This window comes from Pseudophryne corroboree, chromosome 7, assembly GCF_028390025.1.
Source record: "Pseudophryne corroboree isolate aPseCor3 chromosome 7, aPseCor3.hap2, whole genome shotgun sequence".
NCBI classification, from domain to species: domain Eukaryota; kingdom Metazoa; phylum Chordata; class Amphibia; order Anura; family Myobatrachidae; genus Pseudophryne; species Pseudophryne corroboree.
The window spans coordinates 221,474,378-221,546,466 of NC_086450.1; positions in this window are offsets into that span (position 1 = coordinate 221,474,378).

Sequence of the window (72,089 nt, forward strand, 5' to 3'; positions counted from 1 at the left end):
CTGCCAACGATTACTGGCATGTCGTCTACTGTCACTGTATATGATTCTGTCACAATTGAAAGAATGGTGGAGGATTATATGAGTGACCGCATCCAAGTAGGCACGTCAGACAGTCCGTACGTATACTGTCAGGAAAAAGAGGCAATTTGGAGGCCCTTGCACAAACTGGCTTTATTTTACCTAAGTTGCCCCCCCTCCAGTGTGTACTCCGAAAGAGGGTTTAGTGCAGCCGCTCACCTTGTCAGCAATCGGCATACAAGGTTACTTCCAGAAAATGTGGAGAAGATGATGTTCATCAAAATTAATTATAATCAATTCCTCCGTCGAGACATTCACCAGCAATTGCCTCCAGAAAGTACACAGGGATCTGAGATGGTGGATTGCAGTGGGGACAAATTAATAATCTGTGAGGAGGGGGATGTACACAGTGAAAGGGGTGAGGAATCGGAGGATGAGGAGGAGGTGGACATCTTGACTCTGTAGAGCCAGTTTGTGCAAGGAGAGATTGATTGCTTCTTTTATAGTGGGGGCCCAAACCAACCAGTCATTTCAGTCACAGTCATGTGGCAGACCCTGTCGCTGAAATGATGGGTTTGTTAAAGTGTGCATGTCCTGTTTATACAACATAAGGGTGGGTGGGAGGGCCCAAGGACAATTCCATCTTGCACCTCTTTTTTCTTTCATTTTTCTTTGCATCATGTGCTGTTTGGGGACTATTTTTTGAAGGGCCATCCTGTCTGAAACTGCAGTACCACTCCTAGATGGGCCAGGTGTTTGTGTCGGCCACTTGGGTCGCTTAGCTTAGTCACACACCTACCTCATTGTGCCTCTTTTTTTCTTTGCATCATGTGCTGTTTGGGGACTCATTTTTGAAGTGCCATCCTATCTGACACTGCAGTGCCACTCCTAGATGGGCCAGGTGTTTGTGTCGGCCACTTGGGTCGCTTAGCTTAGTCACACAGTTACCTCATTGCGCCTCTTTTTTTCTTTGCATCATGTGCTGTTTGGGGACTATTTTTTGAAGTCCCATCCTTTCTAACACTGCAGTGCCACTCCTAGATGGGCCAGGTGTTTGTGTCGGCCACTTGGGTCACTTAGCTTAGTCACACAGCTACCTCATTGCGCCTCTTTTTTTCTTTGCATCATGTGCTGTTTGGGGACTATTTTTTTTAATCTGTTATCCTGTATGACACTGCAGTGCCACTCCTAGATGGGCCAGGTGTTTGTGTCGGCCACTTGGGTCGCTTAGCTTAGTCACACAGCTACCTCATTGTGCCTCTTTTTTTCTTTGCATCATGTGCTGTTTGGGGACTATTTTTTTAATCTGCCATCCTGTCTGACACTGCAGTGCCACTCCTAGATGGGCCAGGTGTTTGTGTCGGCCACTTGGGTCGCTTAGCTTAGTCATCCAGCGACCTCGGTGCAAATTTTAGGACTAAAAATAATATTGTGAGGTGTTCAGAATAAACTGGAAATGAGTGGAAATTATAGTTATTGAGGTTAATTATACTATGGGATCAAAATTACCCCCAAATTCTATGATTTAAGCTGTTTTTGAAGGGTTTTTGTAAAAAAACACCCGAATCCAAAACACAACCAAATCTGCCCAAAAATTTTCAGGGAGGTTTTGCCAAAACGCGTCCGAATCCAAAACACGGCCGTGGTACCGAATCCAAAACCAAAACACAAAACCCGAAAAATGTCCGGTGCACATCACTAATGTGGACACATGTATTTTTGTTTTTTCCTTTACCACCTGAAATTGTATTGAGACATAAGGAAGGATGCAATGGAGAAGAAAGGCCTCTGACTTATTTTATTTAAATTAATTAATTTTATGACCTGACCATAGGCTATAATGAGGCAAACGACTGTAAAAATTGGGCAGGGAGATCCTCGACTGAGTGAGGGTAAACAAAATGGGATTTTCTCTAAGGTAACTGCTTTAATACATCTTTAATATTGATACACGTGTCAAACTGCTCCAGACTAGCCCATTTCATACTTAGTACAGCTGCCCCAGAGTGTGTGTGTGAGAAAGTTTGCCATTTTCTGTGGCACTTCAGTATTGTAAAATTACAAGTTTTTGTGTAACTGTCTCTTTACCATATTTATTTTAACATATTTTTATTTAAATACTTTACCTTATTAATTGATGTTGTTGCATGGCCAATAACAAGACCATGTTGTTGTATGGCCTTATTAATTGCTATTGTTGCATGGCCATTAACAATCACACATTTTCATAGAACATAGGAATTAATAGGACTCACAGAACTCAGTACATATTTCTTTATTCAAGTACTACCCACACACTTTTAAATATCAAAATAAGAATTTACTCACCGGTAATTCTATTTCTCGTAGTCCGTAGTGGATGCTGGGAACTCCGTAAGGACCATGGGGAATAGACGGCTCCGCAGGAGACTGGGCACATCTAAAGAAAGAATTAGGACTATCTGGTGTGCACTGGCTCCTCCCCCTATTACCCTCCTCCAAGCCTCAGTTAGGACACTGTGCCCGGAAGAGCTGACACAATAAGGAAGGATTTTGAATCCCGGGTAAGACTCATACCAGCCACACCAATCACACCGTACAACTCGTGATAGGAACCCCGGTTAACAGTATGATAACAAAAGGAGCCTCTGAACAGATGGCTCGCAATAATAACCCGATTTGTGTAACAATAACTATTTACAAGTATTGCAGACAATCCGCACTTGGGATGGGCGCCCAGCATCCACTACGGACTACGAGAAATAGAATTACCGGTGAGTAAATTCTTATTTTCTCTGACGTCCTAGTGGATGCTGGGAACTCCGTAAGGACCATGGGGATTATACCAAAGCTCCCAAACGGGCGGGAGAGTGCGGACGACTCTGCAACACCGAATGAGAGAACTCCAGTTCCTCCTCAGCCAGGGTATCAAATTTGTAGAATTTTGCAAACGTGTTTGCCCCTGACCAAGTAGCAGCTCTGCAAAGTTGTAAAGCCGAGACCCCTCGGGCAGCCGCCCAAGATGAGCCCACCTTCCTTGTGGAATGGGCTTTTACAGATTTAGGCTGCGGCAGTCCTACCGCAGAATGCGCCAGCTGAATAGTGCTACAAATCCAGCGCGCAATAGTCTGCTTAGAAGCAGGAGCACCCAGTTTGTTGGGTGCATACAGGATAAACAGCGAGTCAGTTTTCCTGACTCCAGCCGTCCTGGAAACATAAATTTTCAGGGCCCTGACTACGTCCAGTAACTTGGAATCCTCCAAGTTCCCAGTAGCCGCAGGCACCACAATAGGCTGGTTCAAGTGAAACGCTGATACCACCTTCGGGAGAAACTGAGGACGAGTCCTCAATTCTACCCTATCCATATGGAAAATCAGATAAGGGCTTTTTTAGGACAAAGCCGCCAATTCTGACACACGCCTGGCCGAAGCCAGGGCCAACAGCATGACCACTTTCCACGTGAGATATTTCAAATCCACAGTCTTAAGTGGTTCAAACCAATGTGATTTCAGGAACTCCAAAACCACATTGAGATCCCGAAGGTGCCACTGGGGGCACAAAAGGAGGCTGAATATGTAGAACTCCCTTGACAAAAGTCTGGACTTCAGGCAGGGAAGCCAGTTCTTTCTGGAAGAAAATCGACAGGGCCGAAATCTGGACCTTAATGGACCCCAATTTAAGGCCCAACGTCACCCCTGTTTGCAGGAAATGCAGGAATCGACCCAGTTGAAATTCCTCCGTTGGGGCCTTCCTGGCCTCACACCACGCAACATATTTTCGCCAAATGCGGTGATAATGGTTTGCGGTGACATCCTTCCTGGCTTTGATCAGGGTAGGAATGACTTCCTCCGGAATACCCTTTTCCTTCAGGATCCGGTGTTCAACCGCCATGCCGTCAAACGCAGCCGCGGTAAGTCTTGGAACAGACAGGGCCCCTGCTGCAGCAGGTCCTGTCTGAGCGGCAGAGGCCAAGGGTCCTCTGAAAGCATCTCTTGAAGTTCCAGGTACCAAGCTCTTCTTGGCCAATCCGGAACCACGAGTATAGTTTTCACTCCTCGCCTTCGTATTATTCTCAGTACCTTGGGAATGAGAGGCAGAGGAGGAAACACATAAACCGACTGGTACACCCACGGTGTTACTCTCTTTCTAGGAGCTCAGGAGAGCCCCTAATGTGCATCCAGCTCAGCCGGGCACAGAAATCTAACTGAGGCTTGGAGGAGGGTCATAGGGGGAGGAGCCAGTGCACACCAGATAGTCCTAATTCTTTCTTTAGATGTGCCCAGTCTCCTGCGGAGCCGTCTATTCCCCATGGTCCTTACGGAGTTCCCAGCATCCACTAGGACGTCAGAGAAAAGGGGATATTTATTTTATCAACTGGTGTGTGTAAGGTAAATACTTTTTTCCCTTGATGTGAAGGTAATGCTCATCTCCCGGTGACACTGGCTGGCAGAAGTAAGAAGATTTTTTCTTACTTGCTTGCAAATCCAGATAGTTTCTATGCTTGTGTGAACCGGCCAAGGCCGGATTAACAATGGGGCGGATGGAGCTTCAGCTCCAGGCCTCCCATTGAAAATAGGCCCACAGGAGACTGACAGTGTTGACAGGAAAAAAACTTTTTCCTTTCACACACTACCAGCGGAAGCAGCTGCCCTCTCTCCCCTACCTCGCCTCCTCCAGCTCCGGCATTCTCTGAGTTCAGACTTTAGAGAGCCATGCAGGCAGTGTGGTGGCCACACCTCCCCTCCAGTGTCTCCTTCTCTGGGGTCCTGAGCCTGTCACAAGCTCCGCCCCCGGACTACACGAGGAGCTGCAGCTGCTGCATGAAGCCTGGTACTGAATGTTTATCTAGTGTGTTCTGTCACGCTTCTGTGTGTGTGTACATGTGGTGCATACTTACCTACCTGACCCTCTCCATGAGGGAGAAAATGCTCTGTTCCTGGACTTTCCTGGTAATGTATGATTGCCATCACCTGTGGTGAAACACCTTTCTTATCAATTAACTCGCTCACCACAGGTGATGGCAATCATACATTACCAGGAAAGTCCAGGAACAGAGCATTTTCTCCCTCATGGAGAGGGTCAGGTAGGCAAGTATGATGTGGTGGTGTGTGTACTGTGTGTGTATATGCAGCAATGGTGTGTGTTGGTGTACTGTGTGTATATTCAGCAGTGGTGGGTGTGTTGGTGTCCTGTGTGTGTATATGCAGCAGTGGTGTGTATTGGTGTACTGTGTGTATATGTAGCACTGGTGGGTGTGTTGGTGTACTGTGTGTGTATATGCAGTAGTGGTGCGTGTGTTGGTGTACTGTGTGTGTATATGCAGCAGTGGTGGGTGTGTTGGTGTACTGTGTGTGTATATGCAGCAGTGGCGGGTGTGTTGGTGTACTGTGTGTGTATATGTAGCAGTGGTGTGTGTGTGTATGTGGTGTGTGTTCTGTGTCTGTATATGCAGCAGTGGTGGGTGTGTTGGTGTACTGTGTGTGTATATATATGCAGCAGTGGTGGGTGTGTGGGTGTACTGTGTGTGTATATATGCAGCAGTGGTGTGTGTGTGTTGGTGTACTTTGTGTGTATATGCAGCAGTGGTGTGTGTTGGTGTACTGTGTGTATATGTAGCAATGGTGTGTGTATATGTGGTGTTGTGTGAACTGTATGTGTATATTCAGCAGTGGTGGGTGTATTGGTGTACTGTGTGTGTATATGCAGCAGTGGTGTGTGTGTGTATATGTGGTTGTGTGTACTGTATGTGTATATTCAGCAGTGGTGGGTGTGTTGGTGTACTATGTGTGTATATGCAGCAGTGATGTGTGTGTATATGTGGAGAACAACAAGGAGAAGCTCAAAGTGCTGAGGAAAGACAACAAGAACCTGTCATCCCAGAGGAAAGTCAATCACTGGAACGAACAGATAAACAAGTTGTGGAAGAACAGAGTGAGAAAATGCAGCAGAGCCTACCGGATGCAGTCAGTCCGCAACTTCCTACACAGCCACTACATGAGATCAAACCAAGAGTGGAAGATACCGATTCCAGCATGGCTTACCCCAATCAAGTAGATTCAACCGCCACTGACCAGGAAAAGCATACAGAGGGAGTAACTTGCATGTCCATGGCAGAGGGATTGGCACCCCTTAGACCCAATTGCCCAGATTCTATTATGCAAAATTCTGAATCTAATGTTCCAGCAGGATCACCTAGTGTAGCTAAAAAGAGTGAGAGGAATCTTCCAGAGTGGTATTACTCAGGCGAGTACACCACAATAACTTCTGAGGAGGTAAATTTGATGTTCCAGCAGGCTTTGAGGAGGTCAGGGAAGAGGAACAAAGGTGCTCCACGTATTCAGAATAGATATTAGCCTGTGGTATAGAGAGTCATTTGTTATGTAACGTATGTACTTACCATTTGTTAAAATGTTTAACTGTAACACAAAAATTTTAATTTAGACTATGCTATATTGAACTTTGAATATTGCCTGTTGCGTGCGGACATGCAAAATTCTAGTGGAGGGATACGTAATACCCTGCTATATGAGGTATTAGGTGTGGCACGCTACAGAGTATCTACATTTGGGCCCTCATTCCGAGTTGTTCGCTCACTAGCTGCTTTTAGCAGCATTGCACACGCTAAGTCGCCGCCCTCTGGGAGTGTATCTTAGCATAGCAGAATTGCGAACGAAAGATTAGCAGAATTGCGAATAGAAAATTCTTAGCAGTTTCTGAGTAGCTCGAGACTTACTCCTACACTGCGATCAGTTCAGTCAGTTTTGTTCCTGGTTTGACGTCACAAACACACCCAGCGTTCGCCCAGACACTCCCCCGTTTCTTCAGACACTCCCGCGTTTTTCCCAGAAACGGCAGCGTTTTTCTGCACACTCCCAGAAAACGGCAAGTTTCCGCGCAGAAACACCCACTTCCTGTCAATCACACTCCGATCACCAGAACGATGAAAAATCCTTGTTAGGCCATGAGTAAAATACCAAACTTTTGTGCTAATTTACTTGGCGCAGGCGCACTGCGAACATTGCGCATGCGCAGTTTGCGACTAATCACTCCGTAGCTGAAAAAAATAACGAGCGAACAACTCGGAATGACCCCCTTGATTATACAGGCAGATCATTTCCCAGCAGCCTTGGCAGCAGCTCTGGAGGTCAGGGGCAGGTCACATGACCAGTGACAGTTGGAGGGAGGACAGCTTGTCAGGACACAGTCTGAGGTAACTGTGAGAGAGGAGGGCATCTCTGGCAGTGGAAAATTCCTGTCAGAAAATTGAGGTGCCACTGAGAGCAGCTGACAGGCAGTGGCTGTGTGTAAGAGTAAAAGTCTATAAAGTGCTACTTCTAATTTGCGACTGCTGCGGCGCTGGAAGCAGAGTGGGTGTCTACAGTGAGTACAGTAGAAAGCCTGCTCCCTGTGTCACCTAGCAATCCCTATTTCTCCAGCAGAGTATTACCCTTCAGTTTGCATTTACATAGAACAGCGTAACAGCAAAGCAGGGATTAGCAGGATATCCAGCTGAGGGTGAGAACTGTCATGATACATTGCACCCTGAGCAGTACCGTAACTAGGAATTTCAGCACTGTGTGCAAGAAACGGCATTGGCGCCCCCCCATGCAAGCTAGAGGCAGTGCGCGCCGTAGGCGTGTGAAAAATATATAGGGGCGTGGCTTCATGGGGAAGGGGCATGGGTGCAAAATAATACCATTTCATACCACGGTGCACAGTAGTCTCCATTATTCAAATTATTCTGCACAGTAGTGCCACTACACCAAGTAGAGCCCCTTTTACACATTACAGCAGACAGTCCCCCTTTTCACACATTACGGCAGACAGCGTACCCTTTTCACACAGTACGGCAGACAGCGTCCCCTTTTTACACATTACGGCAGACAGCGTCCCATTTTTTACACATTAAGGCAGACAGCGTCCCCTTTTTTACACATTAAGGCAGACAGCGTCCCTTTTTTACACATTACGGCAGACAGTGTCCCCTTTTTACACATTACGGCAGACAGCGTCCCCCTTTTTACACATTTCGGCAGACAGTGTCCCCTTTTTTACACATTACAGCAGACAGCGTCCCCTTTTTTACACATTATGGCAGACAGCGTCCCCTTGTTACAGATTACGGCAGACAGTGACCCCCTTTTTACACATTACGGCAGCCAGTCCCCCTTTTTACACATTGCGGCAGACAGCGTCCCCTTTTTACACATTACGGCAGCCAGCGTCCCCCTTTTCTCTGACGTCCTAAGTGGATGCTGGGGACTCCGTCAGGACCATGGGGATTAGCGGCTCCGCAGGAGACAGGGCACAAAACTAAAGATTTAGGATCAGGTGGTGTGTACTGGCTCCTCCCCCTATGACCCTCCTCCAAGCCTCAGTTAGGTTTTTGTGCCCGTCCGAGCAGGGTGCAATCTAGGTGGCTCTCTTAAGGAGCTGCTTAGAAAAAGTTTTTAGGTTTCTTATTTTCAGTGAGTCCTGCTGGCAACAGGCTCACTGCATCGAGGGACTTAGGGGAGAGAAGTTCAACTCACCAGCGTGCAGGATGGATTGGCTTCTTAGGCTACTGGACACCATTAGCTCCAGAGGGAGTCGGAACACAGGTCTCACCCTGGGGTTCGTCCCGGAGCCGCGCCGCCGACCCCCCTTGCAGATGCTGAAGATTGAAGGTCCAGAAACCGGCGGCAGAAGGCTTTTCAGTCTTCATGAAGGTAGCGCACAGCACTGCAGCTGTGCGCCATTGTTGTCACACACTTCACACCAACGGTCACGGAGGGTGCAGGGAGTTGCTGGGGGCGCCCTGGGCAGCAATGTATAATACCTTATTCTGGCTAAAAATACATCACATATAGCCCCTGGAGGCTATATGGATGTATTTAACCCCTGCCAGGTCTCAGAAAAACGGGAGAAGAAGCCCGCCGAAAAGGGGGCGGGGCCTATTCTCCTCAGCACACAGCGCCATTTTCCCTCACAGAAAGGCTGGTGGGAAGGCTCCCAGGCTCTCCCCTGCACTGCACTACAGAAACAGGGTTAAAACAGAGAGGGGGGGCACTTATTTGGCGATATGTATATATATATTAAAATGCTATAAGGGAAAAACACTTATATAAAGGTTGTCCCTGTATAATATAGCGTTTTTGGTGTGTGCTGGCAAACTCTCCCTCTGTCTCCCCAAAGGGCTAGTGGGGTCCTGTCCTCTATCAGAGCATTCCCTGTGTGTGTGCTGTGTGTCGGTACTTGTGTGTCGACATGTATGAGGACGATGTTGGTGAGGAGGCGGAGCAATTGCCGGTAATGGTGATGTCACTCTCTAGGGAGTCGACACCGGAATGGATGGCTTATTTAAGGAATTACGTGATAATGTCAACACGCTGCAAGGTCGGTTGACGACATGAGACGGCCGGCAAACCAATTAGTACCTGTCCAGGCGTCTAAAACACCGTCAGGGGCGTTAAAACTAGAGATGAGCGCCTGAAATTTTTCGGGTTTTGTGTTTTGGTTTTGGGTTCGGTTCCGCGGCCGTGTTTTGGGTTCGAACGCGTTTTGGCAAAACCTCACCGAATTTTTTTTGTCGGATTCGGGTGTGTTTTGGATTCGGGTGTTTTTTTCAAAAAACACTAAAAAACAGCTTAAATCATAGAATTTGGGGGTCATTTTGATCCCAAAGTATTATTAACCTCAAAAACCATAATTTACACTCATTTTCAGTCTATTCTGAATACCTCACACCTCACAATATTATTTTTAGTCCTAAAATTTGCACCGAGGTCGCTGTGTGAGTAAGATAAGCGACCCTAGTGGCCGACACAAACACCGGGCCCATCTAGGAGTGGCACTGCAGTGTCACGCAGGATGTCCCTTCCAAAAAACCCTCCCCAAACAGCACATGACGCAAAGAAAAAAAGAGGCGCAATGAGGTAGCTGTGTGAGTAAGATTAGCGACCCTAGTGGCCGACACAAACACCGGGCCCATCTAGGAGTGGCACTGCAGTGTCACGCAGGATGGCCTTTCCAAAAATCCCTCCCCAAACAGCACATGACGCAAAGAAAAAAAGAGGCGCAATGAGGTAGCTGTGTGAGTAAGATTAGCGACCCTAGTGGCCGACACAAACACCGGGCCCATCTAGGAGTGGCACTGCAGTGTCACGCAGGATGTCCCTTCCAAAAAACCCTCCCCAAACAGCACATGACGCAAAGAAAAAAAGAGGCGCAATGAGGTAGCTGTGTGAGTAAGATTAGCGACCCTAGTGGCCGACACAAACACCGGGCCCATCTAGGAGTGGCACTGCAGTGTCACGCAGGATGGCCCTTCCAAAAATCCCTCCCCAAACAGCACATGACGCAAAGAAAAAAAGAGGCGCAATGAGGTAGCTGTGTGAGTAAGATTAGCGACCCTAGTGGCCGACACAAACACCGGGCCCATCTAGGAGTGGCACTGCAGTGTCACGCAGGATGTCCCTTCCAAAAAACCCTCCCCAAACAGCACATGACGCAAAGAAAAAAAGAGGCGCAATGAGGTAGCTGTGTGAGTAAGATTAGCGACCCTAGTGGCCGACACAAACACCGGGCCCATCTAGGAGTGGCACTGCAGTGTCACGCAGGATGTCCCTTCCAAAAAACCCTCCTCAAACAGCACATGACGCAAAGAAAAAAAGAGGCGCAATGAGGTAGCTGACTGTGTGAGTAAGATTAGCGACCCTAGTGGCCGACACAAACACCGGGCCCATTTAGGAGTGGCACTGCAGTGTCACGCAGGATGTCCCTTCCAAAAAACCCTCCCCAATCAGCACATGATGCAAAGAAAAAGGTTAGGTGGTATACAATTATGGACGGACTGCCTGCCGAGTGCAGACACAGAGGTAGCCACAGCCGTGAACTACCGTACTGTACTGTGTCTGCTGCTAATATAGACTGGTTGATAAAGAGATGTCGTAGTAGTATGTATGTATAAAGAAGAAAAAAAAACCACGGTTAGGTGGTATACAATTATGGACGGACTGCCTGCCGAGTGCAGACACAGAGGTAGCCACAGCCGTGAACTACCGTACTGTGTCTGCTGCGACTGGATGATAAATGATATAAAAAATATATATATATCACTACTGCAGCCGGACAGGTATATATTATATATTATATAATGACGGACCTGCTGGACACTGTCTGTCAGCAGAATGAGTTTTATTTTTATAGAATAAAAAAAAAAACAACACACAAGTGAAGTCACACGACGAGTGTTTAACTTTTTCAGGCAATCACAATATAAGTATACTACTAACTATACTGGTGGTCAGTGTGGTCAGGTCACTGGTCAGTCACACTGGCAGTGGCACTCCTGCAGCAAAAGTGTGCACTGTTTAATTTTAATATAATATTATGTACTCCTGGCTCCTGCTATAACCTATAACTGGCACTGCAGTGCTCCCCAGTCTCCCCCACAATTATAAGCTGTGTGAGCTGAGCAGTCAGACAGATATATAATATATATAGATGATGCAGCACACTGGGCTGAGCCTGAGCAGTGCACACAGATATGGTATGTGACTGAGTCACTGTGTGTATCGCTTTTTTCAGGCAGAGAACGGATATATAAATAAACTGCACTGTCTGGTGGTCACTCACTATATAATATTATGTACTCCTGGCTCCTGCTATAACCTATAACTGGCACTGCAGTGCTCCCCAGTCTCCCCCACAATTATAAGCTGTGTGAGCTGAGCAGTCAGACAGATATATAATATATATAGATGATGCAGCACACTGGGCTGAGCCTGAGCAGTGCACACAGATATGGTATGTGACTGAGTCACTGTGTGTATCGCTTTTTTCAGGCAGAGAACGGATATATTAAATAAACTGCACTGTCTGGTGGTCACTCACTAGTAAACTCTCTGCACTCTCTACACTTCTACAGTACTCCTCCTAGTCCTAAGCTCCAGTAAATCTCTCTCTCTTATAATCTAAATGGAGAGGACGCCAGCCACGTCCTCTCACTATCAATCTCAATGCACGTGTGAAAATGGCGGCGACGCGCGGCTCCTTATATAGAATCCGAGTCTCGCGAGAATCCGACAGCGTCATGATGACGTTCGGGCGCGCTCGGGTTAACCGAGCAAGGCGGGAGGATCCGAGTCTGCTCGGACCCGTGAAAAAAACCATGAAGTTCGTAGAGATGAGCGGGTTCGGTTTCTCTGAATCCGAACCCGCCCGAACTTCATGGTTTTTTTCACGGGTCCGAGCAGACTCGGATCCTCCCGCCTTGCTCGGTTAACCCGAGCGCGCCCGAACGTCATCATGACGCTGTCGGATTCTCGCGAGACTCGGATTCTATATAAGGAGCCGCGCGTCGCCGCCATTTTCATACGTGCATTGAGATTGATAGTGAGAGGACGTGGCTGGCGTCCTCTCCATTTAGATTATAAGAGAGAGAGATTTACTGGAGCTTAGGACTAGGAGGAGTACTGTAGAAGTGTAGAGAGTGCAGAGAGTTTACTAGTGAGTGACCACCAGACAGTGCAGTTTATTTAATATATCCGTTCTCTGCCTGAAAAAAGCGATACACACAGTGACTCAGTCACATACCATATCTGTGTGCACTGCTCAGGCTCAGCCCAGTGTGCTGCATCATCTATATATATTATATATCTGTCTGACTGCTCAGCTCACACAGCTTATAATTGTGGGGGAGACTGGGGAGCACTGCAGTGCCAGTTATAGGTTATAGCAGGAGCCAGGAGTACATAATATTATATAGTGAGTGACCACCAGACAGTGCAGTTTATTTAATATATCCGTTCTCTGCCTGAAAAAAGCGATACACACAGTGACTCAGTCACATACCATATCTGTGTGCACTGCTCAGGCTCAGCCCAGTGTGCTGCATCATCTATATATATTATATATCTGTCTGACTGCTCAGCTCACACAGCTTATAATTGTGGGGGAGACTGGGGAGCACTGCAGTGCCAGTTATAGGTTATAGCAGGAGCAAGGAGTACATAATATTATATTAAAATTAAACAGTGCACACTTTTGCTGCAGGAGTGCCACTGCCAGTGTGACTGACCAGTGACCTGACCACACTGACCACCAGTATAGTTAGTAGTATACTTATATTGTGATTGCCTGAAAAAGTTAAACACTCGTCGTGTGACTTCACTTGTGTGTTGTTGTTTTTTTTATTCTATAAAAATAAAACTCATTCTGCTGACAGACAGTGTCCAGCAGGTCCGTCATTATACAATATATAATATATACCTGTCCGGCTGCAGTAGTGATATATATATATTTTTTATATCATTTATCATCCAGTCGCAGCAGACACAGTACGGTAGTTCACGGCTGTGGCTACCTCTGTGTCTGCACTCGGCAGGCAGTCCGTCCATAATTGTATACCACCTAACCGTGGTTTTTTTTTCTTCTTTATACATACATACTACTACGACATCTCTTTATCAACCAGTCTATATTAGCAGCAGACACAGTACAGTACGGTAGTTCACGGCTGTGGCTACCTCTGTGTCTGCACTCGGCAGGCAGTCCGTCCATAATTGTATACCACCTAACCGTGGTTTTTTTTTCTTTCTTCTTTATACATATATAGTTACATAGACATCTCTTTATCAACCAGTCTATATTAGCAGCAGACACAGTACAGTACGGTAGTTCACGGCTGTGGCTACCTCTGTGTCTGCACTCGGCAGGCAGTCCGTCCATAATTGTATACCACCTAACCGTGGTTTTTTTTTCTTTCTTCTTTATACATACATAGTTACATAGACATCTCTTTATCAACCAGTCTATATTAGCAGCAGACACAGTACAGTACGGTAGTTCACGGCTGTGGCTACCTCTGTGTCTGCACTCGGCAGGCAGTCCGTCCATAATTGTATACCACCTAACCGTGGTTTTTTTTTCTTTCTTCTTTATACATACATAGTTACATAGACATCTCTTTATCAACCAGTCTATATTAGCAGCAGACACAGTACAGTACGGTAGTTCACGGCTGTGGCTACCTCTGTGTCTGCACTCGGCAGGCAGTCCGTCCATAATTGTATACCACCTAACCGTGGTTTTTTTTTCTTTCTTCTTTATACATACATACTACTACGACATCTCTTTATCAACCAGTCTATATTATTAGCAGCAGACACAGTACAGTACGGTAGTTCACGGCTGTGGCTACCTCTGTGTCTGCACTCGGCAGGCAGTCCGTCCATAATTGTATACCACCTAACCGTGGTTTTTTTTTCTTTCTTCTTTATACATACATAGTTACATAGACATCTCTTTATCAACCAGTCTATATTAGCAGCAGACACAGTACAGTATGGTAGTTCACGGCTGTGGCTACCTCTGTGTCTGCACTCGGCAGGCAGTCCATAATTGTATACTAGTATCCATCTCCATTGTTTACCTGAGGTGCCTTTTAGTTGTGCCTATTAAAATATGGAGAACAAAAATGTTGAGGTTCCAAAATTAGGGAAAGATCAAGATCCACTTCCACCTCGTGCTGAAGCTGCTGCCACTAGTCATGGCCGAGACGATGAAATGCCAGCAACGTCGTCTGCCAAGGCCGATGCCCAATGTCATAGTACAGAGCATGTCAAATCCAAAACACCAAATATCAGAAAAAAAAGGACTCCAAAACCTAAAATAAAATTGTCGGAGGAGAAGCGTAAACTTGCCAATATGCCATTTACGACACGGAGTGGCAAGGAACGGCTGAGGCCCTGGCCTATGTTCATGGCTAGTGGTTCAGCTTCACATGAGGATGGAAGCACTCAGCCTCTCGCTAGAAAAATGAAAAGACTCAAGCTGGCAAAAGCAGCACAGCAAAGAACTGTGCATTCTTCGAAATCCCAAATCCACAAGGAGAGTCCAATTGTGTCGGTTGCGATGCCTGACCTTCCCAACACTGGACGTGAAGAGCATGCGCCTTCCACCATTTGCACGCCCCCTGCAAGTGCTGGAAGGAGCACCCGTAGTCCAGTTCCTGATAGTCAGATTGAAGATGTCAGTGTTGAAGTACACCAGGATGAGGAGGATATGGGTGTTGCTGGCGCTGGGGAGGAAATTGACCAGGAGGATTCTGATGGTGAGGTGGTTTGTTTAAGTCAGGCACCCGGGGAGACACCTGTTGTCCGTGGGAGGAATATGGCCGTTGACATGCCAGGTGAAAATACAAAAAAAATCAGCTCTTCGGTGTGGAGGTATTTCACCAGAAATGCGGACAACAGGTGTCAAGCCGTGTGTTCCCTTTGTCAAGCTGTAATAAGTAGGGGTAAGGACGTTAACCACCTCGGAACATCCTCCCTTATACGTCACCTGCAGCGCATTCATAATAAGTCAGTGACAAGTTCAAAAACTTTGGGTGACAGCGGAAGCAGTCCACTGACCAGTAAATCCCTTCCTCTTGTAACCAAGCTCACGCAAACCACCCCACCAACTCCCTCAGTGTCAATTTCCTCCTTCCCCAGGAATGCCAATAGTCCTGCAGGCCATGTCACTGGCAATTCTGACGAGTCCTCTCCTGCCTGGGATTCCTCCGATGCATCCTTGCGTGTAACGCCTACTGCTGCTGGCGCTGCTGTTGTTGCTGCTGGGAGTCGATGGTCATCCCAGAGGGGAAGTCGTAAGCCCACTTGTACTACTTCCAGTAAGCAATTGACTGTTCAACAGTCCTTTGCGAGGAAGATGAAATATCACAGCAGTCATCCTGCTGCAAAGCGGATAACTGAGGCCTTGACAACTATGTTGGTGTTAGACGTGCGTCCGGTATCCGCCGTTAGTTCACAGGGAACTAGACAATTTATTGAGGCAGTGTGCCCCCGTTACCAAATACCATCTAGGTTCCACTTCTCTAGGCAGGCGATACCGAGAATGTACACGGACGTCAGAAAAAGACTCACCAGTATCCTAAAAAATGCAGTTGTACCCAATGTCCACTTAACCACGGACATGTGGACAAGTGGAGCAGGGCAGGGTCAGGACTATATGACTGTGACAGCCCACTGGGTAGATGTATGGACTCCCGCCGCAAGAACAGCAGCGGCGGCACCAGTAGCAGCATCTCGCAAACGCCAACTCTTTCCTAGGCAGGCTACGCTTTGTATCACCGCTTTCCAGAATACGCACACAGCTGAAAACCTCTTACGGCAACTGAGGAAGATCATCGCGGAATGGCTTACCCCAATTGGACTCTCCTGTGGATTTGTGGCATCGGACAACGCCAGCAATATTGTGTGTGCATTAAATATGGGCAAATTCCAGCACGTCCCATGTTTTGCACATACCTTGAATTTGGTGGTGCAGAATTTTTTAAAAAACGACAGGGGCGTGCAAGAGATGCTGTCGGTGGCCAGAAGAATTGCGGGACACTTTCGGCGTACAGGCACCACGTACAGAAGACTGGAGCACCACCAAAAACTACTGAACCTGCCCTGCCATCATCTGAAGCAAGAAGTGGTAACGAGGTGGAATTCAACCCTCTATATGCTTCAGAGGTTGGAGGAGCAGCAAAAGGCCATTCAAGCCTATACAATTGAGCACGATATAGTAGGTGGAATGCACCTGTCTCAAGCGCAGTGGAGAATGATTTCAACGTTGTGCAAGGTTCTGATGCCCTTTGAACTTGCCACACGTGAAGTCAGTTCAGACACTGCCAGCCTGAGTCAGGTCATTCCCCTCATCAGGCTTTTGCAGAAGAAGCTGGAGACATTGAAGGAGGAGCTAACACGGAGCGATTCCGCTAGGCATGTGGGACTTGTGGATGGAGCCCTTAATTCGCTTAACAAGGATTCACGGGTGGTCAATCTGTTGAAATCAGAGCACTACATTTTGGCCACCGTGCTCGATCCTAGATTTAAAGCCTACCTTGGATCTCTCTTTCCGGCAGACACAAGTCTGCTGGGGTTGAAAGACCTGCTGGTGACAAAATTGTCAAGTCAAGCGGAACGCGACCTGTCAACATCTCCTCCTTCACATTCTCCCGCAACTGGGGGTGCGAGGAAAAGGCTCAGAATTCCGAGCCCACCCGCTGGCGGTGATGCAGGGCAGTCTGGAGCGACTGCTGATGCTGACATCTGGTCCGGACTGAAGGACCTGACAACGATTACGGACATGTCGTCTACTGTCACTGCATATGATTCTCTCAACATTGATAGAATGGTGGAGGATTATATGAGTGACCGCATCCAAGTAGGCACGTCACACAGTCCGTACTTATACTGGCAGGAAAAAGAGGCAATTTGGAGGCCCTTGCACAAACTGGCTTTATTCTACCTAATTTGCCCTCCCACAAGTGTGTACTCCGAAAGAGTGTTTAGTGCCGCCGCTCACCTTGTCAGCAATCGGCGTACGAGGTTACATCCAGAAAATGTGGAGAAGATGATGTTCATTAAAATGAATTATAATCAATTCCTCCGCGGAGACATTGACCAGCAGCAATTGCCTCCACAAAGTACACAGGGAGCTGAGATGGTGGATTCCAGTGGGGACGAATTGATAATCTGTGAGGAGGGGGATGTACACGGTGATATATCGGAGGGTGATGATGAGGTGGACATCTTGCCTCTGTAGAGCCAGTTTGTGCAAGGAGAGATTAATTGCTTCTTTTTTGGGGGGGGTCCAAACCAACCCGTCATATCAATCACAGTCGTGTGGCAGACCCTGTCACTGAAATGATGGGTTGGTTAAAGTGTGCATGTCCTGTTTTGTTTATACAACATAAGGGTGGGTGGGAGGGCCCAAGGACAATTCCATCTTGCACCTCTTTTTTCTTTTCTTTTTCTTTGCATCATGTGCTGATTGGGGAGGGTTTTTTGGAAGGGACATCCTGCGTGACACTGCAGTGCCACTCCTAAATGGGCCCGGTGTTTGTGTCGGCCACTAGGGTCGCTAATCTTACTCACACAGTCAGCTACCTCATTGCGCCTCTTTTTTTCTTTGCGTCATGTGCTGTTTGGGGAGGGTTTTTTGGAAGGGACATCCTGCGTGACACTGCAGTGCCACTCCTAGATGGGCCCGGTGTTTGTGTCGGCCACTAGGGTCGCTAATCTTACTCACACAGCTACCTCATTGCGCCTCTTTTTTTCTTTGCGTCATGTGCTGTTTGTGGAGGGTTTTTTGGAAGTGACATCCTGCGTGACACTGCAGTGCCACTCCTAGATGGGCCCGGTGTTTGTGTCGGCCACTAGGGTCGCTAATCTTACTCACACAGCTACCTCATTGCGCCTCTTTTTTTCTTTGCGTCATGTGCTGTTTGGGGAGGGTTTTTTGGAAGGGACATCCTGCGTGACACTGCAGTGCCACTCCTAGATGGGCCCGGTGTTTGTGTCGGCCACTAGGGTCGCTTATCTTACTCACACAGCGACCTCGGTGCAAATTTTAGGACTAAAAATAATATTGTGAGGTGTGAGGTATTCAGAATAGACTGAAAATGAGTGTAAATTATGGTTTTTGAGGTTAATAATACTTTGGGATCAAAATGACCCCCAAATTCTATGATTTAAGCTGTTTTTTAGTGTTTTTTGAAAAAAACACCCGAATCCAAAACACACCCGAATCCGACAAAAAAAATTCGGTGAGGTTTTGCCAAAACGCGTTCGAACCCAAAACACGGCCGCGGAACCGAGCCCAAAACCAAAACACAAAACCCGAAAAATTTCAGGCGCTCATCTCTAGAAGTTCGGGCGGGTTCGGATTCAGAGAAACCGAACCCGCTCATCTCTAGTTAAAACGTCCTTTTACCTCAGTCGGTCGACACAGACACAGACACGGACACTGACTCCAGTGTCGACGGTGAAGAAACAAACGTATTTTCCTTTAGGGCCACACGTTACTTGTTAAGGGCAATGAAGGAGATGTTACATATTTCTGATACTACAAGTACCACAAAAAAGGGTATTATGTGGAGTGTGAAAAAACTACATGTGGTTTTTCCTGAATCAGATAAATTAAATGAAGTGTGTGATGATGCGTGGGTTTCCCCCGATAGAAAATTATTGGCGGTATACCTTTTCCCGCCAGAAGTTATGGCGCGTTGGGAAACACACCTTAGGGTGGATAAGGCGCTCACACGCTTATAAAAACAAGTGGCGTTACCGTCTCCAGATACGGACGCCCTCAAGGAGCCAACTGATAGGAGGTTGGAAAATATCCTAAAAAGTATATACACACATACTGGTGTTATACTGCGACCAGCGATCGCCTCAGCCTGGATGGGCAGCGTTGGGGTGGCTTGGTCGGATTCCCTGACTGGAAATATTGATACCCTTGAGAGGGACAGTATTTTATTGACTATAGAGCATTTAAAAGATGCATTTCTATATATGCGAAACTCTGGCATCAAGAGTAAGTGCGATGTCCATATCTGCCAGACGATGTTTCTGGACACGACAGTGGTCAGGTGATGCAGATTCCAAATGGCACATGGAAGTATTGCCGTATAAAGGGGAGGAGTTATTTGGGGTCGGTCCATCGGACCTGGTGGCCACGGCAACAGCTAGAAAATCCACCTTTTTTACCCCAAGTCACATCTCAGCAGAAAAAGACATAGTCTTTTCAGCCTCAGTCCTTTCGTCCCCATAATATCTGCCCAGGGATAGAGGTAAGGGAAGAAGACTGCAGCAGGCAGCCCATTCCCAGGAACAGAAGCCTTCCACCGCTTCTGCCAGGTCCTCAGCATGACGCTGGGGCCGTACAAACAGGTGCGGTGGGGGGTCGTCTCAAGAGTTTCAGCACGCAGTGGGCTCACTCGCAAGTGGACCCCTGGATCCTACAAGTAGTATCCCAGGGGTACAGATTGGAAATTCGAGACGTCTCCCCCTCGCAGGTTCCTGAAGTTTGCTTTACCAACGTCTACCTCCGACAGGGAGGCAGTATTGGAAACAATTCACAAGCTGTATTCCCAGCAGGTGATAATCAAAGTACCCCTCCTACAACAAGTAAAGGGGTATTATTCCACACTATATTGTGGTACTGAAGCCAGACGGCTCGGTGAGACCTATTCTAAATGGAGTCACTCAGAGCAGTGATAGCGAACAAGGAAGAAGGGGACTATATGGTGTCCCTGGACATCAAGGATGCTTACCTTCCATGTCCAAATTTGCCCTTCTCACAAAGGGTACCTCAGGTTCGTGGTACAAAACTGTCACTATCAGTTTCAGACGCTGCCGTTTGGATTGTCCACGGCACCCCGGGTCTTTACCAAGGTAATGGCCGAAATGATGATTCTTCTTCAAAGAAAAGGCGTCTTAATTATCCCTTACTTGGACGATCTCCTGATAAGGGCAAGGTCCAGAGAACAGTTGGAGGTCGGAGTAGCACTATCTCAAGTAGTTCTACGACAGCACGGGTGGATTCTAAATATTCCAAAATCGCAGCTGTCTCCGACGACATGTCTGCTGTCCCTAGGGATGATTCTGGACACAGTCCAGAAAAAAGTGTTTCTCCCGGAGGAGAAAGCCAGGGAGTTATCCGAGCTAGTCAGGAACTTCCAAAAACCAGGAAAAGTGTCAGTGCATCATTGCACAAGGGTCCTGGGAAAAATGGTGGCTTCTTACGAAGCGATTCCATTCGGCAGATTTCACGCAAGAACTTTTCAGTGGGATCTGCTGGACAAATGGTCCGGATCGCATCTTCAGATGCATCAGCGGATAACCCTGTCTCCAAGGACAAGGGTGTCTCTTCTGTGGTGGCTGCAGAGTGCTCATCTACTAAAGTGCCACAGTTATGCATTCAGGACTGGGTCCTGGTGACCACGGATTCCAGCTTGAAAGGCTGGGGAGCAGTCACACAGAAAAAAAAAAAAAAAAATTTCCAGGGAGTGTGATCAAGTCTGGGGACTTCTCTCCGCATAAATATACTGGAGCTAAGAGCAATTTACAATGCTCTAAGCTTAGCAAGACCTCTGCTTCAAGGTCAGCCGGTATTGATCCAGTGGGACAACATCACGGCAGTCGCCCACGTAAACAGACAGGGCGGCACAAGAAGCAGGAGGACAATGGCAGAAACTGCAAGGATTCTTCGCTGGGCGGAAAATCATGTGATAGCACTGTCAGCAGTTTTCATTCCGGGAGTGGACAACTGGGAAGCAGACTTCCTCAGCACGACCTCCACCCGGGAGAGTGGGGACTTCATCGAGAAGTTGTTTCCACATGATTGTGCACCGTTGGGAAAGACCAAAGGTGGACATGATGGCGTCCCGCCTGAACAAAAAACTGGACAGGTATTGCGCCAGGTCAAGAGACCCTCAGGAAATAGCTGTGGACGTTCTGGTAACACCATGGGTGTACCAGTCGGTGTATGTGTTGCCCTCCTCTGCTTCTCATACCAAAGGTACTGAGAATTATAAGACGTAGAGGAGTAAGAACTATACTCGTGGCTCCGGATGGGCCAAGAAGGACTTGGTACCCGGAACTTCATGAGATGCTCACAGAGGACTCAGGGCCTCTGCCGATAAGAAGGGACTTGCGTCAGCAAGTACCATGTCTGTTCCAAGACTTACCGCGGGTGCGTTTGACGGCATGGCGGTTGAACGCCGGATCCTAAGGGAAAAAAGGCATTCCGGAAGAGGTCATTCCTACCCTGGTCAAAGCCAGGAAGGAGGTGACCGCACAACATTATCACCACATGTGGCGAAAATATGTTGCGTGGTGTGAGGCCAGGAAGGCCCCACGAAGAAATTTCAACTCGGTCGATTCCTGCATTTCCTGCAAACAGGAGTGTCTATGGGCCTCAAATTGGGGTCCATTAAGGTTCAAATTTCGGCCCTGTAGATTTTCTTCCAGAAAGAATTGGCTTCAGTTCCTGAAGTCCAGAAATTTGACAAGGGAGTACTGCATATACAACCCCTTTTGTGCCTCCAGTGGCACTGTGGGATCTCAACGTAGTCCTGGGATTCCTCAAATCACGTTGGTTTAAACCGCTCAAATCTGTGGATTTGAAATATCTCACATGGAAAGTGACCATGATGTTGGCCCTGGCCTCGGCCAGGTGAGTGTCAGAATTGGCGGCTTTGTCTCACAAAAGCCCATATCTGATTGTCCATTCGGACAGGGCAGAGCTGCGGACTCGTCCCCAGTTTCTCCCTAAGGTGGTGTCAGCGTTTCATCTGAACCAGCTTATTGTGGTACCTGCGGCTACTAGAGACTTGGAGGACTCCAAGTTGCTAGATGTTGTCAGGGCCCTGAAAATATAGATTTCCAGGACGGCTGGAGTCAGGAAAACTGACTTGCTGTTATCCTGTATGCACCCAAAAAACTGGGTGCTCTTGCTTCTAAGCAGACGATTGCTAGTTGAATGTGCAGTACAATTCAGCTTGCACATTCTGTGGCAGGACTGCCACAGCCAAAATATATAAATGCCCATTCCACAAGGAAGGTGGGCTCATCTTGGGCGACTGCCCGAGGGGTCTCGGCTTTACAACTTTGCCGAGCTGCTACTTGGTCAGGGGCACACCCTGGCTGAGGAGGACCTGGAGTTCTCTCACTCGGTGCTGCAGAGTCATCCGCACTCTCCCGCCCGTTTGGGAGCTTTGGTATAATCCCCATGGTCCTGACGGAGTCCCCAGCATCCACTTAGGATGTCAGAGAAAATAAGATTTTACTTACCGATAAATCTATTTCTCGTAGTCCGTAGTGGATGCTGGGCGCCCATCCCAAGTGCGGATTGTCTGCAATACTTGTACATAGTTATTGTTACAAAAAAAAAAAAATCGGGTTGTTATTGTTGTGAGCCGTCTGTTCAGAGGCTCCTACGTTTGTCATACTGTTAACTGGGTTTAGATCACAAGTTATACGGTGTGATTGGTGTGGCTGGTATGAGTCTTACCCGGGATTCAATATCCTTCCTTATTGTGTACGCTCGTCCGGGCACAGTATCCTAACTGAGGCTTGGAGGAGGGTCATAGGGGGAGGAGCCAGTACACACCACCTGATCCTAAAGCTTTAGTTTTGTGCCCTGTCTCCTGCGGAGCCGCTAATCCCCATGGTCCTGACGGAGTCCCCAGCATCCACTACGGACTACGAGAAATAGATTTATCGGTAAGTAAAATCTTATTTTTACACATCGCGGCAGAAAGGATAGAGAAATAAAGAGAGAGAGAAAGAGAGAAACACTTACCATCTCTCCCTGCTGGCAGTCAGGCTCCTCGTGCTGGCAGCTCCGGATGCAGGGGGGAAGGAGGAGGAGGGAGGGGGACTGGAGCCGCAGCAGCACTATGTAATTGGTAGTAGCGCCACTGCAGCACTCCCCTCTCCTTCTGTATTGGCTGCCCGGCGCTGCTGTGAATGCTGGGATGGAGGAACCGCATCCCAGCATTCATAGCAGTGCCGGACAGCCAATACAAAAGGAGAGGGGACTGCTGCAGCGGCACTACTTCCAATTACATAGTGCTGCTGCAGCTCCAGTCCCCCTCCCTCCTCCTCCTTCTCCGCTGTCTTCGGCGGCTGCTCTCTCCTCATCAGCGCGGCCGCGGCGCACACAGCAGAGGCGGCATGTAATGAGTCAATTTGACTCATTACATGCCGCTGGCCGTTGCGCCCTCAGGGCAACTGCGCTGTGTGCCAGGCACACCTGGCACACACGTAGTTATGGCCCTGACCCTGAGTATGCCTTCTAAATAGAGACCAGAGCCGGCCATAGGCATAGGCAAACTAGGCAATTGCCTAGGGCATTTGATATGACTAGGGGCATCAGCAGCTTCTGCTGATTAAAATGATATGCGGCATGCCTATATTCAGTGTGTAGCATTTCATATGCAGATACAGCCACAGTCTTACATAGTATATAGACATGCTGCATATCATTTTAATCAGCAGAAGCTGCTTGTGCGCCCTAGCCACATAGCAATGCAAATAAGATGCATTTTCATTAAAAAAAAATGTGCCAGACGTTAGCATTGAGGCAAGATTTATGAGGACACATCTGTATTCAAGCAGAGGCAGAGGTTATTGGCAGTGTGAGTGCTGTGTGCATGTGAGTGGGTTGGTTGTACAGTAGTGTTCAGAATATGTGTAAGAAGCATTATGTGTTATGTAAAAATGCATTAATAATGTGCAACATATGTGTAAGGGGCACTATGTGTGTCATTATGTGTATAAGGGCATTAATAATGTGTGGCATATGCGTAACAGGGTACTACTGTATGTGTGTCATTATGTGTATAGGGGCACTAATAATGTGCAGCAAATGTGTAGGGGGCACTATGTGTGTCATTATGTGCATAAGGGCATTAATAATGTGCAGCATATGTGTAAGGGACATTATGTGTAAAAGGGCATTAATAGACGTCATAATAGGTAAGGCGCATTATGTTTATAAGGACAATAAGGTGTCTCATATGTGTAAGGGGCATTACTGTGTGGAATTATGTGTATAAATGCATTACTAATATGTGGCATTATGTGTATAAGGTGCTCTACTATGTGGGGTTGCGTATAGAAAGGGCATTACTGTGTCGTCTAATGTGAATAAAGAGCAATATGGTGTGGTTTAATGTGAATAAGGAGCAATTCAGTGTGATGTAATGTGAATAAGGGGCTCTACTGTGAGGAGTAACGTTTAAGGTAAAGTGATACTACTGTGGGATGTATTATGAATTATGGATACTATCGCATGATCAAATGTGAATAAAGTTGCAGTACTGTGTGGCGTAATTGGAATTGGGGTTACTATTGTGTGGCCATGCCCCTTCCCAGCAAGAAGATGCCCCTTTTTGGGCTGTGCGCCAAATGTGTGAACTGTTCCTATTTAAAATGTAGGGGGTACAAACAACAAAATAAGGACTGCTATGGGTGAGGGGTGATGGTGCTGGGAAAGAGGTGCAAGGTCAGAGGCGGAACCAGCGGTGGTGCTAGGGGGCACCAGCCAAAATCTTGCCTAGGGCATCATATTGTTAGGGCCGGCTCTGATAGAGACTAGTGACTCCTTACCTACTGTACAGTGAGGACTAATAATAGCAAGGAGAGACTGCTTATACTGTACATTAAGCCAGATAAGGAAATACAAGGACTTTGCCAGGGATAATTACAAGGGAAACCTGCTAGCACATCGGTAGTTTCCTATTACACATACTATCGCAATGGATAGTTGGAGAAATTGTCCTAAAATGAAAGAAACAGCATGATAGCTTTTTACCTCTGATATTAAACCAGGCAATTATCTAAATGGAGCTATGTAATACATTTATCTGCTAACCTATCCAGAAACGTAAATATATTAGAGATGAGTGGGTTCGGTTAGTCGAGATCTGAACCCCCCCCCCCCCCCACCCCACCCCGAACTTCACCTATTTTACACGGGTCCGAGGCAGCCTAGGATCTTTCTGCCTTGCTCGGTTAACCTGAACGCGGCCGAAAATCATCATCCCGCTGTCGGATTCTCGTGAGATTCGTATTCTATATAAAGAAAATTACTTGAGGTAGTGTGTCCCCGGTACCAAATCCCATCTATGTTCCACTTCTCTAGGCAGGCAATACCGAGAATGTACACAGACGTCAGAAAAAAACTCACCAGTGTCCTAAAAAATACAGTTGTACCCAATGTCCACTTAACCACAGACATGTGGACAAGTGGAGCAGGGCAGACTAAGGACTATATGACTGTGACAGCCCACTGGGCAGATGTATTGACTCCCGCAGCAAGAACAGCAGCGGCGGCACCAGTAGCAGCATCTTGCAAATGCCAACTCGTTCCTAGGCAGGCTACGCTTTGTATCACCGCTTTCCATAAGAGGCACACAGCTGACAACCTCTTACGGAAACTGAGGAACATCATCGCAGAATGGCTTACCCCAATTGGACTCTCCTGGGGGTTTGTTACATCGGACAACGCCACCATAATTGTGCGTGCATTACATGTGTGCAATTTCCAGAACGTCCCATGTTTTGCACATACATTGAATTTGGTGGTGCATAATTTTTAAAAAACGACAGGGGCGTGCAAGAGATGCTGTCGGTGACCCGAAGAATTGCTGGCCACTTTCTGCACTCAGCCACCACGTTCCGAAGACTGGAGCACCAGCAAACACTCCTGAACCTACCCCGCCATCATCTGAAGCAAGAGGTGGTAACGAGGTGGAATTCAACCCTGTATATGCTTCAGAGGATGGAGGAGCAGCAAAAGGCCATTCAAGCCTTTACTTCTGCCTACGATATAGGCAAAGGATAGGGAATGCACCTGACTCAAGTGCAGTGGAGAATGATTTCAACATTGTGCAAGGTTCTGCAACCCTTTGAACTTGCCACACGTGAAGTCAGTTCAGACACTGCCAGCCTGAGTCAGGTCATTCGCCTCATCAGGCTTTTGCAGAAGCAGCTGGAGAGATTGAAGGAGGAGCTAAAACGGAGCGATTCCGCTAGGCATGTGGGACTTGTGGATGGAGCCCTTCATTCACTTAACCAAAATTCATGGGTTGTCAATCTGTTGAAATCAGAGCACTACATTTCTCTGACGTCCTAGTGGATGCTGGGACTCCATCAGGACCAAGGGGATTAGCGGCTCCGCAGGAGACAGGGCACAAAAATAAAAGCTTTAGGACTAGGTGGTGTGCACTGGCTCCTCCCCCTATGACCCTCCTCCAAGCCTCAGTTAGGTTTTTGTGCCCGTCCGAGCAGGGTGCAATCTAGGTGGCTCTCCTAAAGAGCTGCTTAGAAATGACGTTGGGGCTTTACAAGCGGACTCAGGGGCGGTTGGGGGTCGACTCAAGAATTTCAGCGCACAGTGGGCTCACTCACAGGTGGACCCCTGGATCCTGCAGGTAGTATCTCAGGGTTACAGGTTGGAATTCGAGAAGTCTCCCCCTCGCCGGTTCCTAAAGTCTGCTCTGCCAACGTCTCCCTCAGACAGGGCGACGGTATTGGAAGCCATTCACAAGCTGTATTCTCAGCAGGTGATAGTCAAGGTACCCCTCCTACAACAGGGAAAGGGGTATTATTCCACACTATTTGTGGTACCGAAGCCGGACGGCTCGGTAAGACCTATTCTAAATCTGAAATCTTTGAACCTGTACATACAAAAATTCAAGTGCAAGATGGAGTCACTCAGAGCAGTGATAGCGAATCTGGAAGAAGGGGACTTTATGGTGTCCCTGGACATCAAGGATGCTTACCTGCATGTCCCAATTTGCCCTTCACATCAAGGGTACCTCAGGTTCGTGGTGCAAAACTGTCATTATCAGTTTCAGACGCTGCCGTTTGGATTGTCCACGGCACCTCGGGTCTTTACCAAGGTAATGGCCGAAATTATGTTTCTTCTGCGAAGAAAAGGCGTATTAATTATCCCTTACTTGGACGATCTCCTGATAAGGGCAAGGTCCAGAGAACAGCTGGAGGACGTAGTAGCACTAACCCAAGTAGTGCTGCAACAGCACGGGTGGATTCTGAATTTTCCAAAATCTCAATTGACCCCGACGACACGTCTGCTGTTCCTGGGAATGATTCTGGACACGGTTCAGAAAAAGGTGTTTCTTCCGGAGGAGAAAGCCAGGGAGTTATCCGAACTTGTCAGGAACCTCCTAAAACCAGGAAAAGTGTCTGTGCATCAATGCACAAGAGTCCTGGGAAAAATGGTGGCTTCTTACGAAGCGATTCCATTCGGCAGATTCCACGCACGAACTTTTCAGTGGGATCTGCTGGACAAATGGTCCGGATCGCATCTGCAGATGCATCAGCGGATAACTTTGTCTCCACGGACAAGGGTGTCTCTTCTGTGGTGGTTGCAGAGTGCTCATCTGTTAGAGGGCCGCAGATTCGGCATACAGGACTGGGTCCTGGTGACCACGGATGCCAGTCTGAGAGGCTGGGGAGCGGTCACACAGGGAAGAAACTTCCAGGGAGTGTGGTCAAGCCTGGAGATGTCTCTTCACATAAATATACTGGAGCTAAGAGCGATTTACAATGCTCTAAGCCTGGCAAAACCCCTGCTTCAGGGTCAGCCGGTGTTGATCCAGTCGGACAACATCACGGCAGTCGCCCACGTAAACAGACAGGGCGGCACAAGAAGCAGGAGGGCAATGGCAGAAGCTGCAAGGATTCTTCGCTGGGCGGAAGATCATGTGATAGCACTGTCAGCAGTGTCCATTCCGGGAGTGGACAACTGGGAAGCGGACTTCCTCAGCAGACACGATCTACACCCGGGAGAGTGGGGACTTCATCCAGAAGTCTTCCACATGATTGTGAACCGTTGGGAAAAACCAAAGGTGGATATGATGGCGTCCCGCCTCAACAAAAAACTGGACAGGTATTGCGCCAGGTCAAGAGACCCTCAGGCAATAGCTGTGGACGCTCTGGTAACACCGTGGGTGTTCCAGTCAGTGTATGTGTTTCCTCATCTGCCTCTGATACCAAAAGTACTGAGAATTATACGGCAAAGGGGAGTAAGAACGATACTCGTGGCTCCGGATTGGCCAAGAAGAACTTGGTACCCGGAACTTCAGGAGATGCTCACGGAAGATCCGTGGCCTCTACCTCTAAGACGGGACCTGCTTCAGCAGGGACCGTGTCTATTCCAAGACTTACCGCGGCTGCGTTTGACGGCATGGCGGTTGAACGCCGAATTCTAAGGGAAAAAGGCATTCCGGAAGAGGTCATCCCTACCCTGGTAAAAGCCAGGAAGGAGGTGACTGCACAACATTATCACCGCATTTGGAGAAAATATGTTGCGTGGTGTGAGGCCAGGAAGGCCCCGACGGAGGAATTTCAACTGGGTCGATTCCTACATTTCCTGCAAACAGGATTGTCTATGGGCCTCAAATTAGGGTCCATTAAGGTTCAAATTTCGGCCCTGTCGATTTTCTTCCAGAAAGAATTGGCTTCAGTTCCTGAAGTCGAGACTTTTGTAAAAGGAGTACTACATATACAGCCCCCGGTTGTGCCCCCAGTGGCTCCGTGGGATCTTAATGTAGTTTTGGATTTTCTCAAATCCCATTGGTTTGAGCCACTCAAATCGGTGGATTTGAAATATCTTACATGGAAAGTAAACATGCTACTGGCCCTGGCTTCAGCCAGGAGAGTGTCAGAATTGGCGGCTTTATCGTATAAAAGCCCATATCTGATTTTCCATTCGGACAGGGCAGAACTGCGGACGCGTCCTCAGTTTCTGCCTAAGGTGGTTTCAGCGTTTCACCTGAACCAGCCTATTGTGGTGCCTGCGGCTACTAGCGATTTGGAGGATTCCAAGTTGCTGGACGTTGTCAGGGCATTGAAAATATATATTTCAAGGACGGCTGGAGTCAGAAAATCTGACTCGCTGTTTATACTGTATGCACCCAACAAGCTGGGTGCTCCTGCTTCTAAGCAGACGATTGCTCGTTGGATTTGTAGCACAATTCAACTTGCACATTCTGTGGCAGGCCTGCCACAGCCTAAATCTATCAAGGCCCATTCCACAAGGAAGGTGGGCTCATCTTGGGCGGCTGCCCGAGGGGTCTCGGCATTACAACTCTGCCGAGCAGCTACGTGGTTGGGGGAGAACACGTTTGTAAAATTCTACAAATTTGATACCCTGGCTAAAGAGGACCTGGAGTTCTCTCATTCGGTGCTGCAGAGTCATCCGCACTCTCCCGCCCGTTTGGGAGCTTTGGTATAATCCCCATGGTCCTGACGGAGTCCCAGCATCCACTAGGACGTCAGAGAAAATAAGATTTTACTTACCGATAAATCTATTTCTCGTAGTCCGTAGTGGATGCTGGGCGCCCATCCCAAGTGCGGATTGTCTGCAATACTTGTACATAGTTATTGTTACAAAAAAATTGGGTTGTTATTGTTGTGAGCCGTCTGTTCAGAGGCTCCTACGTTTGTCATACTGTTAACTGGGTTCAGATCACAGGTTGTACGGTGTGATTGGTGTGGCTGGTATGAGTCTTACCCGGGATTCAAAATCCTTCCTTATTGTGTACGCTCGTCCGGGCACAGTATCCTAACTGAGGCTTGGAGGAGGGTCATAGGGGGAGGAGCCAGTGCACACCACCTAGTCCTAAAGCTTTTATTTTTGTGCCCTGTCTCCTGCGGAGCCGCTAATCCCCTTGGTCCTGACGGAGTCCCTGCATCCACTACGGACTACGAGAAATAGATTTATCGGTAAGTAAAATCTTATTTTTGGCCACCGTGCTTGATCCTAGGTTTAAAGCCTACGTTGTATCTCTCTTTCCGGCAGACACAAGTCTGCAAAGGTTCAAAGACCTGCTGGTGAGAAAATTGTCAAGTCAAGTGGAACGTGACCCGTCAACAGCTCCTCCATCACATTCTCCCACAACTGGGGCTGCGAGGAAAAGGCTAAGAATTCCGAGCCCACCCGCTGGCGGTGATGCAGGGCAGTCTGTAGCGAGTGCTGACATCTGGTCCGGCCTGAAGGACCTGCCAACGATTACTGACATGTCGTCTACTGTCACTGCATATGATTCTTTCACCATTGAAAGAATGGTGGAGGATTATATGAGTGACAGCATCCAAGTAGGCCCATCAGACAGTCCGTACATGTACTGGCAGGAAAAAGAGGCAATTTGGATGCCCTTGCACAAACTGGCTTTATTTTACCTAAGTTGCCCCCCCTCCAGTGTGTACTACGAAAAAGTGTTTAGTGCAGCTGGTCACCTTGTCAGCGATCGGCGTACGAGGTTACTTCCACAAAATATGGAGAAGATGATGTTCATCAAAATGAATTATAATCAATTCCTCCGTGGAGACATGGTGAGATTCCAGTGGTGACGAATTAATACTCTGTGAGGAGGGGGATGTACACAGTGAAAGGGGTGAGGAATCGGAGGATGATGATGAGGAGGACATCTTGCCTCTGTAGAGCCAGTTTGAGCAAGTAGAGATTGATTGCTTCTTTTTTTGGTGGGGGCCCAAACCAACCAGTCATTTCAACCACAGTCGTGTGGCAGACCCTGTGGCTGAAATGATGGGTTTGTTAAAGTGTGCATGTCCTGTTTATACAACATAAGGGTGGGTGGGGGGGCCCAAGGACAATTCCATCTTGCACCTCTTTTTTTTTTTTAATCTTTGCATCATGTGATGTTTGGGGCCAATTTTTATAAGTGCCATCCTGTCTGCCACTGCAGTGCCACTCCTAGATGGGCCAGGTGTTTGTGCCGGCCACTTGGGTCAGTTAGCTTAGTCATCCAGCGACCTCGGTGCAAATTTTAGGACTAATAATAATATTGTGCGGTGTGAGGTGTTCAGAATAGACTGGAAATGAGTGGAAATTAAGGTTATTGAGGTTAATAATACTATAGGATCAAAATTACCCCCAAATTCTATGATTTAAGCTGTATTTGAGGGGTTTTTGAAAAAAAAACACCCGAATCCAAAACACACCCGAATCCGACAAAAAAATTTCAGGGAGGTTTTGCCAAAATGTGTCTTAATCCAAAACACGGCCGTGGAACCGAATCCAAAACCAAAACACAAAACCCGAAAAATTTACGGTGCACATCTCTAAAATATATATCACAAGGATCCCTTGCTTGTAACAAGAGCTAAAGTGCAGCTGCATTCCTCAGGAAAATTAAACAAAGTATAGTTGTGATATAGTTTGGAGCTCCTATTCCCAGATATCTGTTGCAATATTCTGGGGGGTCATTCTGAGTTGATCGCTCGCTAGCTGTTTTTAACAGCCGTGCAAATGCTAAGCCGCCACCCTCTGGGAGTGTATCTTAGCTTAGAAGAAGTGCGAACGAAAGGATCGCAGAGTGGCTACAAAAAAATATTGTGCAGTTTCTGAGTAGCTTCAGACCTACTCAGGGTTTTCGATCACATCAGACCATTCAGTTCTGGCTTTGACGTCACAAACACGCCCTGCATTCGGCCAGCCACACCTGCGTTTTTCCTGGCACCCCTGCGTTTTTTCAAATACTCCATGAAAACGGTCAGTTGACACCCATAAACGCCCACTTCATGTCAATCACTCTGCGGTCAGCAGTGCAACTGAAAAGCTTCGCTAGACCTTGTGTGAAAATACATCAGCCGTTGTGAAAGTACGTTGCGCGTGCGCACTGCGCCTCATGCGCATGCTCAGAAGTTCCGGTTTTTCCCTTAATCACAGCGCAGCGAACATTTTCAGCTAGCAATCAACTCGGAATGACCCCCTTTGTTGTGATATTTAAAGCGCTATTCAGAATATATTTAGGTAAGGGACATTTTAATTTATATTGTTTCAATTAATGTGTTTGGGGAGAACCTCTTGCCTCTCTGCCGGAAAGAAGACTAGAAGACTAGATTGTCACACGGACCCTTAACCACTATAAAGATCAAAGGTAGGGAAAGTGAGGGGAAACTGACTGTGCAAAATAACATCACGATCCACTATCCACCAATTTCTCCTTAACGGAGTTGTAAACATTTTTACTAATCTTTACAGGTGACACATTTTTATATATTTATGGATATATATATATATATATACACATAATCTTATGGCTTTTAAAGGTACACTAGTCACCTGACACTGGCTGATAAATTACTAAGGAGCAGCTGACACAGGTTTAGAACAATTGAGATTACACAGGGGTGCATGAAAAGGCCTGTGACCACGGTTAATAAGAGTTAACTAAAGATTAACCCCACAATATATACAAACAAATATACAAACTAGTATGCCTTTAAAAGCCATAAGATTAGTGGCAGGCATACATTAAACCTAGTGGGCATATTTGCAGTTATATTATGTGAGATACAGTTGAAAGGTTTTAATTTTTGAGGCTTTGTGATAGTGTAGTGCATGAAGGTGGGGTACCTTGGCGAGCGGTTTGCAGGCTTCCGTGCATTGGCCAATTCACTAACTAAACCCCCATCATTTATTAATTGATGTTGTGAGTATAAGTGAGCTTGCTATGGTGAGTGCTGAATTTTCTATTTGTATGTACTTGGGTAGGTGGCCATGGGCTGCACCCCGCTTCTGGGGTGGCGAGTGCTGTGGTTTTCTATATTTGTTTGTATATATATATATATATATATATATATATATAATTTTTATTTACACATAGCGCTCATTATATATTTGTCACAACTGAGGGCCTGAGCTGACGGGAGGCAGCCTCAGTTGTAGGGGCTGAGATGTAACGGAACCTGGGAGGTTGTATCAGACCCCTAGACATGTAAGTAACATGTAGAATAACTGCCCGAAGGCGTGACCACGACAACCAGGATAAAAGTCAATGATGTTTATTATGACAAACTCCGTAACACAGCAGCAGTAAAGGAAACATAAAAGTCAACAGAGGATAAATACAATTCCTGGGTACTACAGGGTGGCAAGGGCCACAGGCACTGGTAGAGTGAGACAGTTCTTATAATCTTCTAGTTGGAAAGTTCTTACCAGACCTGACTGTAGCAATGGAGAGAACCCAGGATCGTACCAGCTGGTGTTCCAGGAAAGGCTGGGTTGCTGAAGATAAAACGGCTGCTGTGGATACTGGCTGGAACCAGACTGTTGTTGGTACGGAGTGGATACTGGCTGGAACCAGTTAAATAATAAACGAACTTGAGAGCGATGAAATAATAATGAAGTTTGGAGTTTAAGAGCGGTGAAATAATAATACCGGTGGAGAGTGGTAAACTGCAGAAAGGACACCAGCCCTTTAAGAGAAGCTGTACACTGCTGGAAGCTGGGCTGGAAGTAGGTGATTGATGTAGTTTGGAGTTTGAGAGCGGTGAAATAATAATACCGGTGGAGAGTGGTAAACTGCAGAAAGGACACCGGCCCTTTAAGAGAAGCTGTACACTGCTGGAAGCTGGGCTGGAAGCAGGTGATTGTTGTAACTGGAAACAGGTGAGTCCAGAATGGCTCGGAGAGTCAGGCTACACCGCAGATGGAATGCTGGTGCGGGTCTCTATAGCAGAAGTCTGGAGACAGGAGCTGGAACCTGGAAGACAACCACAGGAGAGAGACAAACTGGAACTAGGTTAGACAACCAAAGCACTGACGCCTTCCTTGCTCAGGCACAGCTTACTTATACCTGCAGCAAGGAAGGGGTTGGCTAGGCAATTATGCAAATCAACAATACAGACAGCAGATTGGTGGAAATGCTCAGATGACAAAATCCAAGATGGCTGCGCCCATGCAGACACTTGGAGGGAAGTTTGGTTTGTAATCCATGTGAGAATTGAAACAGTAATGGCGACGCCGGCCACAGGAGACAGGAGACGCCAGACTGACAAGCGCACATTTAACCACGCGGGCACAGCGGAGGCCGCGGCTGATGAAATCACCACTCTGACATTCTGCATGTGGAAACTCAGGAACAGCGGGATCCGGTCCTGGAACGCTGAGCCAGCCTTAGGAGGCATCTGAAGGGTAAGTAATGGCATCCAGATACCCGGATCGTGACAGCACCCCCCCTTTAGGAGTGGCCCCAGGACACTTCTTAGGCTTTAAAGGAAACTTTGCGTGGAAATTTCGGACCAAGGCAGGAGCATGGACGTCTGAGGCATTGGTCCAAGAGCGTTCTTCAGGACCATAGCCCTTCCAGTCAATGAGGTATTGTAACTGACCGTAACGGAAACGTGAGTCCAAAATCTTGGCCACCTCGTACTCGACTCCCCGTTGAGTCTGAACTTTGGGAGCTGGAGGAAGTGCGGAATGAAACCGATTCAGGATCAGCGGTTTCAACAAAGAAACATGAAATGTCCTGGGTATTTTCAAGAAGGATGGTAACTGTAACCTGTAGGCAACAGGATTGATGACTTGTTCAATCTTGAAGGGTCCGATGTAGCGAGGTGCAAATTTCATGCTGGGAACTCTCAACCTCAAATTCTTCGTGGACAGCCACACACGATCACCCACCTTGAGAGCAGGAACCGCTCTACGCTTTCTATCGGCAAACTTCTTATACCTGAATGAGGCTTTAAGCAGGGCTGCGCGGACGTTCCTCCAGTTATTTGAAAACTGACGCAAGGTGACATCCACTGCTGGAACAGAAGTTGCGGGAAGCGGTTGGAATTCTGGGACTTTAGGGTGGAATCCATAATTAATGAAGAATGGTGTAGAAGAAGATGAGGAATGGTATTGATTGTTGTGGCTGAACTCGGCCCAAGGAAGGAGTTGAACCCAGTCATCTTGAGAGGAAGACACATATATACGGAGGAAGGCCTCCAAGTCCTGATTCACCCTCTCGGTTTGACCATTGGTCTGAGGATGGTAAGCCGTGGAAAACTTTAACTTGACTTGGAGGGCTTGACACAAACTTCGCCAACATTTGGCTACAAATTGTACTCCACGATCCGAGATGATCTCTTCAGGAAGACCGTGAAGTCGGAAGATCTCTTGTATAAACACTTGAGCCAACTTGGAAGCTGACGGAAGACCGGTGAGAGGGATGAAATGTGCCATCTTGGTGAACCGGTCAACTACCACCCAGATGGTATTAAACTTGTTGCAGATAGGTAGATCGGAAACAAAGTCCATCGACAAATGGGTCCAAGGTCGACGGGGAACAGATAATGGAACCAGTTGCCCCGCAGGCGACTGGCGGGAGACTTTGTGTTGGGCACACTTTGGGCAGGAGGCAATAAATTCCATAACGTCCTTCTTCAGAGTTGGCCACCAGTAGGACCTAGAAATAAATTCAAGGGTTTTGTCACGCACCTCGGGCAGCGGCGACCGCGCTTGTCCCTGCGGGTGGCCTGGTCTGCCCGGCACCTCTCTTCTCCTGGCGGTCTTCGGCGGCGGGTCGGCGCGTCCCTCCGGCGGCTTCCCGGAAGCAAGGACGCCGCCATCATGAGCGAGGGCAAGGAGGCGGAGCAGGTCTGACGTCACCTGCCTGCTCCGCCAATCAGGCTAGGGCGGGGGATTTAAAACCAGACACCAGGCAGAGATCCGGTGCCTGAGTATCTTCGTTTCTCCTGCGGAAGCTGTGATTCCAGAGCTCCCTCGTCCCTGTGATCTCCTGTTCCTCCAAGCATCCTGTGCCTCCAAGCATCCTGTACCTCCAAGTACCTCTGTGCCTCCAAGTACCTCCGTGCCTCCAAGCACCCCGTGCCTCCAAGTACCTCTGTGCCTCCAAGTACCTCCGTGCCTCCAAGTACCACCGTGCCTCCAAGTACCTCCGTACCTCCAAGCACCTCGTGCCTCCAAACACCTTGGTGCCTCCAAACACCTCTGTGCCTCCAAGCACCTCTGTGCCTCCAATTACCTCGTGCCTCCAAGCACCTCCCTGCCTCCAAGCACCTCGTGCCTCCAAGCACCTCCGTGCCTCTAAGCACCTCCGTGCCTCCAAACACCTTGTGCCTCCAAGCACCTCCGTGCCTCCAAGCACCTCCGTGCCTCCAAGCACCTCCGTGCCTCCAATTACCTCGTGCCTCCAAGCACCTCCCTGCCTCCAAGCACCTCCCTGCCTCCAAGCACCTCGTGCCTCCAAGCACCTCCGTGCCTCTAAGCACCTCCGTGCCTCCAAACACCTCGTGCCTCCAAACACCTCGTGCCTCCAAACACCTCCGTGCCTCCAAGCACCTCCGTGCCTCCAATTACCTCGTGCCTCCAAGCACCCTCGTGCCTCCAAGCACCCTCGTGCCTCCGAGTGCCTCCCAGCACTCCCTGTACTCCCAGCACCTCAGTGCCTCCAACACCACAGTGTCTCCAACACCACAGTGCCTTCAATATCTCAGTACCTCAGCCTTCAGTATTTCTACAAGTCTTGTCTTTCAGGAGACCTTCAAGAATTCCTCTGTGCTTCCTGCTTGCCGTCTTAATCCTGCATGAGGAAGACCTACATCCGGCCATCTCTACTGCGACCCAGTAGCGGTTCCCCTTCCCGGTCATCGGAAGAAGCCCCGAGTCCACAACACTCCCAAACCAGGTCAGTGACAGGTTTTCTGAATGCCTGTATGTCCAGCAAAACGGGAAGCATGGGCCCAATGCATGAACTTCTTCCTTAGAACTGGCTTAACAAAACTTTTCCCTGGTGGAGGCGTAGAGTCCATCCCTACCATGGAGAATGCCAACGGATTAATAATAGGATGCTTGTCTGCAGACTCGGACTCATTTTCTTGCTCCCATGAGCGGGAAAGGGCATCGGCCTTACGATTCTGAGAACCCGGACAGAACTGGAGTTTAAAGTCAAACCTAGAGAAGAAAAGTGCCCATCTGGCCTGACGAGGATTCAGACATTGTGCGCCTTTGAGATATAAAATATTTTTGTGGTCGGTAAGAATGGTGATTGAGTGGGAAGCTCCCTCCAACAGGTATCTCCACTCCTCCAGAGCGAGCTTGATGGCTAGCAACTCCTGATCGCCAATGGCATAGTTGCGCTCAGCTGGGGAGAACTTCCGGGAGAAGAAACTGCAAGGATGTAGATGTCCATCTTTGGCCCTCTGGGATAACACTGCTCCTACTCCAACGGAGGAGGCATCTACCTCTAAGATAAAAGGAGAGTCGGTGTCGGGCTGTTTCAGAACTGGTGCAGAGATGAACCGTTGCTTCAGAAGGTGAAAGGCCTGTGTAGCTTCCTCGGACCACTTGGACGGATTAGCACCTTTCTTGGTTAATGCAGTGATAGGCGCCACAATGGTGGAAAAGTTTCGTATAAATTTTCTATAATAATTGGCGAACCCTAAGAACCTCTGGACCCCTTTGAGGCTTAAGGGTATAGGCCAATTCTGGATTGCTTGGAGTTTCTCAGGATCCATCTCTAGTCCGGAACCGGACACAATGTAACCTAGAAACGGAATGGTTTTAACTTCAAACACACACTTCTCCAATTTACAATAGAGGTGATTGACACGGAGACGGGAAAGAACCTCTTTTACCCAGAAACGATGATCTTCGAGATTATTAGCAAAGATGAGGATGTCGTCTAGATAAACCACGACATGGCGGTACAAGATGTCCCTGAAAATCTCATTCACGAAGTGCTGGAAGACTGCTGGAGCATTGCTCAATCCGAAGGGCATGACGAGGTACTCATAATGTCTGTCACGGGTGTTAAAGGCGGTCTTCCACTCGTCACCCTCACGGATTCGGATGAGATTGTAGGCACCCCTCAAGTCCAGCTTTGTGAAAATAGTTGCACCACTAACTCTATCAAAGAGCTCGGTAATCAGGGGTAAAGGGTATCGGTTCTTGACGGTAATGTCGTTCAGACCTCTGTAGTCGATGCACGGACGCAGACCACCGTCTTTCTTCTTAACGAAGAAGAAGCCTGCGCCGGCTGGAGAAGAAGATGGTCGGATGAAACCCTTCGCCAGGTTCTCTTTGATGTACTCTTCCATGGAGTGTGTCTCAGGCAGAGACAACGGATAAGTTCGGCCTCGCGGTGGAACCTTCCCTGGAATGAGGTCGATTGGGCAGTCCCATTCTCTATGAGGAGGAAGGATATCAGCAGAGGCTTTACTGAACACGTCCGTGAAGTCTTGATATGGAGGAGGCGGAACATCAGATGACCTGGGAAAGGAAGAACAAACAGGAAGAACTTTGGCTAAACAAGTCTCAGCACAGGAGGGACCCCATGCCAGTATTTGCGTAGTCGTCCAGTCAATTGATGGGTTGTGGAGACGGAGCCATGGAAGGCCTAAAACCACTGGATGTGTGGCTCTTGGAATCACTAAAAAAGAAATATACTCAGAATGAACTCCCACTCTCAGACGAACTGGAAGAATCCTTAAGGAAATGACTGCGTCAAAAATCTTGCTGCCATCCACGGCAGTCAAAGAGATGGACGAGGACAGTCTCTCGGTGGGTAGGGACCACCGTTTAACATAAGCTTCGGTTATGAAATTCCCAGCTGCTCCGGAATCAAGGAGGGCAATGACGTTCCTGTAATGTTGAGCAATTTGGAGCGACACTGGGAGGTTACAGTCATGAGGAGATGGAGAGGAGATCATTACTCCTAGCCGGCCCTCTCCTTGGCGAGCTAGGATCTGGAGTTTCCCGGACGTTTGGGACAGGCATTGATAGTGTGCGACGGAGCTGCACAGTAGAGACAGAGAGACTCAGAGAGACGTCTTCGGCGCTCAGCGGGAGATAGACGAGAACGACTAATTTGCATAGGCTCATCCTTGGATGGAGATGGTTGACGAGGAGGAGGAGCAGAAGATTTAGGAGTAGATGATCTTCCTCGCTCAGTTGCTCTCTCTCTGAAACGTAGATCAACCTTCGTGCAAAGAGAAATTAGCTCATCCAACTTAGAGGGCAAGTCTCTGGTAGCTAACTCATCCTTGATGCGTTCTGATAAGCCATGCCAGAATGCAGCATACAGGGCCTCGTCGTTCCATCAGAAGAGAGAGTAGAGGTAATGGTGGCGCTGGCAGGCCTGTGTGTGTGTGCACCCTGGGATTAGCTGCCACCTGGTTCCATGCCAGTTCGGATGCCAGGATTTTAAACTGTATAAGATACTGTCCCACAGTACGTGTGGGATTAGCTGCCACCTGGTTCCATGCCAGTTCGGATGCCAGGATTTTAAACTGTATAAGATACTGTCCCACAGTACGTGTTCCCTGGCGTAAACGGAGAATCTCAGATGAAGCAGATGTTATCCGGCCTGGCTCGTCGAAGATGCGCCTGAATGTAGCTACAAAGTCAGTATAGGAGGATAGCAGGGGATCAGACTTCTCCCATAAAGGTGATGCCCAGTCAAGGGCTGAGCCACTGAGAAGGGAGATGATATAGGCAATTTTGGTACGGTCACTGAAGAAATTGCCAGGTAGAAGCTCAAAGTGGATTTCACATTGATTGAGAAATCCCCTGCAGAACCTTGGAGATCCATCAAATTTTGCTGGCGTTGGAAGATGAAGATGTGGACTGGAAATGGGTAAGGTGGGTGGGGTTACAGCTGGTGTCACTGTAGTGGACGCACCGGACGTGCCAGGTCCACGGAGGGTCGTTTGAATCCCATCCAGCCGTGTAGAGAGATCCTGGAGACAGCGGATGATGTGGCCCTGTGCAGCCTCCTGATGTTCAAGTCGGGCTGCCAGTTCTTGCATTGGCCTGGCCGCTTGATCCTGGTCTCCGGCTGGATTCATTAGGTCAGTGCTTACTGTCACAACTGAGGGCCTGAGCTGACGGGAGGCAGCCTCAGTTGTAGGGGCTGAGATGTAACGGAACCTGGGAGGTTGTATCAGACCCCTAGACATGTAAGTAACATGTAGAATAACTGCCCGAAGGCGTGACCACGACAACCAGGATAAAAGTCAATGATGTTTATTATGACAAACTCCGTAACACAGCAGCAGTAAAGGAAACATAAAAGTCAACAGAGGATAAATACAATTCCTGGGTACTACAGGGTGGCAAGGGCCACAGGCACTGGTAGAGTGAGACAGTTCTTATAATCTTCTAGTTGGAAAGTTCTTACCAGACCTGACTGTAGCAATGGAGAGAACCCAGGATCGTACCAGCTGGTGTTCCAGGAAAGGCTGGGTTGCTGAAGATAAAACGGCTGCTGTGGATACTGGCTGGAACCAGACTGTTGTTGGTACGGAGTGGATACTGGCTGGAACCAGTTAAATAATAAACGAACTTGAGAGCGATGAAATAATAATGAAGTTTGGAGTTTAAGAGCGGTGAAATAATAATACCGGTGGAGAGTGGTAAACTGCAGAAAGGACACCGGCCCTTTAAGAGAAGCTGTACACTGCTGGAAGCAGGTGATTGATGAAGTTTGGAGTTTGAGAGCGGTGAAATAATAATACCGGTGGAGAGTGGTAAACTGCAGAAAGGACACCGGCCCTTTAAGAGAAGCTGTACACTGCTGGAAGCTGGGCTGGAAGCAGGTGATTGTTGTAACTGGAAACAGGTGAGTCCAGAATGGCTCGGAGAGTCAGGCTACACCGCAGATGGAATGCTGGTGCGGGTCTCTATAGCAGAAGTCTGGAGACAGGAGCTGGAACCTGGAAGACAACCACAGGAGAGAGACAAACTGGAACTAGGTTAGACAACCAAAGCACTGACGCCTTCCTTGCTCAGGCACAGCTTACTTATACCTGCAGCAAGGAAGGGGTTGGCTAGGCAATTATGCAAATCAACAATACAGACAGCAGATTGGTGGAAATGCTCAGATGACAAAATCCAAGATGGCTGCGCCCATGCAGACACTTGGAGGGAAGTTTGGTTTGTAATCCATGTGAGAATTGAAACAGTAATGGCGACGCCGGCCACAGGAGACAGGAGACGCCAGACTGACAAGCGCACATTTAACCACGCGGGCACAGCGGAGGCCGCGGCTGATGAAATCACCACTCTGACATTCTGCATGTGGAAACTCAGGAACAGCGGGATCCGGTCCTGGAACGCTGAGCCAGCCTTAGGAGGCATCTGAAGGGTAAGTAATGGCGTCCAGATACCCGGATCGTGACAGCACCCCCCCCTTTAGGAGTGGCCCCAGGACACTTCTTAGGCTTTAAAGGAAACTTTGCGTGGAAATTTCGGACCAAGGCAGGAGCATGGACGTCTGAGGCATTGGTCCAAGAGCGTTCTTCAGGACCATAGCCCTTCCAGTCAATGAGGTATTGTAACTGACCGTAACGGAAACGTGAGTCCAAAATCTTGGCCACCTCGTACTCGACTCCCCGTTGAGTCTGAACTTTGGGAGCTGGAGGAAGTGCGGAATGAAACCGATTCAGGATCAGCGGTTTCAACAAAGAAACATGAAATGTCCTGGGTATTTTCAAGAAGGATGGTAACTGTAACCTGTAGGCAACAGGATTGATGACTTGTTCAATCTTGAAGGGTCCGATGTAGCGAGGTGCAAATTTCATGCTGGGAACTCTCAACCTCAAATTCTTCGTGGACAGCCACACACAATCACCCACCTTGAGAGCAGGAACCGCTCTACGCTTTCTATCGGCAAACTTCTTATACCTGAATGAGGCTTTAAGCAGGGCTGCGCGGACGTTCCTCCAGTTATTTAAATACTGACGCAAGGTGACATCCACTGCTGGAACAGAAGTTGCGGGAAGCGGTTGGAATTCTGGGACTTTAGGGTGGAATCCATAATTAATGAAGAATGGTGTAGAAGAAGATGAGGAATGGTATTGATTGTTGTGGCTGAACTCGGCCCAAGGAAGGAGTTGAACCCAGTCATCTTGAGAGGAAGACACATATATACGGAGGAAGGCCTCCAAGTCCTGATTCATCCTCTCGGTTTGACCATTGGTCTGAGGATGGTAAGCCGTGGAAAACTTTAACTTGACTTGGAGGGCTTGACACAAACTTCGCCAAAATTTGGCTACAAATTGTACTCCACGATCCGAGATGATCTCTTCAGGAAGACCGTGAAGTCGGAAGATCTCTTGTATAAACACTTGAGCCAACTTGGAAGCTGACGGAAGACCGGTGAGAGGGATGAAATGTGCCATCTTGGTGAACCGGTCAACTACCACCCAGATGGTATTAAACTTGTTGCAGATAGGTAGATCGGAAACAAAGTCCATCGACAAATGGGTCCAAGGTCGACGGGGAACAGATAATGGAACCAGTTGCCCCGCAGGCGACTGGCGGGAGACTTTGTGTTGGGCACACTTTGGGCAGGAGGCAATAAATTCCATAACGTCCTTCTTCAGAGTTGGCCACCAGTAGGACCTAGAAATAAATTCAAGGGTTTTGTCACGCACCTCGGGCAGCGGCGACCGCGCTTGTCCCTGCGGGTGGCCTGGTCTGCCCGGCACCTCTCTTCTCCTGGCGGTCTTCGGCGGCGGGTCGGCGCGTCCCTCCGGCGGCTTCCCGGAAGCAAGGACGCCGCCATCATGAGCGAGGGCAAGGAGGCGGAGCAGGTCTGACGTCACCTGCCTGCTCCGCCAATCAGGCTAGGGCGGGGGATTTAAAACCAGACACCAGACAGAGATCCGGTGCCTGAGTATCTTCGTTTCTCCTGCGGAAGCTGTGATTCCAGAGCTCCCTCGTCCCTGTGATCTCCTGTTCCTCCAAGCATCCTGTGCCTCCAAGCATCCTGTACCTCCAAGTACCTCTGTGCCTCCAAGTACCTCCGTGCCTCCAAGCACCCCGTGCCTCCAAGTACCTCTGTGCCTCCAAGTACCTCCGTGCCTCCAAGTACCACCGTGCCTCCAAGTACCTCCGTACCTCCAAGCACCTCGTGCTTCCAAACACCTTGGTGCCTCCAAACAACTCTGTGCCTCCAAGCACCTCTGTGCCTCCAATTACCTCGTGCCTCCAAGCACCTCCCTGCCTCCAAGCACCTCGTGCCTCCAAGCACCTCCGTGCCTCTAAGCACCTCCGTGCCTCCAAACACCTCGTGCCTCCAAACACCTCGTGCCTCCAAACACCTCGTGCCTCCAAGCACCTCCGTGCCTCCAATTACCTCGTGCCTCCAAGCACCTCCCTGCCTCCAAGCACCTCCCTGCCTCCAAGCACCTCGTGCCTCCAAGCACCTCCGTGCCTCTAAGCACCTCCGTGCCTCCAAACACCTCGTGCCTCCAAACACCTCGTGCCTCCAAACACCTCCGTGCCTCCAAGCACCTCCGTGCCTCCAAGCACCTCCGTGCCTCCAATTACCTCCGTGCCTCCAATTACCTCGTGCCTCCAAGCACCTCGTGCCTCCAAGCACCCTCGTGCCTCCGAGTGCCTCCCAGCACTCCCTGTACTCCCAGCACCTCAGTGCCTCCAACACCACAGTGTCTCCAACACCACAGTGCCTTCAATATCTCAGTACCTCAGCCTTCAGTATTTCTACAAGTCTTGTCTTTCAGGAGACCTTCAAGAATTCCTCTGTGCTTCCTGCTTGCCGTCTTAATCCTGCATGAGGAAGACCTACATCCGGCCATCTCTACTGCGACCCAGTAGCGGTTCCCCTTCCCGGTCATCGGAAGAAGCCCCGAGTCCACAACACTCCCAAACCAGGTCAGTGACAGGTTTTCTGAATGCCTGTATGTCCAGCAAAACGGGAAGCATGGGCCCAATGCATGAGCTTCTTCCTTAGAACTGGCTTAACAAAACTTTTCCCTGGTGGAGGCGTAGAGTCCATCCCTACCGTGGAGAATGCCAACGGATTAATAATAGGATGCTTGTCTGCAGACTCGGACTCATTTTCTTGCTCCCATGAGCGGGAAAGGGCATCGGCCTTACGATTCTGAGAACCCGGACAGAACTGGAGTTTAAAGTCAAACCTAGAGAAGAAAAGTGCCCATCTGGCCTGACGAGGATTCAGACATTGTGCGCCTTTGAGATATAAAATATTTTTGTGGTCGGTAAGAATGGTGATTGAGTGGGAAGCTCCCTCCAACAGGTATCTCCACTCCTCCAGAGCGAGCTTGATGGCTAGCAACTCCTTATCGCCAATGGCATAGTTGCGCTCAGCTGGGGAGAACTTCCGGGAGAAGAAACTGCAAGGATGTAGATGTCCATCTTTGGCCCTCTGGGATAACACTGCTCCTACTCCAACGGAGGAGGCATCTACCTCTAAGATAAAAGGAGAGTCGGTGTCGGGCTGTTTCAGAACTGGTGCAGAGATGAACCGTTGCTTCAGAAGGTGAAAGGCCTGTGTAGCTTCCTCGGACCACTTGGACGGATTAGCACCTTTCTTGGTTAATGCAGTGATAGGCGCCACAATGGTGGAAAAGTCTTGTATAAATTTTCTATAATAATTGGCGAACCCTAAGAACCTCTGGACCCCTTTGAGGCTTAAGGGTATAGGCCAATTCTGGATTGCTTGGAGTTTCTCAGGATCCATCTCTAGTCCGGAACCGGACACAATGTAACCTAGAAACGGAATGGTTTTAACTTCAAACACACACTTCTCCAATTTACAATAGAGGTGATTGACACGGAGACGGGAAAGAACCTCTTTTACCCAGAAACGATGATCTTCGAGATTATTAGCAAAGATGAGGATGTCGTCTAGATAAACCACGACATGGCGGTACAAGATGTCCCTGAAAATCTCATTCACGAAGTGCTGGAAGACTGCTGGAGCATTGCTCAATCCGAAGGGCATGACGAGGTACTCATAATGTCCGTCACGGGTGTTAAAGGCGGTCTTCCACTCGTCACCCTCACGGATTCGGATGAGATTGTAGGCACCCCTCAAGTCCAGCTTTGTGAAAATAGTTGCACCACTAACTCTATCAAAGAGCTCGGTAATCAGGGGTAAAGGGTATCGGTTCTTGACGGTAATGTCGTTCAGACCTCTGTAGTCGATGCACGGACGCAGACCACCGTCTTTCTTCTTAACGAAGAAGAAGCCTGCGCCGGCTGGAGAAGAAGATGGTCGGATGAAACCCTTCGCCAGGTTCTCTTTGATGTACTCTTCCATGGAGTGTGTCTCAGGCAGAGACAACGGATAAGTTCGGCCTCGCGGTGGAACCTTCCCTGGAATGAGGTCGATTGGGCAGTCCCATTCTCTATGAGGAGGAAGGATATCAGCAGAGGCTTTACTGAACACGTCCGTGAAGTCTTGATATGGAGGAGGCGGAACATCAGATGACCTGGGAAAGGAAGAACAAACAGGAAGAACTTTGGCTAAACAAGTCTCAGCACAGGAGGGACCCCATGCCAGTATTTGCGTAGTCGTCCAGTCAATTGATGGGTTGTGGAGACGGAGCCATGGAAGGCCTAAAACCACTGGATGTGTGGCTCTTGGAATCACTAAAATAGAAATATACTCAGAATGAAGAACTCCCACTCTCAGACGAACTGGAAGAATCCTTAAGGAAATGACTGCGTCAAAAATCTTGCTGCCATCCACGGCAGTCAAAGAGATGGACGAGGACAGTCTCTCGGTGGGTAGGGACCACCGTTTAACATAAGCTTCGGTTATGAAATTCCCAGCTGCTCCGGAATCAAGGAGGGCAATGACGTTCCTGTAATGTTGAGCAATTTGGAGCGACACTGGGAGGTTACAGTCATGAGGAGATGGAGAGGAGATCATTACTCCTAGCCGGCCCTCTCCTTGGCGAGCTAGGATCTGGAGTTTCCCGGACGTTTGGGACAGGCATTGATAGTGTGCGACGGAGCTGCACAGTAGAGACAGAGAGACTCAGAGAGACGTCTTCGGCGCTCAGCGGGAGATAGACGAGAACGACTAATTTGCATAGGCTCATCCTTGGATGGAGATGGTTGACGAGGAGGAGGAGCAGAAGATTTAGGAGTAGATGATCTTCCTCGCTCAGTTGCTCTCTCTGAAACGTAGATCAACCTTCGTGCAAAGAGAAATTAGCTCATCCAACTTAGAGGGCAAGTCTCTGGTAGCTAACTCATCCTTGATGCGTTCTGATAAGCCATGCCAGAATGCAGCATACAGGGCCTCGTCGTTCCATCAGAAGAGAGAGTAGAGGTAATGGTGGCGCTGGCAGGCCTGTGTGTGTGTGCACCCTGGGATTAGCTGCCACCTGGTTCCATGCCAGTTCGGATGCCAGGATTTTAAACTGTATAAGATACTGTCCCACAGTACGTGTGGGATTAGCTGCCACCTGGTTCCATGCCAGTTTGGATGCCAGGATTTTAAACTGTATAAGATACTGTCCCACAGTACGTGTTCCCTGGCGTAAACGGAGAATCTCAGATGAAGCAGATGTTATCCGGCCTGGCTCGTCGAAGATGCGCCTGAATGTAGCTACAAAGTCAGTATAGGAGGATAGCAGGGGATCAGACTTCTCCCATAAAGGTGATGCCCAGTCAAGGGCTGAGCCACTGAGAAGGGAGATGATATAGGCAATTTTGGTACGGTCACTGAAGAAATTGCCAGGTAGAAGCTCAAAGTGGATTTCACATTGATTGAGAAATCCCCTGCAGAACCTTGGAGATCCATCAAATTTTGCTGGCGTTGGAAGATGAAGATGTGGACTGGAAATGGGTAAGGTGGGTGGGGTTACAGCTGGTGTCACTGTAGTGGACGCACCGGACGTGCCAGGTCCACGGAGGGTCGTTTGAATCCCATCCAGCCGTGTAGAGAGATCCTGGAGACAGCGGATGATGTGGCCCTGTGCAGCCTCCTGATGTTCAAGTCGGGCTGCCAGTTCTTGCATTGGCCTGGCCGCTTGATCCTGGTCTCCGGCTGGATTCATTAGGTCAGTGCTTACTGTCACAACTGAGGGCCTGAGCTGACGGGAGGCAGCCTCAGTTGTAGGGGCTGAGATGTAACGGAACCTGGGAGGTTGTATCAGACCCCTAGACATGTAAGTAACATGTAGAATAACTGCCCGAAGGCGTGACCACGACAACCAGGATAAAAGTCAATGATGTTTATTATGACAAACTCCGTAACACAGCAGCAGTAAAGGAAACATAAAAGTCAACAGAGGATAAATACAATTCCTGGGTACTACAGGGTGGCAAGGGCCACAGGCACTGGTAGAGTGAGACAGTTCTTATAATCTTCTAGTTGGAAAGTTCTTACCAGACCTGACTGTAGCAATGGAGAGAACCCAGGATCGTACCAGCTGGTGTTCCAGGAAAGGCTGGGTTGCTGAAGATAAAACGGCTGCTGTGGATACTGGCTGGAACCAGACTGTTGTTGGTACGGAGTGGATACTGGCTGGAACCAGTTAAATAATAAACGAACTTGAGAGCGATGAAATAATAATGAAGTTTGGAGTTTAAGAGCGGTGAAATAATAATACCGGTGGAGAGTGGTAAACTGCAGAAAGGACACCGGCCCTTTAAGAGAAGCTGTACACTGCTGGAAGCTGGGCTGGAAGCAGGTGATTGATGAAGTTTGGAGTTTGAGAGCGGTGAAATAATAATACCGGTGGAGAGTGGTAAACTGCAGAAAGGACACCGGCCCTTTAAGAGAAGCTGTACACTGCTGGAAGCTGGGCTGGAAGCAGGTGATTGTTGTAACTGGAAACAGGTGAGTCCAGAATGGCTCGGAGAGTCAGGCTACACCGCAGATGGAATGCTGGTGCGGGTCTCTATAGCAGAAGTCTGGAGACAGGAGCTGGAACCTGGAAGACAACCACAGGAGAGAGACAAACTGGAACTAGGTTAGACAACCAAAGCACTGACGCCTTCCTTGCTCAGGCACAGCTTACTTATACCTGCAGCAAGGAAGGGGTTGGCTAGGCAATTATGCAAATCAACAATACAGACAGCAGATTGGTGGAAATGCTCAGATGACAAAATCCAAGATGGCTGCGCCCATGCAGACACTTGGAGGGAAGTTTGGTTTGTAATCCATGTGAGAATTGAAACAGTAATGGCGACGCCGGCCACAGGAGACAGGAGACGCCAGACTGACAAGCGCACATTTAACCACGCGGGCACAGCGGAGGCCGCGGCTGATGAAATCACCACTCTGACATTCTGCATGTGGAAACTCAGGAACAGCGGGATCCGGTCCTGGAACGCTGAGCCAGCCTTAGGAGGCATCTGAAGGGTAAGTAATGGCGTCCAGATACCCGGATCGTGACAGCACCCCCCCCTTTAGGAGTGGCCCCAGGACACTTCTTAGGCTTTAAAGGAAACTTTGCGTGGAAATTTCGGACCAAGGCAGGAGCATGGACGTCTGAGGCATTGGTCCAAGAGCGTTCTTCAGGACCATAGCCCTTCCAGTCAATGAGGTATTGTAACTGACCGTAACGGAAACGTGAGTCCAAAATCTTGGCCACCTCGTACTCGACTCCCCGTTGAGTCTGAACTTTGGGAGCTGGAGGAAGTGCGGAATGAAACCGATTCAGGATCAGCGGTTTCAACAAAGAAACATGAAATGTCCTGGGCATTTTCAAGAAGGATGGTAACTGTAACCTGTAGGCAACAGGATTGATGACTTGTTCAATCTTGAAGGGTCCGATGTAGCGAGGTGCAAATTTCATGCTGGGAACTCTCAACCTCAAATTCTTCGTGGACAGCCACACACGATCACCCACCTTGAGAGCAGGAACCGCTCTACGCTTTCTATCGGCAAACTTCTTATACCTGAATGAGGCTTTAAGCAGGGCTGCGCGGACGTTCCTCCAGTTATTTGAAAACTGACGCAAGGTGACATCCACTGCTGGAACAGAAGTTGCGGGAAGCGGTTGGAATTCTGGGACTTTAGGGTGGAATCCATAATTAATGAAGAATGGTGTAGAAGAAGATGAGGAATGGTATTGATTGTTGTGGCTGAACTCGGCCCAAGGAAGGAGTTGAACCCAGTCATCTTGAGAGGAAGACACATATATACGGAGGAAGGCCTCCAAGTCCTGATTCACCCTCTCGGTTTGACCATTGGTCTGAGGATGGTAAGCCGTGGAAAACTTTAACTTGACTTGGAGGGCTTGACACAAACTTCGCCAAAATTTGGCTACAAATTGTACTCCACGATCCGAGATGATCTCTTCAGGAAGACCGTGAAGTCGGAAGATCTCTTGTATAAACACTTGAGCCAACTTGGAAGCTGACGGAAGACCGGTGAGAGGGATGAAATGTGCCATCTTGGTGAACCGGTCAACTACCACCCAGATGGTATTAAACTTGTTGCAGATAGGTAGATCGGAAACAAAGTCCATCGACAAATGGGTCCAAGGTCGACGGGGAACAGATAATGGAACCAGTTGCCCCGCAGGCGACTGGCGGGAGACTTTGTGTTGGGCACAAATTGGGCAGGAGGCAATAAATTCCATAACGTCCTTCTTCAGAGTTGGCCACCAGTAGGACCTAGAAATAAATTCAAGGGTTTTGTCACGCACCTCGGGCAGCGGCGACCGCGCTTGTCCCTGCGGGTGGCCTGGTCTGCCCGGCACCTCTCTTCTCCTGGCGGTCTTCGGCGGCGGGTCGGCGCGTCCCTCCGGCGGCATCCCGGAAGCAAGGACGCCGCCATCATGAGCGAGGGCAAGGAGGCGGAGCAGGTCTGACGTCACCTGCCTGCTCCGCCAATCAGGCTAGGGCGGGGGATTTAAAACCAGACACCAGGCAGAGATCCGGTGCCTGAGTATCTTCGTTTCTCCTGCGGAAGCTGTGATTCCAGAGCTCCCTCGTCCCTGTGATCTCCTGTTCCTCCAAGCATCCTGTGCCTCCAAGCATCCTGTACCTCCAAGTACCTCTGTGCCTCCAAGTACCTCCGTGCCTCCAAGCACCCCGTGCCTCCAAGTACCTCTGTGCCTCTAAGTACCTCCGTGCCTCCAAGTACCACCGTGCCTCCAAGTACCTCCGTACCTCCAAGCACCTCGTGCCTCCAAACACCTTGGTGCCTCCAAACACCTCTGTGCCTCCAAGCACCTCTGTGCCTCCAATTACCTCGTGCCTCCAAGCACCTCCCTGCCTCCAAGCACCTCGTGCCTCCAAGCACCTCCGTGCCTCCAAACACCTCGTGCCTCCAAACACCTCGTGCCTCCAAACACCTCCGTGCCTCCAAGCACCTCCGTGCCTCCAAGCACCTCCGTGCCTCCAATTACCTCGTGCCTCCAAGCACCTCCCTGCCTCCAAGCACCTCGTGCCTCCAAGCACCTCCGTGCCTCTAAGCACCTCCGTGCCTCCAAACACCTCGTGCCACCAAACACCTCGTGCCTCCAAACACCTCCGTGCCTCCAAGCACCTCCGTGCCTCCAAGCACCTCCGTGCCTCCAATTACCTCGTGCCTCCAAGCACCTCGTGCCTCCAAGCACCCTCGTGCCTCCGAGTGCCTCCCAGCACTCCCTGTACTCCCAGCACCTCAGTGCCTCCAACACCACAGTGTCTCCAACACCACAGTGCCTTCAATATCTCAGTACCTCAGCCTTCAGTATTTCTACAAGTCTTGTCTTTCAGGAGACCTTCAAGAATTCCTCTGTGCTTCCTGCTTGCCGTCTTAATCCTGCATGAGGAAGACCTACATCCGGCCATCTCTACTGCGACCCAGTAGCGGTTCCCCTTCCCGGTCATCGGAAGAAGCCCCGAGTCCACAACACTCCCAAACCAGGTCAGTGACAGGTTTTCTGAATGCCTGTATGTCCAGCAAAACGGGAAGCATGGGCCCAATGCATGAGCTTCTTCCTTAGAACTGGCTTAACAAAACTTTTCCCTGGTGGAGGCGTAGAGTCCATCCCTACCGTGGAGAATGCCAACGGATTAATAATAGGATGCTTGTCTGCAGACTCGGACTCATTTTCTTGCTCCCATGAGCGGGAAAGGGCATCGGCCTTACGATTCTGAGAACCCGGACAGAACTGGAGTTTAAAGTCAAACCTAGAGAAGAAAAGTGCCCATCTGGCCTGACGAGGATTCAGACATTGTGCGCCTTTGAGATATAAAATATTTTTGTGGTCGGTAAGAATGGTGATTGAGTGGGAAGCTCCCTCCAACAGGTATCTCCACTCCTCCAGAGCGAGCTTGATGGCTAGCAACTCCTGATCGCCAATGGCATAGTTGCGCTCAGCTGGGGAGAACTTCCGGGAGAAGAAACTGCAAGGATGTAGATGTCCATCTTTGGCCCTCTGGGATAACACTGCTCCTACTCCAACGGAGGAGGCATCTACCTCTAAGATAAAAGGAGAGTCGGTGTCGGGCTGTTTCAGAACTGGTGCAGAGATGAACCGTTGCTTCAGAAGGTGAAAGGCCTGTGTAGCTTCCTCGGACCACTTGGACGGATTAGCACCTTTCTTGGTTAATGCAGTGATAGGCGCCACAATGGTGGAAAAGTCTTGTATAAATTTTCTATAATAATTGGCGAACCCTAAGAACCTCTGGACCCCTTTGAGGCTTAAGGGTATAGGCCAATTCTGGATTGCTTGGAGTTTCTCAGGATCCATCTCTAGTCCGGAACCGGACACAATGTAACCTAGAAACGGAATGGTTTTAACTTCAAACACACACTTCTCCAATTTACAATAGAGGTGATTGACACGGAGACGGGAAAGAACCTCTTTTACCCAGAAACGATGATCTTCGAGATTATTAGCAAAGATGAGGATGTCGTCTAGATAAACCACGACATGGCGGTACAAGATGTCCCTGAAAATCTCATTCACGAAGTGCTGGAAGACTGCTAGAGCATTGCTCAATCCGAAGGGCATGACGAGGTACTCATAATGTCCGTCACGGGTGTTAAAGGCGGTCTTCCACTCGTCACCCTCACGGATTCGGATGAGATTGTAGGCACCCCTCAAGTCCAGCTTTGTGAAAATAGTTGCACCACTAACTCTATCAAAGAGCTCGGTAATCAGGGGTAAAGGGTATCGGTTCTTGACGGTAATGTCGTTCAGACCTCTGTAGTCGATGCACGGACGCAGACCACCGTCTTTCTTCTTAACGAAGAAGAAGCCTGCGCCGGCTGGAGAAGAAGATGGTCGGATGAAACCCTTCGCCAGGTTCTCTTTGATGTACTCTTCCATGGAGTGTGTCTCAGGCAGAGACAACGGATAAGTTCGGCCTCGCGGTGGAACCTTCCCTGGAATGAGGTCGATTGGGCAGTCCCATTCTCTATGAGGAGGAAGGATATCAGCAGAGGCTTTACTGAACACGTCCGTGAAGTCTTGATATGGAGGAGGCGGAACATCAGATGACCTGGGAAAGGAAGAACAAACAGGAAGAACTTTGGCTAAACAAGTCTCAGCACAGGAGGGACCCCATGCCAGTATTTGCGTAGTCGTCCAGTCAATTGATGGGTTGTGGAGACGGAGCCATGGAAGGCCTAAAACCACTGGATGTGTGGCTCTTGGAATCACTAAAAAAGAAATATACTCAGAATGAAGAACTCCCACTCTCAGACGAACTGGAAGAATCCTTAAGGAAATGACTGCGTCAAAAATCTTGCTGCCATCCACGGCAGTCAAAGAGATGGACGAGGACAGTCTCTCGGTGGGTAGGGACCACCGTTTAACATAAGCTTCGGTTATGAAATTCCCAGCTGCTCCGGAATCAAGGAGGGCAATGACGTTCCTGTAATGTTGAGCAATTTGGAGCGACACTGGGAGGTTACAGTCATGAGGAGATGGAGAGGAGATCATTACTCCTAGCCGGCCCTCTCCTTGGCGAGCTAGGATCTGGAGTTTCCCGGACGTTTGGGACAGGCATTGATAGTGTGCGACGGAGCTGCACAGTAGAGACAGAGAGACTCAGAGAGACGTCTTCGGCGCTCAGCGGGAGATAGACGAGAACGACTAATTTGCATAGGCTCATCCTTGGATGGAGATGGTTGACGAGGAGGAGGAGCAGAAGATTTAGGAGTAGATGATCTTCCTCGCTCAGTTGCTCTCTCTCTGAAACGTAGATCAACCTTCGTGCAAAGAGAAATTAGCTCATCCAACTTAGAGGGCAAGTCTCTGGTAGCTAACTCATCCTTGATGCGTTCTGATAAGCCATGCCAGAATGCAGCATACAGGGCCTCGTCGTTCCATCAGAAGAGAGAGTAGAGGTAATGGTGGCGCTGGCAGGCCTGTGTGTGTGTGTGCACCCTGGGATTAGCTGCCACCTGGTTCCATGCCAGTTCGGATGCCAGGATTTTAAACTGTATAAGATACTGTCCCACAGTACGTGTGGGATTAGCTGCCACCTGGTTCCATGCCAGTTCGGATGCCAGGATTTTAAACTGTATAAGATACTGTCCCACAGTACGTGTTCCCTGGCGTAAACGGAGAATCTCAGATGAAGCAGATGTTATCCGGCCTGGCTCGTCGAAGATGCTCCTGAAAGTAGCTACAAAGTCAGTATAGGAGGATAGCAGGGGATCAGACTTCTCCCATAAAGGTGATGCCCAGTCAAGGGCTGAGCCACTGAGAAGGGAGATGATATAGGCAATTTTGGTACGGTCACTGAAGAAATTGCCAGGTAGAAGCTCAAAGTGGATTTCACATTGATTGAGAAATCCCCTGCAGAACCTTGGAGATCCATCAAATTTTGCTGGCGTTGGAAGATGAAGATGTGGACTGGAAATGGGTAAGGTGGGTGGGGTTACAGCTGGTGTCACTGTAGTGGACGCACCGGACGTGCCAGGTCCACGGAGGGTCGTTTGAATCCCATCCAGCCGTGTAGAGAGATCCTGGAGACAGCGGATGATGTGGCCCTGTGCAGCCTCCTGATGTTCAAGTCGGGCTGCCAGTTCTTGCATTGGCCTGGCCGCTTGATCCTGGTCTCCGGCTGGATTCATTAGGTCAGTGCTTACTGTCACAACTGAGGGCCTGAGCTGACAGGAGGCAGCCTCAGTTGTAGGGGCTGAGATGTAACGGAACCTGGGAGGTTGTATCAGACCCCTAGACATGTAAGTAACATGTAGAATAACTGCCCGAAGGCGTGACCACGACAACCAGGATAAAAGTCAATGATGTTTATTATGACAAACTCCGTAACACAGCAGCAGTAAAGGAAACATAAAAGTCAACAGAGGATAAATACAATTCCTGGGTACTACAGGGTGGCAAGGGCCACAGGCACTGGTAGAGTGAGACAGTTCTTATAATCTTCTAGTTGGAAAGTTCTTACCAGACCTGACTGTAGCAATGGAGAGAACCCAGGATCGTACCAGCTGGTATTCCAGGAAAGGCTGGGTTGCTGAAGATAAAACGGCTGCTGTGGATACTGGCTGGAACCAGACTGTTGTTGGTACGGAGTGGATACTGGCTGGAACCAGTTAAATAATAAACGAACTTGAGAGCGATGAAATAATAATGAAGTTTGGAGTTTAAGAGCGGTGAAATAATACTACCGGTGGAGAGTGGTAAACTGAAGAAAGGACACCGGCCCTTTAAGAGAAGCTGTACACTGCTGGAAGCTGGGCTGGAAGCAGGTGATTGATGAAGTTTGGAGTTTGAGAGCGGTGAAATAATAATACCGGTGGAGAGTGGTAAACTGCAGAAAGGACACCGGCCCTTTAAGAGAAGCTGTACACTGCTGGAAGCTGGGCTGGAAGCAGGTGATTGTTGTAACTGGAAACAGGTGAGTCCAGAATGGCTCGGAGAGTCAGGCTACACCGCAGATGGAATGCTGGTGCGGGTCTCTATAGCAGAAGTCTGGAGACAGGAGCTGGAACCTGGAAGACAACCACAGGAGAGAGACAAACTGGAACTAGGTTAGACAACCAAAGCACTGACGCCTTCCTTGCTCAGGCACAGCTTACTTATACCTGCAGCAAGGAAGGGGTTGGCTAGGCAATTATGCAAATCAACAATACAGACAGCAGATTGGTGGAAATGCTCAGATGACAAAATCCAAGATGGCTGCGCCCATGCAGACACTTGGAGGGAAGTTTGGTTTGTAATCCATGTGAGAATTGAAACAGTAATGGCGACGCCAGCCACAGGAGACAGGAGACGCCAGACTGACAAGCGCACATTTAACCACGCGGGCACAGCGGAGGCCGCGGCTGATGAAATCACCACTCTGACATTCTGCATGTGGAAACTCAGGAACAGCGGGATCCGGTCCTGGAACGCTGAGCCAGCCTTAGGAGGCATCTGAAGGGTAAGTAATGGCGTCCAGATACCCGGATCGTGACAATATTATTGTATTCTATGCTATGCATCACTGAGCTGCTTAAATATCACACTCGGCGCGGTTATATTTACATTTCTGTTAATGTGGTGGTGTGTTGGTGTATATGTATGTGGTGGTGATGTGTGTGTGTGTGTGTGTGTGTGTGTGTGTGTGTGTGTACTGTATGTGTATATGTGGTGGTGTGTGTTTGTGTATTGTGTGTATATTTAGTGGTGGTGGTGGGTGGGTATTCTGTTTGTGGGTGTACTGTGTGTGTATATGTGGTGGTGGTGGTGGTGGTGTGTGCGTGTGTGTGTGTTTGTGTTTGTGTGTGTGTACTGTGCGTATATACAACAGTGGTGGGTGTATGTGGGTACTGTATGTTTATGTAGTGTGTACTGGGTGTATATGTGGTGGTGTACTGTGTGCGTGCATATTCAGCAGGAGTGGGTGGGTGTACTGTGTGTGTGTATTGTGTACTGTGTGTGTATATATGTGGTGGTGTGTGTTGGTGTACTGTGTGTGTGTGTGTGTGTGTGTGTGTATATTCAGTGGTGGTATGTGTGAGTACTGTATATGTGTGTAGTGTGTACTGTGTGTGTATATGTGGTGGTGTGTGTGTGTGTGTGTGTGTGTGTATTGTATGTGTTTGTAGTAAATACTGTGTGTATATGTGGCGATGGGTGTGTGACTGTGTACTGAATGTGTCTGTAGTGTGTACTGTGTTTGTGTATGTGGTGGTAGGCAGGGGTTAAAGTGGGATGGAATTGTGGTCCGTCAGTTGTATGTGGAGGTAATACGCGTTCCTACGCTGGCAATGGGACTATCTGTACAGGCAGCGCTGTCTCCTTTCTGTGGGCCATGGCTCCTGCATTAATAGATGGGACGGTCCCCATCTAATGGCGCTGGGCTGCGGCAGGAATGGGACCCCAAGAAGTAGAGCTGGTGGCGCACTGAGAGGTGATATTATATGTGTACAAGCAGCACTGATACTGTGGGCATTGCTATGGGTTTAAGCTGCACTGCTACCATGGGCATTATTATGTGTATAAGTGGCACTGATACCGTGGGCATTATGTTTATAAGCGGCACTGCTACCATGGGCATTATTATTTGTATAAGAGCAGTACTGCCGTGGGCATTATGTGTATAAGCGGCACTGATACCATGGGCATTATTATGTGTTTAGCGCCACTACTATACACAGTGGTTTCCTTTTGTTTGTTGACTTTCACATTATACTGTTGATATAGGTGAAGAGGAGAGGGCAGTTGAGGAGATTGAAGGAAGGCCACATCCCCTGTTGCCGAACACAATTAGGCCCTTTGTAAATTTCAGCGCCAGGCCCATGTGGACCTTAATCTGGCAATGGAACCGGCATAGGGGTATTTTAAAATATAATGAGTAATAAATGTACTGTAATAAATACAGTATACTTGCTATTACATGTATAAAATATACTTTATATAACAATTCTAGCTTTCCATGTTAATGTAGAAGCTACCAAAGAGGAACTACTAGACCAGAATACAAGCTGAAAGTTAGGTCGCTCTGAGGGCCTAATTCAGAGTTGATCACAGCAGCAAATTTGTTAGCAGTTGGGCAAAACCATGTGAACTGCAGGGGGGACAGATATAACATGTGCAGAGAGAGTTAGATTTGGGTGGGGTGTGTTCAAACTGAAATCTAAATTGCAGTGTAAAAATAAAGCAGCCTGTATTTACCCTGTATTTAAACAAAATAACCCACCCAAATCTAACTCTCTCTGCACATGTTATATCTGCCCCTCCTGCAGTGCACATGGTTTTGCTCATCTGCTAGCAAATTTGCTGCTGCAATCAACTCTGAATTACCCCCAGAGTCTGTAACATTCTACTTTTATCAGCCCCTCTGGATTCTTTAGTATTGTGGAACTACGAAACACAGAATGTCCTCTCAGAGTGCAAGCTGAAATTTGTAGTTCCAAAATAACTAGAGAGCTACAGCTGTTCTGCAGGGGCGTTTTGTGCAGACCCCGGGTGGGCCCACTTCTCTTCCTGGCGCTGTAGTCTCTGGCATTGTGAGTCTACTGTGCATGCACAGGTCAATGAACTAAATTCCTACTGCGCATGTGTGATGGCCATTGTGCCAGTGATCTTTACCGCGACTGGAGCTCCAAAGTGGGACTCCAGAAGGGATAGTAATAAAATATGGGTGCAATGTGTGTGTTGTGGGCCCCCATTTACCCAGACGTTGCATCCATTATAGAAACGCCAATGGTAAACTGGTATACAGCTATCCACAAGATACACTGAAAGTGGAACCGTCTTCATAGAGTATTCATGGAACCCAATAGAACCTTGCAAAAAAATCCACTACTGAGTGCTTGAACTGCCCAGCCAGCCCTGGCAGGAAGCTTGCATTGCATGACATTATGTTTCCTAGAAGGCACTGAGAAGGAGGATCCAGTATGTGAGTCATAAATCTAAGAAGGGTGCAAAAGTAAGAGTTACAGTATGTATACAGAGCAGAATGGGAAGGAGATGGTGAGAAGTTCAAAACGAAGTGCATGGGTGCAGTGAGAATGAACGAGAGCAATGGGAAACTGAACTGGGTAACCATAACACCAATAATTAGGATGAACAGTTTATGAAGTGCAGAGAATGATTGCATTGTGGAACAGGTTGTCAAAGTGTAGGGTGATCGGAGGCTGCAACGGAGAAGCGAGGTGGTTGGAGAAGGACTGAGCAGTAACGTGAGAAAGCAAGTGCACGAAGATTGAAACGAGACATTGAAGATCCTGAGCAGCAGGAAAGGACAAATAAATGTTTCATAAAATAAAGGTGGCAATACTTAAAAAAAGAAAGAGAAAAAAAGTGTCCGAAATTATGGGGTATATCTACAGGTGTGTCCTCCTACATCCTTGCTGCACGTTAAACAGCCCTTCTAGTCAAGCCATGCCTTGTGTGACATGGTAGTGCTGAGCGCCTTTATACAGTATGCCACTTTTTCAGTCTAAATGTGTCTTATTCGCAACACTATGTAACTAGGACACATAAGCAGCTTATCTTGATTAAAGTGATATGCAGCATGTCTATATTCTGTGTGTAACTGCGGCTGTTTCTGCATATGAAGTGCTACGTTACATTGTTTTCCTGGAAATCACTGTAACGTAGCTTATCGTATGCAGATACAGCCACTGTCACAAACAAAATATAGGCATGCTGCGTATCAGTTGCTTGTCCATAAATGTCAATAAGATGCAATTTTAGCAAAAAAGATACTCGACGACAGCAGAGCTGCTGGCATCTAATGCTGCATGGTATATTGAGGCAAGATGTATGAGGACACATCTGTATGTACGTACTTTGGAGAGAGAAAGTGGACGGAGATAAAGTACAGCCAATCAGTTCCTAGCTAATAAAGGGGTCAATATTCTTACTAATTCCATTCAACTTAAGTGGGCACTTACAGTAGTAGAAGTAGTAGTAGTAGTCTAAACTGGGCACTTACAGTAGTAGTCTAAAGTGGGCACTCATTATTATTAGACTGAAAAGACTCAGATAATTATTATTATGCTAAAGGGGTGCAGAATTTATTTATTACTCTAAAGGTGGCACTGATGATGATGATGATGATGATGATGATTATCATTATCATCATTACTGATATTATTATTATTATGTTCTCTTACGTCCTAGAGGATGCTGGGGTCCATTTTAGTACCATGGGGTATAGATGGTTCCGCAGGAGCCTTCAGCACTTTAAGACTTTTCAACAGTGTGAACTGGCTCCTCCCTCTATGCCCCTCCTCCAGACCTCAGTTTAGAAAATGTGCCCAGGAGACTGGATGCACACTAGTGGAGCTCTACAGAGCTTTGCTGGAAAAAGACTTTCTTAGGTTTTTTATTTTACAGGGAAGCTGCTGGCAACCGCTTCCCTGCTTCGTGGGACTTAGAGGGGGAAGTAGGAACCAACTTCTCAATTAGTTAATGGTTCTGCTTCCGCTTACAGGACACCATTAGCTCCTGAAGAGTACTAAACACAGCCCAAGCCTGGCACTCCCACAGCACTGCCGCCACCCCCTAACAGAGCCAGAAGTCAGAAGGCTAGTGAGTATATTACCGGAGTCCTGCAGAGAGGGGATCCTCCGGTCATTGTTGGCGGCATACAGGGACATGTCTCTCAGCACTAGGGTGCAGAGCGCGGGGGGTGCGCTCTAAGGCATGTTTTAAAACCTTACTCTCACTGACAAAAAGGGTACATACATGTACAGCCACTGATGTGCCATCCCCAGCCAGTATACATATTACATTGCTGAGGCTGCAGGGCGGGGCTTCTCCTCAGACTTTCCAGAACACTCACTGGGTGCCATTTTCTCCTGCAGAAACTCCAGTGTGAAGTTCCTGAACGCTGTTTCTCCTCATGACAACGCTGATACAAGTACAGGGTGTTATAGAAGGGGTAGAGAGTGTTCATTATAATTAGGTCAGTGGGCCTATTATTGGTATATGCGCTGTAAGTGGGTAATATTTCCACAATTCACAATAAGACGCAGTGTGTGGACTGGTAAATCCGCCAGTGTCTCTCTCACAGACTTTAGTGTGGGTCTGTCCCCAATAGCTCCCCTGTGTGATAGGGGTGTGTGTGTGTGTGTGTGTGTGTGTGTGTGTGTGTGTGTGTGTGTGTGTGTGTGTGTACAATTAAATATTGGAGGCTGTCTGTGGAGGATGCACTGTTTACTGAGTGACCCCTCCATATCATCCACTCGGGTCCCATCCAGTTCCCAGAAAAGGTCTCTGGCACAGATAATGCAAGGGGACAAAGACACAGATTCCGACTCTGACGTCGACACTGGGGATTTGAGAGGGTTAGACCCCAAATTAGCCAAAAGCATACAATGTATGATAGTTGCTATAAAGGAAGTGTTGGAGTTTCCTGAAACAACACTGGTCCCAGAGGAAAAGGATTATTTTAAATTAAATAAAAAGCAGGTTGTGACTTTTCCTCCTTTAAAGGATTTGAATGCATTCTTTAAAGAATCCTGGGCTAACCCTGAGAAGAAATGTACCCTTCCCGGAAGGATATGTGTAGTGTACCCTTTCCCTGAGGAAGACAGGCACAACTGAGAGACACCCCCAATGACAGACACCTCAGTTTCTCGGCTGTCTAAGAAAATAGTTTTGCCTGCCCCTGGTTCAGCCTCTTTAAAAGATCCAACTAACCGTAAATTATAAACAACCCTAAAATCCATATATACGGCTAATGGAGCGGTGCTCAGGCCCACCATTGCTTGTGCGTGGGTAGGTAACGCTGTGGAAAAATGGTCTGACATCTTGCTTGTTAACATAGACACAGTTGACAGGGATGAAATAGTCCTAACTCTCGGCCATATCAAAGATGCTGCAGGTTACTTAGTTGAAGCTATGAAGGATATTGGGTTGCTGAGTTCAAGATCCTCCGCTATGGCGATTTCAGCCCGCAGGGCGCTATGGATCCACCAATGGAATGCTGATGCGGAATCAAAAAAGAATATTGAGGCGCTTCCTTACAATGGAGAAGCCCTCTTTGGAGACAAGCTGGATGCCATGATTTCAACAACTACATCAGACAAGTCAGCATTTCTGACTTCCGCAGCTGCTCCACCTAGGAAAGGATTTCATTCTCATATGATGCAATCCTTTCGGCCCAACAAGTCCAAAAAGGCAAAGGGTACCCCCTTCTTTGCAGGAAGAGGCCGAGGAAGAGGTAAAAAATCTACAACACCATCAGGCTCGCAGGAGCAGAAGTCAACAGCTACTTCTGCTAAAACCTCAGCATGACGCTGGGGCTCCCCTGCGGGAGTACGATCGGGTGGGGGCACGTCTACTGTCTTTCAACCAGGTCTGGGTTCACTCAGATCTGGATCCTTGGGTATTGCAGATAGTATCCCAAGGGTACAAATTGGAATTTCAGGACCTTCCCTCATGCCGATTTTTCAAATCAGCCTTACCAGCTTCTGTTCAGGACAGAGCAAAAGTGCTGAACGCAATACAGAAATTATGTTAAGACAACGTAATTTCCTTAGTTCCTGTGTCACAACAGTAAAAAGGGTTTTTTTCGAGCATGTTTGTAGTGCCGAAACCGGATGGCTCGTTCAGTCCGATTTTAAACCTAAAGACTCTGAACCTTTATTTGAAAAGGTTCAAATTCAAGATGGAATCCCTAAGAGCGGTGATCTCCAGCTTGGAGGAAAAGGAATTTTCTGGTATCGATGGACATCAAAGATGCTTATTTACATGTTCCATCTACCCACCACATCAGGCATACCTGAGGTTTGCGGTGCAGGACTGCCACTACCAGTTCCAAATATTGCCTTTCGGGCTCTCCATGGCTCCGAGAATATTCTCCAAGGTGATGGCGGAGATGATGGTTCTTCTTCACAAGAAAGGAGTCAAAGTCATTCCATACTTGGACGATCTCCTGATAAAAGCAAGATCCAGGGAGAAACTAGTGCAGAACATTGCACTTTCCTTGACGGTGCTTCAACAGCATGGTTGGATCATAAACCTTCCAAAATCACAATTGGAACCCACAATGAGGTTATCATTTCTGGGAATGATATTGAACACGGATGCACAGAAAGTATTCCTACTGGTGGAAAAGGCTCTGGAGATCCAGAGGATGGTCAAACAAGTTTTAAAACCAGCACGCGTATCGGTTCATCAGTGCATCCGCCTGCTGGGGAGGATGGTAGTGGCCTATGAGGCTCTACAATTTGGCCGATTTCACGCCAGGGTGTTCCAATGGGATTTACTGGACAAGTGGTCTGGATCGCACCTACACATGCACCAGAGGATAATCCTGTCAACAAAAGCCAGTATTTCACTCTTGTGGTAGCTTCAAAGTTCTCACCTCCTGGAGAGACGGAGGTTCGGGATTCAGACTTGGATCCTGGTGACCACAGATGCAAGCCTCAGAGGTTGGGGAGCAGTCACACAAGGGAAAGCTTCCAAGGACGATGGTCAAGTCAAGAAGTGCTCCTTCACATAAACATTCTGGAATTGAGAGCTGTGTACAACAACCTTCATCAAGCGGCACACCTTCTTCAAGGTCGAACCCATACAGATCCAGTCAGACAATGTAACGGCAATAGCTTACATAAACCGCCAGGGCGGAACAAAAAAACAGAGCGGCAATGGCAGAGGTGACAAAGATACTCCTCTGGGCAGAAAGACATGCAAAAGCTCTGTCGGCAATTTTCATTCCGGGAGTGGACAACTGGGAAGCAGACTTCCTCAGCAGGCACGATCTCCATCCAGGAGAATGGGGCCTTCACCCAGAAGTCTTTGCAGAGGTAGCAGATCGTTGGGGCGTTCTTCAAGTAGAAATGATGGCATTACGTCTCAACAAGAAGCTTTGGAAATATTGTTCCAGATCAAGAGATCCACAAGCAATAGCAATGGATGCACTGGTGACCCAGTGGGTGTTTCAGTCGGTGTATCTGTTCCCTCCACTTCCACTAATACCAAAAGTTCTCAAGATCATCAGAAGAAAAAAGGTTCGAGCAATTCTTATTGCTCCAGACTGGCCAAGGAGGGCTTGGTATCCAGATCTTCAGGAGTTATTACTGGAAGATCCTCAGCCTTTTCCTCTTTGTGAGGACATGCTTCAGCAGGGGCCGTTTGTTTATCAAGACTTACTTCGACTGCATTTGACGGCATGGCTGTTGAGCGCTAAATCCTAGCCCGTAAGGGTATTCCCAAAGAAGTCATTCCCACACTTATTCTGGCCAGGAAAGGGGTAATGTCCAAACATTACCATCGTATTTAGAGAGAATATGTATCTTGGTGTGAATCCAAGAAGTCTCCTACGGTGGAGTTTAAATTAGGACGTCTTCTCCAATTACTACAGGCGGGTGGGGATGCTGGCTTGAGATTAGGGTCTATCAAGGTCCAAATTTCGGCCTTGTCCATTTTCTTTCAGAAGCAGTTGGCTTCCCTTCCTTAGGTCCCGACGTTCATGAAGGGGGTTCTGCGCATCCAACCTCCCTTTGTGCCTCCTGCAGCGCCATGGTATCTTAATGTGGTGTTGCAGTTCATTGAATCGGACTGGTTTGAGCCTCTACAAGAGGTAGAGTTGAAGTTTCTCACTTGGAAAGTGGTCATGCTGTTGGCCTTGGCGTCAGGCAGACCAGTGTCTGAATTAGGGGCTCTGTCACACAAGAGTCCTTATTTGATTTTTCATGAAGATAGAGCTGAACTGCGGATGCGTCAGCATTTTCTTCCAAAGGTTGTGTCTTATTTCCATATCAACCAACCTGTGGTAGTGCCAGTGGCTTCTGACACCTCAGCCGTTTCAATGTCCTTGGCTGTCGTCAGAGCGTTGAGGACTTATGTTGCAAGAATGGCTCGGATAAGGAAAACAGAATCTTTGTTTGTCCTCTATGACCCCAACAAGATTGGGGGTCCTGCTTCTAAGCAGACTATTGCTCGCTGGATCAGAGGTACCATTCAGCATGCTTATTCCATGGCAGGATTGCCGTTACCGAGTTCGGTAAAGGCCCACTCTACAAGGAAAGTGGGTTCTTCCTGGGCGGCTGCCTGGGGTGTCTCAGCATTGCAAATTTGCTGAGCAGCTAGTTGGTCAGGGGCAAACACGTTTGTAAGTTTTACAGGTTTGACACCTTGACTGCTGACGACCTTCAGTTTGGTCAGTCAGTTCTGCAGGAACATTAGCACTTTCCCGCCCCTACTGGGAGCTTTGGTACATACTCATGGTACTAAAATGGACCCCAGCATCCTCTAGGACGTAAGAGAAAATAGGATTTTAATTACCTACCGGTAAATCCTTTTCTCGTAGTCCGTAGTGGATGCTGGCCACCTGCCCAGTGCTCATTTTTCCTGCAAATTACGTTTTGTCTTTTTACACAGGTTCTCATGTGTTAAGATGTTTTACAGCAGTTGTTGTTACGTTATGCATGCTTGTTAGCATGGGTTATGTTAAAGGCCATGTTAGGCGACATGTTTTTGGTATGGTGTGAGCTGGTCTGAATCTCGCCACTGATTTAATGTAAATTCTTCTCTAAAAGTTGTCCGTCTCCTTGGGCACAGTTCCTATACTGAGGTCTGGAGGAGGGGCATCGAGGGAGGAGCCAGTTCACACTGTTGAAAAGTCTTAAAGTGCTGAAGGCTCCTGCAGAACCGTCTATACCCCATGGTACTAAAATGGACCCCAGCATCATCTACGGACTACGAGAAAAGGATTTCTGCTGCGTGGTACACTGGGCTCCACAAGGAAAGACATAGGGGTGTAGAGTAGGATCATGATCCGAGGCACCAACAGGCACAAAAGCTTTGACTGTTCCCAGAATGCATAGCGCCGCCTCCACTATAACCCCCCTCCCTGCACAGGAGCTCAGTTTTGTAGTTGGTGCTGCAGATAGCAGTCACATAACAGAGGGGCTGCTCTGGGCAGCCCTAAGAAAAGCTATTTTGAGAAGAAAAGTGAAGACTTCAAGGGCTGTAGCAGTGTGTACATGTCTAGTGACATTCACTGCTGCAGCTCCATCTTTCCCCAGCGGCGCTGTACACTCCCGAGCTCTGGTTGCCGGGTAACTACAGCAGGAGGCTCCGGTTTTCTTCCGGTCAGGCACACACGACGGGGGCTCTCCAGGATCGCGTGGCCGCGCTTCGGGAGGCGGTGAGTGGGTCCCGCTCGTGGGACCCGTACTTTATTGCGATCCAGCGCGGTCGGTGGGAGGCGGACTACGCACGCTGGTGGTGGACACTGTGGCAATACAGGCGATCCCACTAGATCACCAGGGCATGGGTGCAGGTCAGGTTTTCCCTTAAAACCTTTTTATGTGGAGCCCGCAGTACCTGGTAGTTTTGCCAGCAGAGGGGATAAGGCTTAAACCTGGAGCCCCTCCCCCAGCCCCAGGGCGCCATTTCCAGCAAATGTTCCCGCCCTGGAGCTGCATATCTGTCTCTCCCTCACTCCCTGTCAGTGTTTGGGCGCCATTTCTCTCAGCTACACTGTTCCTGGGACTGCTTGGGCAAATCCTCCTGTGTAAAGCCGCCTGGTTGTCAGCGCTGTGACTTTACATGACACTTAAGTATTCTACATGTCAATTAGACAGTGTTAGTTAAGAAAGAGTGCATTTAGTCAGGGTTCTCTGGTACAAGTACCCTGTGATATACATCCAGTTCTTACTGTGCAGTGTTATATCTATTGACTACATAGCTATATATAAGCTGGTCCAGTACAGTATTATTGTTAGTAATAACCTCTGCATTGTTCAACTGTGACTATATGTGTGTGCATTAGCTTGCTGAGTGGTTTCCATTTCGTGTCTCTCACTCAACTTGCTATCCCTATATTCTATAACCTGAGGGGGCTTGGTGCGTCAGGTTTTATAATTATATAGGATTTTCACAAGGTATACTTTAATACGTATTTTTCTCTGTGATTTTAGTCACTGTATCTCTCCTGTATCTCTGCTTGTGCTGACTACACTGCGCAGTGGTTTGGGTAAGTGGTATTGTGCTGCTGACAATTGTACTGTGTTACCTGATACTGCAAGTTATATCATGTCTGCTTCTGAGGATAACGGTTCTGGGGCTGAACACACTGCCAGTGTTGCTGAAGACACAGATCCCTATGAGGAGACTATAGCACCTGTAGGCTCTGGTTCTGGGGGCTACTTGCCCCCCAGTGGGACTGTGGCAACGGGGGTATATAATGACCCACCGTGGGCTACTTTCTCCATGCTTCTACATACGCTAGTTACTAAACTAACACCCCCTATGGGACCTCCTATGCCGTGCAACCGTATGTGGTCCCCGCAGCTAACCCGCCGTGAGTGGATAATTTGTCTGCTCAATTGAAGAAGTTGAACCAGTCCATGACTACTAAAAAGTCTGACCCTCGCTTGCCTAAGACCAAGGGGTCCTCTAAGCAAGCTCTTATCTCCTCACAATCCACTGCTGTCACTGACACCTCGTCTGATGAAGATGGCGCTTACACTGACCCCACAGATTCTGACACAGATACTGCTGATGGGGAGGGTAGTTCACATGTGGATGTTCCTGATCTTTTGGAGGCTATTAAATTAATTTTACAGATTACGAATGATCCCGAGCCATCCGCCCCTCCTAAGAAACCAGATAGGTTCAAGCGTCAGAAGGTGGTTAAACAAGTTTTACCTCACTCTGACCACCTAGTGGATATACGTCAGGAACCCTGGGGAAACCCGGGTAAGAAGTTTGTGCCTCAAAAGAAGATGCTGGCTCGCTATCCCCTCGCGCCAGAGCTGTCTAAAAATTGGGAAACGCTTCCTCCAGTAGACTCACATGTGGCTAGGATGGTGGTTTCCTCAGCTCTACCTGTCACTACCATCACGTCTCTAAAAGAGCCTACGGATAAAGCGATTTACACCCTCACGGGTGCTGCACAAAGGCCCACTATTGCAGTAACATGGGCTGCAGAGGCTATTGAAGCATGGTCCCTAGAGTTAGAAGCTGAAATCTCTCCTGACCATGCTAGACAATGCTTGTCATATATTGTCACAGCTTCTCACTATATTTAAGAGGCAGCTTCTGATGCCGGTATCCTAGCAGCCAAGGCCTCTACTACATCAGTCCTGGATCGCCGGATATTGTGGCTGAGATCCTGGTCTGTGGATCTGGACTCTAGAAAAACCCTGGAGGTACTCCCTTTCAAGGGAGATATTCTGTTTGGAGTGGACTTAAATAAGATAGTGGGTGACTTGGCTACTGCCAAAACTGCCTGTCTGCCAAGTACCGCTCCTTCTTTGTCGAAGGCTAAAGGTACTTCCTTTCGCCCCTTTCGTCCTTCAGGTAAAGCAAAAGGTCAGGCATAAAAAAGCAGGCCCGCACTTCCAAACCTGGTAAGCCGAAGCCCAAAAGAGCCTGGGCTGCCCGTCAGCCAGCTTCCAAGACGGATTAGCCTGCCGCATGACCCAGGAATGGTTGAAGACCACTTCCGATGCCTGGGTGTGGGAAGTCGTCACTCGAGGTTACGCCATAGCCTTCAAACACCGACCCCCTCATCGATTTTGCGGGACAGACGTCCCGTTGGACCAGACAAAGGCAAACACTCTACATTCGGTGGTACAGACCCCCCTGGATACAGGAGTCGTAGTACAGGTTCCTCTTGCTCAGAGGGGCCGGGGGTACTATTCTCCGCTGTTTCTGGTCCCTAAACCGAATGGGTCCTCCTGACCCATTCTCAACCTCAAGGTGTTGAACAAGTTTGTGAAAGTTTCCAAGTTCCGTATGGAAACCCTTCGCTCTATAGTTCTGGCCTTGGAACCTGGGGACTACATGGTCTTTCTGGAAATACAGGATGCTTACCTGCATATTCCTATAGCAGTGTCGATTGGCAACCTCCATTACCAGTTTCAGCCATTACCTTTTTGTTTAACTATGGCTCTGCGAGTCTTCACCAAAGTTATGGCGGTGATGACGGTGGTACTCCGCCGTCAAGGGATCAGGATACTGCCGTATCTGGACGACTTGTTTGGATATAACTGTCCGGTTTCTACAAGCCCACGGGTGGCTTATTAACTAGGAGAAATCCTCCCTGGTCCCTGCTCAGAGCATGGTGCACCTGGGAGCGCTATTGGACACTCACAACCAGCGGTTGTTCTTGTCTCAGGAGAAAGTCCTGAAGCTTCAGGACAGGATTCGTTGCTTCCTTTCTCATCAGAAAGTGTCGATACATTCGGCGATGCAGGTGCTGGGCCTCATGGTGTCAGCATTCGACATGGTGGAGTATGCTCAATTCCATTCTCGCCCCCTCCAGAGTCTCATTCTAGCCAAGTGGGATGGCCTGCCTCACCGGATCAGGTCTCACATGATCTCATTGACTCCGGAAGTCCGTCTGTCGCTGCACTGGTGGCTCCAGGACCAACGATTGTGCAGGGGCCGTCCCTTCTGGATATCCGACTGTGTCCTGTTGACGACAGATGCCAGTCTGAGAGGTTGGGGCGCGGTGCTGGAGCAACACTCCCTTCAGGGTCGGTGGACCAAGGAGGAATCTCTCCTCTCGATCAACATTCTGGAATTGCGGGCGGTCTTCAATGCGATAAACCTGGCCCAGCATTTAATTCAGAACCGTCCTCTTCAAGTACTGTCGGACAACGCCACCACAGTGGCTTACATAAATCATCAAGGCGGCACTCGAAGCCATTTGGCAATGAAGGAAGTCTCACGGATTCTACATTGGGCGGAACGCCATCTACCGGCCATATCGGCAATATTCATTCCGGGAGTCCTGAATTGGGAGAGTGGGGTCTCCATCCAGAAGTGTTTCAACTCCTAGTGGAAAAGTGGGGCCTTCCAGACGTAGATATGATGGCGTCTCGACACAATCACAAGGTTCCGGTCTTCGGAGCAAGGACAAGGGATCCTCAAGCAGCATTCGTGGATGCGCTGGCGGTGCCGTGGAGGTTTCGGCTGCCGTACGTGTTCCCTCCGGTGTCACTCCTGCCCAGGATAATTCAGAAGTTCAAGCAAGAAAGAGGAATTCTGCTTCTCATAGCTCCAGCGTTGCCCAGACGGCACTGGTTCTCAGACCTGCAGGACCTATCGTCAGAGCGTCCAATTCTACTTCCACAGTGCCCAGACCTCCTCGTTCAGGGCCCCTGTGTCTACCAGGACCTAGCCCGGCTGTCTTTGACGGCGTGGCTCTTGAAGCTTCCGTCTTAAGGGCTAAAGGGTTTTCTGAGGCGGTCATTCAAACTATGTTGCGGGCCCGGAAACCGGCTTCTGCTCGGATTTACTATAGGGTCTGGCATTCTTACTTTGTTTGGTGCGCATCTAACAATTATGACGATTCCAAGTTTAGTATAGCCAAGTTGTTGGCCTTTCTTCAGCAGGGCATGGACTTAGGCCTGCGTCTGGCCTCCCTCAAGGTTCAAATATCTGCCTTGTCGGTGTGGTTTCAGAGAAAGATTGCGACCTTACCTGATGTGCATACCTTTACTCAGGGCGTGTTGCGTATCCAACCTCCCTATGTCCCGCCTCTGGCTCCTTGGGACTTGTCGGTGGTTTTGGAGGCGTTACAAGAGTCTCCGTTTGAACCTCTTGGTTCAGCTGATCTTAAGTGGCTTTCCCTTAAGGTGGTGTTTCTGCTGGCTATTGCTTCAGCTAGAAGAGTGTCGGATTTGGATGCCTTGTCTTGTAGTTTCCCATATCTGATATTTCACCGTGACCGGGCGGTTCTTAGGACTCGTCCCGGATATATACCTGGTGGTTTCTTCATTCCACCTTAACCAGGAGATTTTGGTTCCGGCACTTGTTTCTCCTGATCTGTCTCCCAAAGAGCGGTCTTTGGATGCGGTACGGGCTCTCCGTATCTATGTGAAAAGAACTGCTGATTTCCCAAATTGGGCTGGCCTGCTCACAAGCAGACTTTGGCCAGATGGATTAGAATGGTGATTGCACATGCTTATGTGAGGGCTGGTCTATCAGCTCCTGCTCACATTACGGCCCATTCTACTCGGTCTGTTGGACCTTCTTGGGCGGCCCGCCGTGGTGCGACCCTTGAACAATTGTGCAAGGAGGCTACGTGGTCCTATGTGAACACATTCATAAGGTTCTATGCCTTCGATACTGCCGCTTCCAAGGGTGCTTCCTTTGGACGCCGGGTTCTTGTGCCTGCTACAGTGCGTCCCCTCCCATAAAGAACTGCTTTAGGACATCCCCTATGTTTTTCGTTGTGGAGCCCAGTGTACCCCGCAGCAGAAAACAAGTTTTATGGTAAGAACTTACTTTTATTAAAACTCTTTCTGCGAGGTACACTGGGCTCCACAAGGCGCCCACCCTGACGCACTTAGCTTCTTTGGGTTGGTATGGCATTAGCTGCTGACACTTCTCCTGTCGTGAGAGTGTGGTGTATGTGGCTACTAACCGTTGTCGTCTCTCTTCCTGCTACTGCATTGGGCTGGTTAACTAAAAACTGAGCTCCTGTGCAGGGAGGCGGGGTTATAGAGGAGGCGGCGCTATGCATTCTGGGAACAGTCAAAGCTTTTGAGCCTGTTGGTGCCTCGGATCAAGATCCTACTCTACACCTCTATGTCTTTCCTTGTGGAGCCCAGTGTACCACGCAGAAAGAGTTTTAACAAAGGTAAGTTCTTACCATAAAACTCGTTTTACCGGTAGGTAATTAAAATCCTATTATTATTCTACTACTAATGCTGTCCCCGATTATTATTAATAAGCTGAATGGGGCACAGGTTAAATTTATTGGACTAAATTGGGCACAGAGTTGTGTCTGGGAATCTGAGAATGCATAAAATGCTATGTCACTTGTGGGATTACTTGCCACTCTGGTTAATGACCACACCTACCCAATGGTTGGTCACACCTATTTATCAAGCCCCTGCCGCTGCTTTCCCTTGGTGGGCAATTAATGCCTTAGTCCAACATAGACTATAGGTCTAAGTATCAGAAAATCCCACTTAACCATTCTGTAAGTCAGAAAGGAATTGAACCTTATATATTTTGTTTATTAAATGATAACATTTGAATAATATTTGAAAGCCTATTGTTTGGAAACAAAAATTTTTTCAATGTATTTTTTTATGTATAATTAAAGATTATACAATGTTTAAAATCCATTAAACCTGAACGTTTATTATGATGAAAATTCTTGTGGTGAGCAATTGATTCTTTTTTTCTTGCTAATTTGTGTTTGTTTCCATGTCAACCATTTATATTATTCTGCAGGCTTTGGTATGGGATTATAAAATGAAGGTTATTGCATAAGGCATATTCTTATACTCCCTCTGTAATTATTCTGAGGTAACGCCTTGGGTATGTCCAGCCAATTATAGAATCACATTCATGACTTTTACAAGTGGACTCTATAGAGTACAATAAATAAAACAGGCATTTTCTAGTAATTGATAAGCATTCTGCTATCCAACCCTCTGGATCATTTGCATATATATAGCTTTTAGGATTGAATATAATTTGCCATTTTTTTCTAACGCTGACCAATATTTAATAAGTATATATAAATCATAGGCAATGACACATATATTAAGCAAGAACATGCCCCAGTGTCTGGTTATAAGAATAAATGATTTGTGAGTATAAGCTAAGTATTATGTACAAATGAAACATGGATGTAGAAAGAACCACCCACGGGATTTTATCAAGCAGAGACTTAGTCTTTAAGGAAATCAAGAGGTTTGGTGCCTGCCAAGAGCCCTTGGTCATGAGGAACATGTTAAAGAGTGTAAAATTGGTGAGTCAGAGTAGAGAAATAGATGTTGTTGCACATGTTGGAATAAATGATGTATCATATAATGATGTAGTGAGAGCATTCTGTCTGCTAGGAAAGGTATATGACCAAGCAGTGTACTTAGCTGTCTACGCAGAGATGAACGTATGGAGCATACCTGGGGGTGTAGTTACTAAAGGCTGATTTTCAGTATCAGGACCTTTTGAGGTGATTTGGTAGCACATTTGACAATCCAGTACTTACTGAAGGCAAAATTGATTCAAAATCCCCTCAAAATCACCAGAAATCCGACTTCACACACAAATAGAACTTCAAATAGACCATCGATACTTACCCAGAGATATCAATAGGAAAAGCTTATTTACTAACAGTCGATTTGAAAATAGAACCTTAATAGAATAAAAAATCGACCCAAAATCACCACTTTCAATAGAACTATCAGAAACTGTTCTATATTATTTTATATCATGTGTAATTGTCTTAAACCTCAATATGATGGGAAAAAAACATGGGAGAGTAGCATGTGCGGCACTCCGGCTGCATAAATCACTGAAAGGCACAGTGATGATTAAAAAAAAATGGATATGCAAATTAACACAGGATTGAAGGTGTGACCT